Source organism: Callospermophilus lateralis, chromosome 5 (assembly GCF_048772815.1).
Source record: "Callospermophilus lateralis isolate mCalLat2 chromosome 5, mCalLat2.hap1, whole genome shotgun sequence".
Lineage (NCBI taxonomy): Eukaryota > Metazoa > Chordata > Mammalia > Rodentia > Sciuridae > Callospermophilus > Callospermophilus lateralis.
In genome coordinates, this window is record NC_135309.1 from 28,391,145 (window position 1) to 28,450,089 (window position 58,945).

Below are 58,945 nucleotides of genomic sequence, written 5' to 3' on the forward strand. Positions count from 1 at the left end.
CTTGTTATTGAATTATAGGAGCTCTTTGTATATTGTAGATATTAGTGACTTGTCAGATAGGTGATTTGCAAACATTTTTTCCATCTCTAGGTTGTGTTTTCATGTTTTTGATGATGTGCTTGGATGCACAGAAGACTTTAATTTTAGTTTTTTTTTCATATTAATTGTGTTCTTATTGTTACATCAAAAAATCCATCACTAAATCCAAGATTATGAAGATTTACCCCTATGTTTTCTTCTAAAAGTGTTTTGGCTTAATTCTACATTTAAGTTACTGGTTCTTTTTTAGCTTATTTTTCTGTAAAGTATGAGGTATGGATATAGTTTCATTATTTCTCACGTGGAAATCTAATTGTCCCTGAACCATCTGTCAAAGAGACTATTTCTTCTTTCTCCCGTCAAACGAACTTTTAACTCAAGCTTAGATTTATTTCTTTGAAAATACTTAAAAACAACAGTAACAAAAAAGTATGAGCTTGTCTGATAATTCCAGTATTTGAGGGCTGTTTGGGTCTATTAATTGTCTTTGGTCTAGTTGATTTTTACTCATGTGTCTTTTATATATATATATTTGTAGATGGACAAAATACCTTTATTTTATTTATTTATATGTGGTGCTGAGAATCGAACCCAGTGCCTCAAACATGCTAGGCAAGCACTGTACCACTGAGCCATAACCCCAGCCCATCCATGTGTCTTAATCTCTCATGTACCTGGTTTTATTTTCTTGTATGGAGCCTACTTAACTTGAAAAATTATTTCTATTAATAGTTGAAGGCCCAGCATTATGTGATCTTTTTCCAGCTTGGGGGTGGGGTACACCTAAGAGTGGAAATGCATTTATTTTTGCTAAGAAACGTTTTTTGTGCCACACCTTAATTTAAGTTCAAGGCTTGCAGTTCCAAGAATCACTTATATGTCTTGCAGCCAGATTATAAACCAATGTGAGAAGAGTGTTACCATGGGTTCACCCTTACCCTGAAGGCATAGCCCTTTTTGTTCTCATACTGGATAGTAGTTTATCAAAGCCTCTAACTTTAATGAGTCCTTGGCTTTATCTCCTTTCCTCTAACTCCATGAGGCAACCCAAACCACAGCTCAATTTCACAGATATTCTTTCCAGGTCGGAAAGTACTTTCAAGATAAAAAGTAACTTTGAGTTTAAGACTTACCTCTCTGGCCTATAGCATATTCTTTAGTTTTAGAATTGGTACTTTTAAATTAGTTATATAGTTCTTTGATATTTTAAAAAACGTATTGTTCAGTTTTTTTGTGTGTCTAATGTTAGGATGGATGGCCCAAATTTCCTAAGCAGCATTACCAGAACTGGTTAAAAATGTCTATTTCCTAAATAGCTTTGCCAATGCTAATTCTTATCAAATGTATTAATAAAACAATTTTCTTTGAAACAAAGATAAGCAGAACAAAATGTAAAGTCATACATTCATCTTACATTATCAGTGGGGAATTTATTCCAGGGACACTTGAGGATACCCAAATCTGAGGATGCTCCAGTCCTTTGCATAAGATGGTATAGTTTATATACATAATCTCTGCACATCCTCTCAGCCACTTTAAATCATCTTTACATTATTTAAAATACTGAATACAATGTAAATGCTGTGTGAATACTGTTTTGTCTAGAGAATAATAGCAAGGGTTGGGGAAGTCTGTGCATGTTCAGTACAGACACAATTTTTTTTGGAGGGGGATACTGGGAATTGAACTCAGGGATGTTTAACCCCTGAACCCCATCCCCAGCCCTTTTTTTGTATTTTATTTAGGGTCTCACTGAATTGTTTAGCAACTTGCTAAGTTGCTTTGAACTCTTGATCCTCCTGCCTCAGCCTCCCAAGCCTCTGGGATTACAAGCATGCACCACCACGCCCAGCCAAACACAATAGTTTGTTTTTAAGATTTTTGACCTGCTGTTGTTTGAATCTGCTGATGCAGAACCCACATATATGGAGAGCTGACAGCATTCAGTTTTCTCAATAAGAATCTGGTGTCTACCTAGTAGTATGTGGTGATGTATTTCTAATTCATCAGATCTACTGCCTGGGGTGTGATCCATTTATCCTGTTGGGAAGTAGAAAAAGATAGAATTGATATCTATATACAAAGAGTGGAAGGACTGTCATTGGGAAGAGGTAGTAGTTGCCTTCAATGTGACTCTAGAAGGCACATCAAGGTCTAGGAATGGAATTTTCCAGAAATGAATTTCCATTTAACCAAAGAAATGCATTACTATAATAACTTAGAGAGGAAAATATTGTAGTGGAATTAGGTGTTTGGTCGCCTAGCATTCATTTATTCTCCTTTCCACGCATACTGATTTCCTTGATACCTCCCTTCTGCCCTTTCATTCTTCATAGTTTCCTTGGAGCTGACTCATTCCTATCCAACTAGGGTATCAGAGCCGAGCCTGGCTTATCAGAGCACTGAATAATCCCACTCCACCCCTGCAATGGTCATCAGGGCTCCAGGTGGGCAAATCAGAACCATGAAGACAATTCTGGGACTTTTGTTTGAATTATCTAGTATGCTGATCTCCTATTAGTCTCAAAGGAGAGAACTGGAGGTTGCAGTTGCTTTGTGCCACCACAAGGGGAGCCCATGTGACAGGAAAGGGAGCTCAGACATGGGAACAAAAGTCAGACCCTGGTGACATTGGATGAATGAGTCATGCTCATGGCAAGACTAAAATTATGATCTTACTTGGTTCATGCTCCATGGATATGAGGAAATCAATTCCCATTTTCCTTAAACCATTTTGGATTGGATGGTTTGCTGTTTGAAATGGAAAATAGTGTAACCAAAGTGAATGAATTCACTTTGGGAAATGAATTCCCCATTCCCAGTAGTATTCACCTAGAAGAAATTGACCAGGCTTCAGAATAGGTGGGGAGGGGATAGCCAGATTTTCTGAAAGGCTGGCTTTGAGGACAGCCAGCTCTACGTACTTGACTTCCCCCAAAGCTCTTCTTTGCTGTGTTCCTCTTTGGAGCCATCTGGACTCAGTAGCTTCAGAGATTCCAAGAACACAGGCCTGGCCATCCCTCCTGGTCAGGAGATGTAGAAGGTAATACAAGTCCAGGCCTGGGATGGAGAAATCCACAATGTTTAATCATATGTATACAAAGCTCTGCTATACACTTTGCACTAAATTAAGTTGTCTTATTTAGCCTAAATAAAGCTTCCTGACAGGATTTGCGTCATATCCTTGAGTGATTAATGAGTTTCTTTGCCAGAATGAATTATTGATTAGACCTTTGTATCATCTGCCTGGAAGATGATGGAAAACTAACTTTAAAGAAATTCACATTCACACATATATGCATAAAAGAAATTGTGAGTACTGTACTTTAACTCTCCATCAGCTAATCATTCCATGAATATTTATAGAAATACCATCTGAGTTATATCACAGCATTGGGTTATTTTTAGGCTAAAATAAGTAATATTCCCCATCTGTGGATTTAAATGTCTCCTCTCCTTTTGTTGTATAATTACATATGTTTTAGGTCCAGATGTTTAATTTATTCTTAAAAATAGGAAAATTTCTTTTCAATTCAACTGAAATACCAAGTACTTAATAATGATGATGCCTTACATTTCTGTGATGTGTTTAATTTTGCAAAATGTTTTCCCTCAATTTCCTCTATGTATAATATTAATTATCACTTAGCATATACCAAGTGCTTTGCTAAGAAGATCTTATCAATTATATTAACCAATTCTCACAAAAACCTAAAAAGCTAGCTACTCTTATTCTCCCTTCTTGTGAATGAAGATCCTGAAATTTTGGAATGGTAACTAGGTTTCCTAAACCCAGAGTTTAAAAATGTGCTTTCACCTGGAGCCCTAACTTTTAACCTGTATTCGAAACCAACTCTGTAAACCCTATGGTTATTAACATTTTAATAGGGTCATCTGCATGAAAATCTGGAATTCTATCCATAATTTTATGAAATCATGGCATTATTATCTCCACTTATCAGTGGAGAGAAGTAAGACAGAAAGATAAAATGACATGACCGGGTTCCCATTGCTTTATATGGGGCTACAATTCCTTTCATTACATCAAAGTATTGGCTCCAGATTAGACAGCACTTTCATTGATGTAAGAAATATTTCTTTTGAGTCCTTTCACAATGTTTCACACAGTTATAATGGAAGTAAATTTTATATAATAAATGCAAGTGTAAAAAATGGAAGTATTTATTTTTTTTTCTAAATCAGGCTCTAAACCTACGAACCAGGAGGCTATAAGGAAAATAACTTTTAATCAGTTTTAGAGTGCCTCTCCCACCTCCCCAAGGGTCATATCCAAGTTTTGGAGACATATCTGGTGGCCAGATAATGGGGGAAAGACTCCTCCATTACCAATCCACCAGAGAAGCTTCTACTCTTGGGCCTGAGGTGGGGAGCAGTTCATTGAAGACAAATGTCTCAGTTGTATTTATCCAGGTACGATACCCAGTAACTGGAATCCACCTCTCTGGTGTTCCAGTAAGCTGTTCTCTGCTCCCAGAACTGCTCACATCTCGTAGGTGTCATATTGGCCAAGTTCTCCGGTAGCTTGTGAATCAGCTCCATCTCCTTCCCATTCTTGGGCATATCCTCTTTTTACTCTTGCTTCAGAGGCACTCCCCTCTCTCTGCTCTGTCACCTCAGCCCCACCCTAAATTTACTAGGAAGAAGAAGATTCTAGAAAACAAAAGCTAAGACATGGCTGATCTGAGAATAACTTGTGCCTTTGACTTTGCAGCACAGATCTCCAAAGGAATGGGACCATGAAGATTCCACTCCCTGGCTTTGGGGGCATAGTGAGACAAACAGGAAGAACAAAACACGAGTTACTATCTCAATAAACCATCCTGCCATGTGGTTCTATCTATCTATCTATGGTTCCTTTTTGAAGAAGACAACCAGCAAAATACCTACGATTGAGTCCTGTTCTCCTCCTGGCGTGGAATACTTATTTCAAGTCAAGATGCTGCTTTTAAAAAAGGAACCCACTAAAGAGATCTTTTTTAGCAATATCGGAGAGAATAATGATGCCTAATTAAGAAATAATAACCTGGATACTACTCTGAAGAAGAGGGGTGCTGTGGGATTTTGTGAAAAAGAACCAGTTCCCAATGGGGGGGAGTATCCAGAAGGCAGATTTGTGATCCTAAAACGGAGGGAACTTTCTAGAGATCAGGTGGATGGAGTGCTATGGAGGTCTTGGTTTTCCTGATAAAGGAGCTATTTAAACCGAGACTGAAAGATAATATGTCAAGGTATTATAATTTATATTTAAATATTAAATATGTGTGAGGTGGATCATTTTGCATAGCTGAGGATTAAACCCAGGGTTTTGGTACATGGTGGGGAAACACTCAACCACTGAGTTACATCCCCAGCCAGGATATTTGATGTTTATGGAGACTTTTCCCCCTGGGAGTCCGTTAAGCATTGTCAGCTGGACTTACAGCCGATATGGATTGTGGACAACTTAGCTGGCTGACAGATTCCAAAGAAGATGAGGTATTCTTCTTCAAAGACTTAGCTTTCTTTCAGAGGGGGATCCTGGTATGCTGATGAAATCTTAGACTGTCCCTGCCTTTAGAATTACTAAGTGGATTGCCTGAAGACAGTCCAGGAGAGACAGACCTGCTGGCCTCAAGGTAGGCGGAAGGTCTTCCAGCAGGAGGGAAAGGTTGCCACATTTGAACAGGAAAGCAAAACAGAACCAAGTAGGCTTCGCAAGCGACGACTTGTCACATCCAAAAGCCCAAGGAAGGGATAAACGGCAGGGCGCTTTTATCCGTGACCTGGAGACCTCAGTAGGTCCTGTTCCTCTCATTTTTAGAACTGGGGACTGTCACCACCAGGACGGTGCTTGGAAGACAGTGTTCATGGTACCAGTGGAGAAAGTGAGGCCTGAGAGGGCAGGGAACTTGCTTGCCATCAGAAGTAGCCAGTGACTCAGCCAGAACCTGAGGCTTCATTGAGTCCAGGTGAGTGGGTGCCTGGCCTTTCTATAGGAGTATCTTACCAAAGCATCTGGGTCACCTCCTGATTTGAGAACGTGATCAGTTGTGAATACTGTGTAATGCTAGGCTGAAAAGGGAGCATTACGCTTCCCTGCTCATTTGTTTGTCTCATTTCTCACTCCTGCTAGGCAACCATGATTCTCCTCAAATTGTACCTGCCTACAAAGCACCTGTGGATTTTTTTAAAATGCAGGTTTTGGTTTTGCAGATCTGGACAGGGGTCCATGATTCCGTATCTCTAATAAACTCCTCCATGCTGCTAGAAGTTTGTCCTGAGAACGCTTACTAGTGCCAGGTCCAGTGGGGGGTGTGGACAGTGCATTCAGAGGCCCCACACTGCTATCGTGCTAGTGGATCCCTCCCAGCATTTGCTGCGCCACCTCTCAATGACCTGCACCTGCTGAACTCACCTGAGGCAGGGCCTCGAAGATTCCTCGTAAACTCATTAGAGGAGATAAATGTTGGAGCAGCCATTGCTAGCCCCCCCCCCCCAGCCCTCTGTGGAGAGCGAGCTAGAGAGAGAGAGAGTGAGTGAGAGAGCGAATGAGAGAGTGAGCACAGAGTGAGCATATCCCCAGTTGGAGTTTGGGGAGAAGTTTTCAAGAGGTTCTAGGTAAGTTTATTTGGCGGCGTGCAGCATTGCAAATGATTCCTACTGCACTTCCTTCCAAAATCTCTCTGACCCAGGTTTGACAATGTTGTTAACTGGAATTAGGGTTAATTCTGAGATGGGGGCTTCAAGGGGCTTGCTCATTACTTTGTAAAATCGGATTGAGCCCATTAGATGGTCACACTATGATCACTTGCCTTCTTTTTACTTAACTCCCTGCACTCCACCAAGAAAACTGATTTGGAGCTTACAGAACTTCATTCTGAGAATTCCATTATCATCTGCCATTCATGATTCATTATTTAACCTCTGTGGATGGTAGGGAGTGTGATTTTGAACAGTCTCACTGGAATAAAATCACAGGGTTAATAATCTCTGCTCTTTGTGTGTAATTGGAAAAAATGGTATCCTGGTAACAAGACATTAGCAGAAAACAAGATTTTGTCCGTTTCCATAGGATAGAAAAAGCAAAGTGGCAACTGGAATAGTTTCATTGCGAGTTTCCTCCTTTTCCTTTACTCTTTCAGGATTGTGGTAAACCTGTGGGCCCTGCAATTGAGGGTAACTTCTTATAATTTAAAAATTTAACTTCTTATAATTCCTCCAGAGCTGGTTGATTAAAAATACCTAGTTTAGATGATAGAATGCCATGGAGGTTATTTTGCATCTGGTTGTTTCCTCTAACAATGAGTGTAGAGATTGTTCCCCATCAACATATAGATACCTGACCTCATTAGAGGAGCTAAAGGCTGGATCAGCCATTGCTAGTCCTCTCTCTGTAGAGAGAGCGGCCCCGATTGCAGTTTGCTAACAAATCTCCTTTGGGAAGAAGTTTCCAAGAGGGTCCAGGTAACTTTATTTGGCGGTGTGCACCATTGCAAATGAATCCTACTGCACTTCCTTCCAAAATCTCTCTGACACAAGGCTTGACAATGTTGTTGAATGCAATTAGGGTTAATTCTGAGATGGGGACTTTGGGGACTTGCTCATTACTTTGTTGGTTTTAAATTTTAAATGAGGCTCAGCTGCCTGGGGAATCCACACTTTATTAACTGATTCCGTGTTGATGGGCGTCCAGGATGTTTCACAGTGTCTATGGTAGGAGGTTTTAAAAAGCTCAGGTGGGAAAGGAAAGGAAGCCCTTGTTTCCCAACACCAGATGCAGGGCAGATTGAGTGAAAGTGAGCCCAGTCTGAGCACTGGTCCCTTCTCGAGTTTTCTAGAAATCCCAACGGAGTGGAAGACATTTACCCCAAATTGGGGGTAGTGAAGAGAAGCAAAAACCAGAACAGCTGCTCTAGAAGTGTGGGAGACTGGCTGTGAGGGACGGTGCAGAGCAGCTTCTGCTGGAGCCAGGGACAGGCCCCTCCCCTCTTTAGCCCCAGCATTCCTGAGCTCATGATGCCCTCACCTAGTGAGAGAGCCCCAGCATAGCTGGTCCACTTAGCAACTGGCCAGCCACTGTTGCCGAGGAACCCAAGCTTAAGGAGAAGATTCTGCTTACAGAACAAGGCTCAGCCTCACGTGAAGCCATTGCTAGGGCAGGACTATCCTGAGGGCCGGCTTGTCCTTCCTTGGTTTTGTTTTTATAGCAGATTGCATAGCTTTGGTTGTTTGGATGAATTTGGTGTTTCAGTGCCTCACATGTGGTTAGAGGGGCCCGAGCCAGGCAGGAACTTGGTGAACTTTACCTGGTTCTCTGAATATCTGCAACTGCCCGGTAGCCATTTCCACCGTCGTACCCCAGAGGCACCTGGAAGCTGGCAAGTTTTAAAGGGAGACTGTGTCATCTTGTCTGTCCTTCCAGGGCTTCCTGGTGTCCGTTTTCTCACATCCGTGCTGACTGGCCTATTTAGGTCCTCGTTATCTCCTGCACATAATGTGGCAGTAGCTGGTCCTCCTGCCTAGAGTGTTTCCCCTGTGGATTTAGTGAGGACCAGTGCTTTCCAAGACCTACTTTTTTTTGTTGTTTTTTTTTTCTTTTTACTCCAGTAATTATTTTAATATTCATGGCAGTAGAGTGTATTTTGACATATTATACATACATGGAGTATAACTTATTAGGATCCCATTCTTGTGGTTGTACAAGAGGTGGAGGTGCACTGGCTCTGTATTCATATGTGAACACTGGAAAGTTGTCTATGTCAACTACTGTCATTCAAACGTCATTCTACTGTCTTCCTATTCCCCTCCCCCATCCCATCCCTTCCTTCTCTGTCTAATCCAATGAGCTTCTTCCCTCCCACCCCCTGATGTGCTAGCCTCCCACAGATCAGCATATTTGGCTTTTGGTCCCTGGAACCTTCTTCGTCACGACTTCATTCAAGGAGTTGGCATTCTCCAAAACCTTAGATGGCTGTTTTAGTCATCTGTTTTGCTGCTGTGACTTAAAGACCCAACCAACACAATTGTCGAGGAGGAAAACTTATTTGAGGGCTCAGAGGTTCAGAGGTGTTAATCCACAGAAGGCCATCTCCGTTCCTAGGGGGCTAGAGGTGAGGCTGAAAATCATGGTGAGACAGAAGGAAGCAGCTCACATCAGGGAGCAGAGAGAGAGAGAGACTCCACTGTTCAGATACAAATATATACACCAAAGCTACACCCAAATTTCCGCCTCCTCCAGCCATACCCTGCCACTTTGATTAATCCCATCTGGGATTAACTCACTGATTAGGTTAAGGGTGTAACCCAATCATTTTTCCTCCACACCTTTTTATATTGTCTCACATGTGAGCTTTCAGGGGACACCACATCTAAATGATAACAATGGCTTTCCTTGCCCAGAGGCTATGGTCATAGCCACCTTTCCTTAGCTGGGCTCTGTGAGCCTCCCACCGCTGCCTTATGCCTTCCCAGGCTCCAATTCAGATCCTCTCGACTGCCCTTCCAGTTTCTTTCACTGCTCTTCATCCTTAATACAAAACCGTTTCAAAAAACATGCCATATCCTTCTTAAACCACACGGCACCACGTTCATGCAAACTGTATATACGGACCAGCAGAATATTCACAAGTTCCTGGGTGAGGAACTGCTCAACCTGAGGGGAAATGCTTGAGTTGAAGATTAGTCTTATTGATTTTCTTCTGATGCAGTTACTGGATTTGCTGCCGAGTTTTGTTTTTGTTTTTATTTTTCTTGATTTATTTTATTTTATTTTTTTTTACCACCACAAGGTTTGACTTTGCCAGTGTGCTTCACAGGAAAGAATTGGAAATAAATTGGGAATGTAAGGAAGGAAGTTGTTGGTTCTCTATTGTAGAACTCTACCAACAATAATGCCAGCTTTATAACTCAATCATGGCTAGGCATTTCTCTTTGGGTTTTACATTTTCCCATAGGGATAACTGATATTTATATGCAAAGTAATTTAAAATAGTTATGACTAGCTTTAAGTCATGCTAGATAATTGCATTTTTTTTAGGGCTTTTTTTTCCCCTCTTACAAATAATTTCTATTTTCACTTTTCTTGTTAACAATAAATTTCTGTATGCTATTTCCTTGTTTGCAACCAATATTTGTTGCAAAATGGATTTGGATAAGCACTTTGGGTGGTTCCCAGCTTTTCAGAAGGAGGGGGATGAGGAAGACAGCCCTGTGCTTAGCTGGCAACATTTTTTACAGGGCTCAGGCAAGTTTCTCTGGTTTCCTTGGAAGAGTTTCAAAAATAGAAAAGGAGCTTTTGGAACTGGAAGTCCACACTTGACCCACTTTTGGTAGGGTGAAGAAGGCAGACTTTTATATTTTTTAGTGGGGGGGGGATTACCAGGGATTGAATTCAGAGGCACTCAACCACTGAGCCACATCCCCAGCCCTATTCTGTATTTTATTTAGAGAGAGGGTCTCACTGAGTTGCTTAGTGCCTCACGGTTGCTGAGGCTGGCTTTGAACTTGTGATCCTCCTGCCTCAGCCTCCTGAGCCACTGGGATTACAGGCGTGTGCCACCATGCCCCGCAAGTTTCATTCACAGAAGTCCATATGATATGAAGGAACATTAAAAAAAAAAAAATGATGTCCCTGGACAACAAAACCATAATTGGATATTTTGGAGAAATTAAATGACAATAGCTTCCTAACGAGTTCCTATAACACGTCTGAAACTACGAAAAAGAAATACTTTGACATTAGCATATTTTCTCTTTGGGGTATTCATATGTTTTTACTTTTTCAGTTTCCCCTGACTATTAGCTATAAATTGGCATCTCCATAAAACTGTGTGTATTGCTTTAAATACTTTTGGCTAAGTCATAGCCAAATTCAGGACCTTAGTTTTGTTCTTTTCACATTATATTAAACTTCTGACTCAATCCATTTATCCTGTCTTTGATATTCTTATGCAGAAAAAAAGGACTCTTGGATCACTACGGAGTCTTGCTATTAAAATGCAGCTCCAGACCTGTTGTTCCATCAGAACTCTGAAAAAGTGACTGAGCATCACTTGATCATTGATCATGGGGCCTGTCTGAAGCATCTCTTGGAGGAGGCAAATGCATTAAAAGAGGTTCATGAATTGCTCTGAAGGCACCCCAAGAACGCAGAGTCCTGAAGGCTCTGTCCTTTTCCACCTTCATACAGTATTGATGGATCAGGTGTGTGTGTGAGCAAGAGATGGAGTCAGAGCCAGGTGATGTGCAGGCAGAGTTTTTTCCTATCCTTTCTGCCAGTGACTTTGCTGTAGCAGGACAGTGTGATCCAAATACTAACTTGAATCTAGTGGCCTTCTTTCATATCTGTTTATCACCTCCTCTGAATTTAGGAATGGGGTAAGATTTGGGGAGCTGTAACAGGCAAAGGATGAGCAGATGTATCCACAGTACTTCACTGCTGCTAAAAACTTAGACCAACCCCACTCTAAGGAGTAGGATCACCCAGTGGGAGCAGCTCATGAGAAGACATCAACATGAACTCAAGGGGGCTCGGGATGTCAGAAATGCTAGGATTTCATGGGCAAAATTGCTTCCTGGGTTGCTGAATATTTTTGACCTCTGCTTTCTGGGTGTATTCCCACTGTCTCATCTCTCCTTTCTTTGAGAATCAATGTTTGAGAATGCTGCTTTTGGATTCTGTAAGGCTTTCCTTTGTCCACTAACAAACCTGGGTGTGATGAGCTGCTTATGATAATGCAGACCCCAACGGCTATGGAAAAATCTTGCTAACTACTGTATAAGAATGTATTAAGTGCAATTGAATTACCACTGGGAAGTAATGGTGGTTATTAATATTAATAACTTGGCTCTAGTTTTATAACAGCACCAAGCTGTAGAATTGAAACCCTTAGATAGCAGAGATAAAATAAAGCAGGGTAAAGTTCACAAGGCCTAAATGTCAGAACTTGTGTTTTTTTTTTTATTATTTTGATACCAGGGATTTAGCCCAGGGGCACGCAACCACTGAAGTCACATCTCCAACTTTTTTATTTTTATATTTTATTTAAAGTCAGGGTCTCACTAAGTCCTTAGAGCCTTGCTAAGTTGCTGAGGCTGGCTTTGAACTTGGGATCTTCCTGCCTCAGCCTCCTGAGCGGCTGGGATTATAGGCATGTGCCACCAGGCCTGGCTAGAACATGTGGTTTTCAATCTGACGTTTAGCCCTGTTCTATTTGTGTGACCCTGGGAAAATCATGTCACACCTCTGTACCTCATTAACCTACTTGTAGACAGGAGCTTGATTTCCTAATAGTGTAGTAGTGGACTGTTTATGGTTAATTGGAAAAAAAATATGGGGGTATTTTTCACTGATGGTCACAGAAATGGTAGACTATGGTGCAGGCAGTTAGTGGGGGCAGTGAATGTCTTACAATACGGTGGACACTGAAGCCCAAAGAAGAATTATCTAAAATGCTAAATTAGTGCCCCAGCTAAGAAACAGTGTGATTTTTTTTTTTTTTTTTTTTTTTGCGCCGTATTGTGTCTGTGAAAGACTACAAATCGCAGGTGTCATGAGAAGTAGGAAACAAACTATTGCTAGAGACATTTCTTGCTGTTTTTTTTTTCCTTTCTTTAAAACTTGCTTTTATAGGAGAGAAGAAAATAACACTATCAGCCAGCTTTGGCTTTCCTTATAGGTCATGCTGGCCTCTAAGACATTTGTAAATCTTCTTTTCACATTTTCTTGTTACATTTTTCAAGAAGCACCTGAGGTCTTTCATGGGGCACCCATTACACGGTCAAAAACAAAATGTTCTCATTCCCTTAGCCCGTCGTCCCTGCCTGGTGTGCAGGGGGTGCCCAAGTGCTGGGTGGAACAAGAAGTACAAGGTAAATAGCAGACTCCTGCTTCTGCCTGTGGCTGAAGGATTTACTTTTCCAGAACAAAATCAAATAATGCTCTGTGCAAACAGTCACCCTGACCTCAAAGTGATGAGTCCCCAGATGTTCATTTTTGTGGATGAATTGGACAGTGACCTAAACACAGGAATTGAGGAAGGGGGAAGTTTGCTCAGAAAGGCCAATTTCCTTTTTTTACAGATAGGGAAGTTGAGGGGACTCCTCTGAGATTGCACAGGAAGTGAGCAGCCAAGTCACACCACCGCCTTTGGAGGGTAAAGTGTCTTACTTTGTATCAGACCCTTCCCTGGTTTCTTCCACTGAACCACAACAAGCCCACCAGCCACGAAGCTGTAGCTGTGCCAATGATTTGAATTTCCCTGGTACAGGTGAAAGATCAACCCTACGCAGGTTTTCAAGAGGAAAACAAACAGAAGCATCGTAACATGCAGATTTTGCCTTTGCCTGGGCAACACCCAGAGGATGGAATGAGTAGTTCTCAAAGAGGAGGCTTTGAATTTGAGTTCATATAGCATCTTTCACAGAGAACAATACATTTTTGGAAGACTGACAGAGGAAAAGAACTCTAGAAGCTGCCGTTGGGGGCAAGCAAATGACATTGGGAGGCTAGTCAGTAAAGTCTGTTAGTGTAGCTTCCTCTGGTGACATTTCCAGGTAGAGAAAGGTCCAGGATTGTCTCCAGGGGTCAGCTTTTGGTTTACGCAGGTAGTAGGGAGAGGGGATGTGTCACTCATTTGGGCAAACAGGGAGGGTAGAGCACTCTCCTGCATCTGCACTACTGCTTGTCTTTGGCTGATCAATCCTTCATACTCTGGGGTGGGCTGGTGTGGTCTCCCACAAGGATGCCAGGCTAAGGGGGTGGAGTTATGAGAAGTTCTCAACCTGTTCTCCTTTGGGTGGGGATGGTGGCCCAGCTGATGAAGGCTCTTAGGTTAGTTAGGACTCTTTTTTTTTATTGTAAATGGCAGAAACTCAATTACCAGAAACAGTAAGGCTGAGAGATACTGTGGCCTGCAGGGCTCAGGGGAGGCCCTTGAGATTCCTTACTGAAGGTAGTGGAATGTGATCCTGCATAAGAACATCAGGCAGGGGTTTGACCATCTAGATGGCTGGCCTCTTGCACTGTCCCAGTGAGACCAAGAGTCTTTCTGAGTGGTTCCAGAAGAGCCCCTCTCCTCTTTCCCTCTGGACCTGTCCCATTTCTGAATACTCTCCTTACAAAGTTCTTTCACTGGGATGCTTGAGTGGTATCTCAGAGGTTGGGGAAAGCCCATCTTCATAATATGGAGGAGAACGTTCTGTTCATCCCAAACCAGCAATATGCACGGTACGATCGAGGGCATAGTGTGAGTCACAGGAAATACATCTGGATACTGGAGCAAGTTAGAAGCCGGGGAAAGACTTTGCAAAGGGGGTAAGGCTCAAACCAAGCTTGAAGTTTTAGGAGGGAATTATTGAGGCATCGGGAAACAGGATTTTTTTAAGTACACGAGAGGGAATGGATCTTTTTTGGATTTAGAGTTGTGGAGGATGGAGTCTAGTCTTATAGGAAATTTACAGTTATAGGGACCTGGTTTTCCCCTAAGAACAGTAAGGGCTCAATAGTTCTTGTGGGATAGATGCTGATTGGCCTCCATTGTCTGGTACCTCGGCCACTGCTAGCTACAGCTAGTAACTTGGGAGTTGACACAGTGATTTGAAAAGCTCCAGGTAGTAAATATTTTTTGATTTTTCAAACTAGACAGTCCCTGATGCAACTGAAAATATTCTTAATTTACTATGGGGTTACATACTGTCGGACCCATCATGAGTTGAAAAATGCATCCTGGATTTATGATATGAAAACACCTACCCTACTGAACACTGCGGCTTAGTAAGCCAGTATACTGCAGTGCTGGTTATCTACCCTTCTGATCATGTGGCTGCTTGGGAGTTGTCACTGCTCAGTGTCATGAGAGAGGGGTATCAGACTGCCTATCACTAGCCTGGGGGGAAGATTAATACTGAATGTGCATTGCTTTCCCACCACTGTGGAGTTGAAATACCATGAGTTGATGGGTGTAAGTTGGGGAACTTCTGTATGGAGCTCTGCTGCTGGAGTGTGAGGGTAGCTACAGCATGGAAGCAGAAGATGTGTCCTGTTGCAATAAAATTTCACAATAGGCAGGGCTCCAGGCTCCGCTCACAGGCTGGGCCTGTTCTCCCTCATTTCCTTGCTTCTGCTCTGACCAATTTCCAAGCCAATTCTATACGGAGGAGCCAGGGTGATCTTCCAGATTTGTTCAGAACATGTCGCCCCTTGCACTAGAGTGTCTACTGGGTGCCATATTGATTTTTGGATAGAACACCTACACATTGTGTGTGCAAAGCCCTTCCTGATCTGGCCCCTGTGTGCCTCTTGGCTCTCATTCAGAATTCCTGGCTCTCCTCAATGATGTGTGTCAGCCACTCCGGCTGTCTTCTTCCCCCAGGACCTAGACAGCTCTGTCCTGTGCGAGGATACCTCCTGTGGCCTCAGCCTGGAGTGTTCATCCTTCTTTTCTTTACCCTAGACAATCAGACCTTCCAATCTGCAATCCCCTGTCTAAACTGGACAATGCCCCTTGTTACTGTTTTCTATCTGTACCATTTTTTCCCCCTCTCCAGGGCATTTACCACAATGTGTAACTATTCACTCATTTGTTTATTTAGATTTTTTGTCTTTTCATTAGACTAAAAATTCAAAGAAGGCAGGGATCATGTTGCTTGACTCGCCCTTCTGTCCTGAAGGCCTGTAAAAATACCAGGTATACAGTGGTGCTCTATAAATGTCTGAATGAACAAAATGAAGACTGGAAATTAAGAGTTTTATTCCTTAGTCTTGCTTTACCTCGGATTCAAAACATGGGCTGTTTAGATGATGGAAATCAGGAGCCACTCTGGCCCTGGGGGTCTCCTAATTCTCATGCCAGCTGGTCAAATCCTCTGAGCAATTCAGGTTTGCTTTCAAAGCCGTGATGTATTTCAAGTGTACAGAAAGAGACAGCTGCGTGCCTACCACCCAGACGGTAGTGCCGTGTTTGCTGCAGATTCTTTCTATATTATCGAACATCTTAAGTTCACTTAAAACCTTTAAACAGTTATAAATGAAACATTTCAGGTTGAGAAAGGACCACGCCACTTTTAATGCCCGCCCTCCAGGGGGTGACTGTTCTCCTCCAGTCTTAACGTCAATTAGTTATGCTGTGTCCACTTCCCCAAAAGGAGTAGGAGGCCAATCAAAACAGGGCCCAGTCAGCTCATTTTGGATAGATTTCAATTTTATTTTAAGGGAGAGGGTCGTTACCAGAAACCAAAGCTAAGGAGATAGACTAAAATCCAAAGGCAAAACAAGAGTTTTCTTACAGGTGAGGTGGGAAAAACTCGCCTGTCTTTCATGGTCCCCTAAAAGCAGACTATGATTCTTGAGGGGACGAACTGTTTCCTCCTTTCATATAAAAGGTACCATTCATCTGTACCCCAGGTTCCCTTGGCATCTGCCCACCCTCTCCCTAGAGGCCCTCCGTCACCCCATTGGCTACTCTCCTCCCCCGCCCCCCTTGGATGCTGAGCCTCGTGGTGTGTGTCTGGGCAAAGCTCTCAGGTGGGCCTTGCTCTTCATTAGCCCCGGGTGTGCCGAATCCGCAGGAGGGCTGCTGCCAGGTTCCCAGTGTCACCGTAGGAGGTGATTTTCAGACATTAAATCCTTAAAACTCTCAAAGCCTGCCTGAGCCACAAGAGGTCAATATTAAATATTCTCATTTTAACAGATGGCAGAATAAACTGCAGAGCAGCTGTGACTCTCATGACTCATGCGCTACTGTCAGAGATTTTGATAAGCCCTCGGCTGTCAGTCTTAAGGTTGCCGTCTGTGACTGGGCCACCTTAGATAAACCCTATGCTGTGTCCTGGGAGAAAACCTTTTCATCGGAAAATCTTACAGAGGACTTCTATATAATACCGTGGCAAAAGAGCTGACTTTTAAATCTCACTACCAATTACCTGCTGTGCGACCTCGGGCCAGTTACTTAACCTCTCTGCACTTCAGTTTCCTTGCCTGTATCCTAAGAATATTAATAGCATCACTTCACTCAATGGTTTTAAGAACTAAGGGGACGAAGGGAGAAAACGGATGTAAAACGCTTGGCATTGGTCTGGCATATTGAAAATCCTTAATAAATATTAATACAACTTGAAACCCCTGAAAGTATAACTGCTCTGTTTGGAACCCTGCCTGCTGTTTCTTTGTCTCCCCATCTTCTCCCTGCAAACCCAAATGAATTGTGTCCCTGAAACATTTCCACAGTATCCCCAGGACTGTGTAGAGCATGATGTGGAAACACTAGACCTGCTAGTTTTCCCTGGGGTTTTTCAGATTCCTTGCTCTACTGGAGACTTGCAGGCTTGTCTTTCCACAACGAATTGCAAGATGAAGTTAACAAAGCAGCTGCTGCTAAGTCCTCAGGAGCCACACTTTCCTCTAAGCCCCGAGTACCTCCCTCCCCCCTCCCCCCCCTCCCATCTCTGGGTGGAGTGGGATACCCGGATGCATGATCCTGGCCCCTCTGCTATTGTCCGGCTTCTCTGAAGAGAGTTTCAGGAGCATCTTGACTTCTGGAGTGTCCCTGTGAGTCTCGAATTTTGCTAGAAGGTGGGGCCAAACAGCTGGCTCCCCAGACTCACAGCCCTGGCACCAGGTGAGAACCTCATGCTCTGGAAGGTGATGAGATTACCTGTTTGCAAAACTCATCGTTGTGATGTTAGATGCCCCAGATTTTCTCCCAGGTGTCCTTGGAGAACACGTTTACAGAACACGTTCACCTCCCTCCCCCATCATATATATATATATATAATTTTTCCCCCCTCTTCACTCTTCATGCAGGTCCCATAATCTTAGCGGCATATCCCCTGGCAAGCTGACAGCATGCCCTCACTTCTCATCTCTTGCTCCTGGTTTACTGTCTGTTTTTGACAATCTGGCTTCCATCACAGGTGGCCTCAGAGGGGCCCATCCATCACAACTGTACTGAGAACTGTGCAGCACTCTGTTTCACTGGGTGGGTTAGTTTCTGTCCGACGGGCTGAGTTCATCTTTCTTGTAGTTTTTCCCTGCCTCGGGGAAGCACCCCCTCTATCCTCTAACCTTAAGTCACCCTGGGTTGTTGACATCCCTAATGGAGCCCAGGTACCTTGTATTTATGAAAGTTGATTTGCATGAGTGGGTGGCACAGTGGGAATGCCAGACCCACTGAGTTTTCTGGGAAGTTCTTTTTAGTTTGACAGATTCTTTCCAAAGAAGCAATCAACCTCCCCACTCCAACACATTGATGGTTGAGGGTAGATCCGGAAGAATTTTGAAATTTATCATCCCTTCCTATAGAGCCTGCAGAGATGAAAACATCTAGGGGAGTTTTTGCAGCTCCTCCTGGTTTATGAATCTATATCATTTATTTATTTTTTTTCCTGGCACAATGAAGGCTAGAGACACAAGTCTGAATTGAAGAATAGGGCACTTGTCTGAAAATGAGCATAGGACCCCGGCTGTACCACTTATCCAGCTGGTGATTCACACAAATCTCATTCTTCCTCTGGACTTGGCTTCTACTTGAAGCTGCATTGTACGGATTAATCTGAGGGTGTACTGAACTTGGCACCTGGAATTTAGAAGGTGCTCAATATCAATCTTCAGTTGGTCGTATAGGTAGAGAATTGCAGATGATGATTTCTACGTAGGGCATTGAAGTTTCATTTGTCAGTGAATTTTTTTCTCCATTTGGAGAAAATATCCAAATGTGTCAATAATATCAAAAATAATTTAAAAACATTATTTTACCCAGGATCTCTTGGATTTTGGATCATCAGGACTCTTTCCCAACATGGAGCAAAACAGCTCTTCAAACGGGCCTATGCTAGGTAATCATATGCGCAATCGCACTAAGTTCACCAAAGAGCAGCTGACAATCCTCATCAACACCTTTAACCAAATGCCTTACCCACATTATGCTACCAGACAAAGACTTGCTTTGGAAATCAACGTTGAAGAGTCAAGAATCCAGGTTTGGTTTCAGAATCGCAGAGCTAGGTCCTTCTTCCAGGAAAGACAAGAAGTTAAGGAGGCCCTGCAATCCAGCCAAGGCCCTGGGCAAGATCACCTTCCAAAAGGGACTCCCAGTGAACAGATCCGACGGCCCCGCACCACCTATAGCCCCTCTCAGCTGTGCACCCTCTTCAAGGCCTTCAAGAAAAACCCCTACCCTGGGATCCATTGCAGAGAACGGCTTGCTAAGAAAATTGGAGTTCCTGAGTCGAGAGTCCAAACTTGGTTTCAAAACAGAAGATCTAGATTACGTGTGAAGATCAAGAAAGAACCTGATGAATCCTTCCAGGGACAAGATCGGGGACAGAGTTCAAGGTATGGAAAGCCCAGAAAATGGCAAACTTGAGCTCTCATCATCCAGTCACTTCTCAGAAGCCCCAACTCTGACCACTGCTGCACTGGGAACCCTGCCTTTGGGGAACCTTCCGGATCCAAACTACAGTGGTAACATTAATGGAAACCAGCTCCCTTCACAAATTGAAGAGTGCTTCCACATTCCTGGCTCTACACAACAGACACATTGCTAGTGTGCTGCCTCCTCTGCCCTCTCTCAACTTCTGTTAACCATCTCTGTGGAGTTTTAAAAGGTGTTAAAGAGAAGACAGGAGCAAGATGTCTCCCCGTGAGCAAGGAAGGCAGGAAGCTTGCACTAGGAGAAATCTTTGTGGTCTCATTCAGGCCAGAGGCAGAAGTCAACTCTGAACTCAGTTTGGCCCAGATGTCCTGCCACCAGCATCAGTGGCTCACTGAGAGGGTGACCATCATCAGTTAGGTGCCTGGAGATGCACTTAGAAATGACTGTGGGGGTAGATCTGGAACAGTTTCAACAGAAGTCCAATGGCACCAGCTTTGCCAGCAGCTTGAGTTAGAACATGGAGGACATAGACAAATCCAGAGGATTTGACATGACTTCAGCCTTCCTGGGGAGCGTCCCGTGCTGCGGGGACTTCAAGCCAAGCCTTCTGCAGATGAGAAAAGATGATAATCTAAGGGCTGGGGCCATAGCTCAGTTGGCAGAGTGCTTCCATCTCATGCATAAGGCCCTGTGTTTGATCCCCAGCACCACACACACACACACAAAAAAAAAAAAAAAAAAAAAAAAAAATCAGAACTTTAGGAGGTAGACAGGCACCAAGGGCCCCGCACAGCCCTACTGAAGCAACCTGGCATCAGAGTTCAGTCGACCTTGAGATGAAGAAAATAAACTTAGTAACAACCTTTTTTTCAGTCATCAGAGAAACAACAATTGATTCTGGAAAAGTCATCAATTGATGTTAAAACCATAAAATGAAAAATTGAAGGAAAAAATATGTATAACTTCTGGAAGAATTTCCTCCCTCAGACTTTTTTTTTTTTTTTGGAAGTTGATATAAATAAAAAATGAATATATTTATAGGAAAAAAAAATTTCCCCAGCACAGTTGACATTGTTGTCTTAGTGGCTGACACCCCAGCCCTACTTCTGCCTAGGATGATTTATGGAGGGTAGTGGTGGTGACCTTCCTACCTTTGCCAGCAGCTGATTTTGGAGCGAGCATACTTGGTTATTGAGGGAGTGACCCAAGCCTGGCCATGAAGACATAAGTGGAAACATATCTTGGGATTTTTAGAACGACTGCCCAACTTCTCAGAAAGAAGCAATAGGTATCGGCATCTGCTCTGTCATTACTGTGATAGAACAGAACTGCTCCAGACAATTATGCCCTAAAGGGACCAGCCTGAGGGGCAATGCCATCATCCTAAGAACCCAGGACAGAGGGATGGGTAAAACTGTTCCCTTGACCAGGCTGTCAAGTCACACCATTACCAATCCAGGAGACAGCTCTGTTTTAAGACTTCCTGTTGAAGTCTTCTTTAATCCCTTTGAGCCCACTTTTCCCATTGTTTATAACCCAAAGCATGTACTTGATGCCATCATTACTAACACTTAATCTGCCTACCCTGCACCAAATTGCACATTGTGTTAATGACTATGGCTTGAGATCAAGTCTTGGTAGCTGGTTGTTTGCTCCATGTAAATTTAAGATTTACCTTCTCTGTGTCCCTCCCACTCCTCAAAAAAAAAAAAAAAAGTCACCAGTACAACATTAACCTGGTCAGGATAATTTGGAGGCAAACTAATTTTTTTGTAATAATAAAATACTATGATCATATAATAAATCTCTTTGGTTAGTCTTTGATGTTTTATAAAGCTTTAAATTTTATTAGCAAGCTTTTTCACAAATACTGTGTGTTTTGCTATTATAAATGGGATTCTTACAATATTATTCCTCTTTTAATGTTAGTTGACTCAATGTCCCTTACAGAATTGTATCTACTCTTTCAGGATCCAGTCTAAGGTCAGGTAATGAATTTAGCTATCCTGTCTTCTTAGCCAACTCTTATCAACATTTTTATAGTCTGTCTTTGTCTTTAATAACATTGGCATTTTTTTTTTAAAATGCAACCTTATTCTCCTTTAGTTTCTTTTTCTTAAACCTTTTATTTGAAAATTTTAGATTTATAGAGCAGATGCAAAGATAGTGCAAAGAATTCATGTATTTTTTTATCCAGGTTTCTGTAATGTCAATGTCTTATGTGACTGTGGTACATTTGTCAACACTAAGAAGTTGACATGCATTCCATACTTTTAACTATCAGATTCACCATTATTCCACGGATGTCTTTTTTTTTCTGTGTCAAGATCCAATCTTGGGTACCATATTGCATATTGGATTCCCCAACTCCATACATACATCTTTAGGAGGATGCTTCTCTGTTTGGGTATGCCTGAGAGTTCTTTGGGGTTATATGTACTTGTACTTTCTTAGGTATGACATTGCATAAGTGACTTGTCTCAGTGTCACAGCTGGAGGCACGCGGTGCCCGACTGTCCTTATTTGGTGATTTGATTTTGATGACCTCGTTAAGGAGCTGATGTATTCCTTCATTCTTTTTCTCCTTTCCAACTGTTAATAAGTACAAACCATGCAAATACCCTGCTCGTCATCACAAGGTTCCCATGGAGTCAACCTTTATGGATACCTCTCCCCTGTTCTGATCTTTACTAGAAAGGTTGCCAAATGCTTCTTTTCCACATTCAGGACACCTTCCACATTCCCTAGTCAGACTCAGCGTTCTATTATCGTTATTCCTCCACATTTAGCTCCTTATCTACTGCTTATGGAAGTGAACTCATGAATCCCTTCATTCTCTCCCAATGGTTTATAATTCATCATTATTCCTGATTATTTGTGCCCCAAACTGGTTCCTGTGTCACCTATTTTGAACGCTTCTTGGATTTCTGGCATATTCTGAAATATTCCAGGCTTAACTTCTCCCAAGTGGGCCTAATATCTTGGAATCATGGAACTAGTCATTTCTCCAAGGAGTCCTGGTTTCTTTCAGTGGAGACCAAGGTCTGGGTGCTGGTGGACAGGTTTCGAGTTGTGAAACTTTGAATGTTTTACTCTGTTCACGAGAGTGAACTTTGTATGTTTTACTCTGTTCTTCTAAGCTAACCATTTCTGCTTAATAAAGAATCAAAATAGTGACAAATCTCACTCCCAACTTTAAGTGTCTCTCTCCTTTGGCTACTAATCTGATTATTAATTTTACAAGTATTAAGAAATTTCTATTTCTATTTTGATTATTTTTATCATTGATTTTTGTCAACTTTCTCCCATATTGAGATCATTTCTCCCATGTTCCCCTCTGAAACAGTTTTTGCATTCGCAGAGGCGTATTTGATTGATTGATACGATCACCTTGTTAATATTTCATTCCTTCATGAGGAGTCCTTCAGATGGGCCATTACTTTCCTTCAGAGGGCTTCCTTTCTGCTCCCTGAAAGCATTTCCCTTGTAAATTGTTCTTCCTGGCCTCTGCTCTGCCCTTTGGGAAATTCTCCTGTTTGAATTTTCCCAATTAGCCTTGCTGATTGTGTGCAAAGGATCATAACCTTTCTTGGGACTGACTTGATTCTCTTCTTTATCAATGTCATTTGGGAACCCCAACATGGTTTTAAGTCTTAAAACTTTTTTTGTCCAGCCTTTTGACAATACAATGCTCTCAAAACCCCAGGGGTCTCCTTAGTGATCGTGTTTTCCTTAGTTCCATGTGCTAGCATCCACTCAAAGCCTTTTAGAAATGTCCTTCAGAGGGCCATTACCAAGCCTTTGTGCAAAAGATGCTTAGAAGACTAGGCTCTGGAACTAGACTCACTTGTGCCCATATACATCCCATTTCTGCCCCTCCTGTCTCTGTCATCCTAGAGAAATTCACTATTTATGCTTCAATTTATTCATCTGTACAATGGGGATAATAGTCATAGTGCCTTTCACTTTTGTGGCTTATATGGAGAATTTACTGAGAAAATGAATATACAATAATAACTGGCACTAGGTATGTGCTTCTGTCATAGTTAGCTATGTTTAAGCTTCCTTGCGGATGAGGCACTTTTCATTCCTGTTCCTCAATGTGCCTACCAGCCCCTGTTCACACTCTGTTTCTGGCCTGCAGGCCCTTTGTCTATCAGAATTCGACTTATTCCCCGAGGTTACTGACTACTTTTGCTGTTAGACTTTCCCTCATCTCACAGTCAGATTTCATTTTCTTTCTGTTCTGTTCTGTACCCATTATTAGTCCAAACAGCTCCCCACTATGAACCAGGGAAACACTAGGCTACACTCCAAGATCTCTGGATGCCTGAAACCACAGATAGTATTGAACCCTATGATATCAGTTTTCCCTTATATACCTATGATAAAGGTGAATTTATATATTGGGCACAATAAGAGAATACTAATAAAATAGAAGAATTATAACAACACAGTGTCATGAAAGTTATGCAAATGTGTTTTAATTCTCTTGAAATATCTCACTGTATTCTTGCCTTTCATTTAAAGGGAGCCCTTCAAGCTTCTCTTTGGAACATCTGAATTATCTGCATCATTTCCCTTGAGATTTGGGCTACAATTAAGTAAAATATGAACATTGTGGTTCCCCAACTGTCGATTTGATAACCATATGGATACTTAGTGACTATGGGGTGGGCTACATATTCAGCACGGGTATCTTGGAAAAAAATGATGATTCATGTGCAGGATAAGACAGTATGAGATGTCACCATGCTACACGGAATGTCATGCACTTTAAAACGAATGGATTTTTGTTTATAGAATTTCCTATTTAATAATTTTGGTCCACCATGAGCTGCATATAACTGAAACCACAGAATGAAACCATGGATTGGAGGGGCCTATTGTATTTCTGCTTGATTTATGAACTCTGCTTCATTACAGTGGGTTATATATTATGTATCTGCGTGTTTTGCCCACAAGAGGGCAGACCTGTCCCGATTTGGCATGAGTTCTTTCTTCCACACAATTTACAGTAGCAGATTCTCTCCCAATGCTTACCTTGAATTGAAATTATAAAATAGACTTTATGAAAGACGTTGCATCTTGTGACTATGTTCTGCTGTTCATTTCAGAAATGTGTCCAAGCTTCTGAACCAAGTGGAGGTTTATTTTCCTCACGGAAGAAGTTACGAGGGGAAGCATCATCGTTGTCCAAGGTATCCTAAGCCCCTTCTCTCTTCCTGTGCTGCATCCTTCATGAGTGGCTTCAAGTGTCAGGGTTGTAAGATGGCAGCTCCCAGTCGCCCATCACCTTCCAGTGAAAGAAATGAGAGCAAAGGGCCAAAGATGGCACTCTGCAGTGTCTGGCTGTTTTTAAGGAGACTCTCAGGAAGTTCTTTCAGTGACTCATAGGCCAGGGCTAAGTCACATGACTATCTTTAGCTGCAAGAGAGATGGAGTATTTCATGTGAATACCGTCATGGCAAACAAAATCAGGGTCCTGTTTGGCAGAAAAAAAAAAAATGGGAAATGAATGTTGGGTGTGTAACAAGCAGAACGATATTCCTCCATGTTGTTTTGCCATTGGAAACAGCAGACACTGCACCTGGGCGGCCTAAAGAGCACACTAAGATTGTTCATGGAATGGGGGAAGCTTCAGGAAGGTAGGGGTTGGGAGAGTTTTGCGAACTTCAATAGCAGGAATCTGTGGACTTTAGAGCAATGCCACTTATTAGATTCAATGATAAAACAGACTCCCAGTCACTTCAGTTCTTGAGATAAAGAATTTCATTGGCTTCGTTTGACTGGATGGGAGGCACAGAGCCAGCCTTTGGACTCTAGCCTGACCCAGGTACTAGAGTTTGGTCCTCCAAAAAAGTAAATTGTTGAAGATCGTCAGCTCTCATTATTGGCTATGTCATAAAACAACTTAACACGGATGCTGGAGTGCAGTTGTGCCGGGTTCCAGATTTCCCAACTCTTCTGAGAGTTCTCCTTACTCTAAGGAGTCAGCAACATGTGGTAGAATGTTCATGGGCCTGCGTCTAGATAAGTAGGCTTATTTAATGCCAAGTGCTTTCAAAAAAGCTCAGGATTTATCTAATTTTTAAGCCTGTAGGAATTTAGTTAGAACCAGTAAGGCAACCACTGAATTTCAGGTCTGCTGAGATGCTAAAGATTCCAGATGATTGGTTTTTGCACCCTAAAATTCACAGAGGAGGGAAAGTTCTGAATTTTAACAAACCTGCTTGTCTTTTTGGATCATCCCTGGGAAGGGAAGGCAGCTATATGTTCTTCTGCCATACCCAGCCTTCTCCTTTCAAGGACTTAAAGATGAATATGCCTTTATTTTGTAAAATTCCATTAGTGTCTTTTTTTTCCACCTGGTTGTCTGGGAAGTAGAAAGTAGGAAATGTCCTGCCATTTGTTTCCTAGCTGTTCTTGTCTTTTTGGCATCATCTCATGATATTGAGCTTCATGATTAAATGTGTCAGCTTTGGAGTCTGGCAGATCAGGGGTGAAGTCCTCATTTAGCTACTCATTGGCAATGTCATCATGGGCTGATAAAATCAGTGAACTTTGCCCACATTGGCTATGATACACATTTCTCAGGGTTAGTCCTGGCTAGTGTATTTTTCTTGTGTGTGGGGAATGTATATATAATATCTATAATGACTCCGACCTACTTTGATTACTTAACACTGTATCTTACAAGCTCTTATCAGACCGTGTAAGTCAGCCTTCATCTTTTTAATGGCTGTGCAGTATTACAACAGAGTGGTTGTGCTGTCCTGTTAACTCATTCCTCATCACTAAATGTTTTTGTTTGTTTTCTCCAGACATTTACTATTATGAATTATCCTATAGCCTTAGATATTCCTCTGGACACATGTATGAGAATGTATCTATTAGGATGAATTGGGTTTTAAGTTATATTTCTTCAATTCTGAATATGCATCTGCACTTGTGTTGAAAAGCTGTCTTCATTTCTTTTCTTGGTAAATGTCATTTGACTACTTCATAGGTTTTTTGTTTGTCTTTTGTTTTTGTGGTGCTAGGGATGGAACCCAGGCCCTTGTACAGGCTAGTCGAGCGCTCTACTACTGAGCTGCATCTCTGGCCCTTGCTTAATGGTTTTGAAGTTTTTATGTAGTCACAGTCATTAATCCTTTCCTTTGATTTTGGGTTATGTATCTTACTTCAGCTTTCCTTGCTCTCACATATGTTGTCATATATGCACATAAATATCTACACATATATATTTGCCATCTTATTAAAATATAATTTTTATGATTTTATTATTCTTTTTAGTTATACACAACATTAGTAATAATTATTTGACATAATTATGAAAGCGTGGAATATAATTTGCTCCTATTCAGTCCCGGATAGTTTCTCTATCCGTTCTCCTTTCTACTGTCTCCTCCTCTCTACTCCACCAATTTTTCTGCTATTTACTTACAGTTGATTTTTTAAAATTAGTGCCTTATAGATACACATAAAGGTGAGGTTCACAGTGGTATATTCGTAGATGTACCCAGGAAAGTTATGTCATTCATTCCATTGTTCTTGCCTTATCCCATCCATCTTGATTCTCTGTCAAGTCCCTTTCATCCATCCCACTGATTTTTTCTTTTATTTTGATGAAATTACCCCCTCCCAACTTTTCTTTTCCCTTATTTTGGACTAGCTTCTTTCTGCATATCAGAGAAAACATTCAAATTTTAACTTTCTGGGACTGGCTTATTTCACTTAGCATGATGGTCTTCAGTTTCATCCATTTATTGGAAAATGCCATAATTTCATTTTTCTTTATGGCCAAGTAATACTCCATTGTGTATATATGTATCACATTTTCTTTTCTTTTTTATTAAATTATTTATTCTAATTTGTTATACAGGATGACAGCATGCAATTCATTTCATATTGTACATATAAAGCACAAATTTTCAAGACACTGGTAGACAAAGTATTTTCACATCATACGTGTCTTCATATCTGTACTTAGGGTAATGATGTCTAACTCATTCAGCCATCATTCCTATCTCCTTGCCCTGCCTCCTTTTCCTTCCCTCCCCTTTGCCCTATCTAAAGTTCCTCCATTCCTCCCATGCTCCCCCAACAATCGCCATTATGAGTCAACATCCTCATGCCAAAGAAAACATTAAGCCTTTGGTTTTGGGGATTTGCTTACTTCACTTAGCATTATGTTCTCCAACTCTACCTATTTACCTGCAAATGCCGTGATTTTATTCTCTTTTAATGATGAGTAATGTTCCATTGTGTATATATACACCAAAGTTTTCCTATTCATTCATCTTCTGAAGGGCATCTGAGTTGGTTCCACAATTTAGCTATTGTGAATTGAGCTGCTATAAACATTGATGTGGCTGTGTCTCTGTAGTATGCTGTTTTTAAGTCCTTTGAGTATAGTCCGAGGAGAGGGATAGCTGGGTCAAATGGTGGTTCCATTCCAAGTTTTCCAAGGAATCTCCATACTGCTTTCCAGATTGGCTGCACCAATTTGCAGTCCCACCAGCAATGTATGAGTGTGCCTTTTCCCCCACATCCTCACCAATATTTACTGTTGTTTGTATTCTTAATAGCTGCTATTCTGACTGGAGTGAGATGAAATCTTTAGAGTAGTTTTATTTGCATTTCTCTGATTGCTAGAGATATTGAACCTTTTTTTTAATATATTTGTTGATTGATTGTATATTCTGTCCTGAGAAGTGTCTGTTCAGTTCCTTGGCCCATTTATTGATTGGTTTTTTTGTGTGTGTGTGAAGGTTTTTGAGTGCTGTATATATCCTAGAGATTAGTGCTCTATCTGTTCTGGTGGTAAAGATTTGCTCTCAGGCTGCAGGCTCTATTTTCACCTCACAGATTATTTCTCTTTGTGAGAAGAAATTTTTAGTTTGAGTCCATCCCATTTATTGATTCTTGGATTTAATTCTTGCGCTATAGGAGTCTTATTAAGGAAGTTGAGGCCTGATCCCACATGATGGAGACTTGGGCCTAGTTTTTCTTCCATTAGGTGCAGGGTCTCTAGTTTAATTCCTAGGTTCTTGATCCACTTTGAGTTGAGTTTTGTGTATTTTAAGAGAGAAGTTCAATTTCATTTTGTTACATGTGGATTTCCAGTTTCCCCAGCACCATTTGTTGAAGAGGCTATCTTTTCTCCAATGTACATTTTTGGTACATTAGTACATTAATGCATAAACCAAGGAGTGGCATAGGTGGGTCAAATGGTGGTTCCATTCCAAGTTTTCTATAGTTATATAGTTTCTATAGTTATCTTATGTGTAGTTATATAGTTTCTATAGTTATCTTATATGTATCACGTTTTCTTTATCCATTTGTCTGTTGAAGAGCACCTAGAATGGTTCTATAGCTTAGCAATTGTGAATTGTGCTGCTGTAAACATTGATGTGGCTAGGTTCCTATATGATGCTGGTTTTAGATCTTTTGGATAGATACCGAGAAGTAAGATAGCTGAGTCATGTGGTGGTTTTTTGAGAAATCTTTATCCTGATTTCCAGAGTGGTTGCACTAATTTGCAGTCCCACCAATGTCTGAGTGTACCTTTCCCCCAACATCCTTGCCAACACTTATTTGTATTCTTGATGACTACCATTCTGACTGGAGTGAGATGAATAACATTTTGATTTTCATTTCCTTGATTGTTAGAGATATTGAACATTTTTTCAGATATTTATTAACCATTTGTATTTCTTTTGAGATGCGCCTGTTAATTATTTTTTCTATTAATTGTGTTGTTTGTTTTTGGTGTTTTTGAGTTCTGTATATATTCTGAATATTAATGCCATGAGGAGCTGATGGCAAGGAATTCTCCCATTCTGTAGGTTCTCTTCACATTCTTAATTGTTTCCTTTGCTGTGCCGAAGCTTTTTAATTTGATGCAATCCCACTTGTTGATTTTCAGTTTTATTTCTTGTGTTTTAGGAGTCTTGTTAAGGAAGTGGAGGCCTGTGTCAATGTGTTGGAGTATTTGGTCGGCCTTTTCTTATAGCAGTTGCAGAATTTCTGGTCTAATTGTCTTTGATTTACTTAGAGTTGACGTTTTTGCACAGTGAAAGCTAGGAGGCAAGGTTCATTCTTCTATGTATGAATATCCAGTTTTCTCAGCATCATTTGCTGAAGAGGCTATCTTTTCTCCAACATATATATATATAATATATATATATATAAAACTATTTTTAGTTATAAAAAATAATATTATTTTATTTTTATGTGGTGCTGAGGATTGAACCCAGTGCCTCATGCGTGGTAGGTGAATGCTCTACCCCAACCCCAGTCTTCCAACGTACATTTTTGGCACCTTTGTCTAGTGTCAGATGACTATGTATGTGGTTTGTCTCTGTGTCTTCTATTTCATTGGTCTTCATGTCTGTTTGGTGCTAATACCATGCTCTTTGTGTTACTGTAGGTCTCTATTGTATTCTGAGGTTTGGCATTGTGACGTCTGCAGCATCCATCTTTTTGCTCAGAATTGCTTTAGCTATTCTAGATCTCTTATGTCTCCAAATAACTTTTAGAACTGCTTTTTCTAGTTCTATGAAGAATGTCACTGGTATTTTGAGGGGGATTTTATTGATTCTCTATAATGCTTTTGGTTGTGTGGCCATTTTACAATATTAATTTTGCCCACCTAAAAAATGAACATGGGAGGTCTTTCCATCTCCTAAGTTCTTCCTCGATTTCTTTCTTCAATGTTCTATAGTTTTCATTGTAGAGGTCCTTCACCTCCTTTATTGGATTGATTGCCAAATATTATTATTATTATTTTTTTTGAAGTGGTGAATGGGATGGTTTTCCTAACTTCTTTTTCAACAGATTTATAATTGGAGTCTAGTAAAGCAGTTGATTTATTTATGTCAATCTTGTATCTTGCTACTTTACTAAATTTGTTTGAGCTGCAAAAGTCGTCTGGTAGAGTTTTTTGGGGTCTTCTAAATATAAGATCATGTCATCAGCAAAATTTATAGTGCTAATGCTTTTTATTTGATTTAGATTATTTTATTATGTTTTTGCTAGCCATTTGGTGATTATGTATCACATCAGGAAGTGCTTATGTGACAACTTTAATGTTGGACCTGGCAGATGAAAGAGGGTTGGGTAAAATGGGAAAAGAACATTTTACTTCTAATAACCATTAAATATTTTTTAAAGTAAGTTACCCTGGAACTTTGAAAAATGCAGAGGCACATAGATGCTGAGGGGATTTATGAAGACCATTGAAGTGTAAGAATCCCAGACAGTGCATCATCCACTCTGCTCATTCACATCAAGGCCAGGTTTCACTCTCTGCAGGATAGCACCTCTGTTCTTAGAAACTGCTTTATTGTCAGGGGCATTCCTCAGGATCTTTGCACATTACAGTTTACCTCTACCTGTGACACTCTTTCCTGAGCTAGCGGCTGCCTCATACTCTCCAGTATTTTGCCCCAACATCCCTTGTTAGAGATTTTTCCCTGTCTACCCTACCTCAAATGCACTTTAACCTCATGTTCATTTTCTTCAAAGAGCTCACTATACTTTCTATCATGTTGGTTCTGACATTCCCCATGAGCTGAGCGCCTAGTGCTGAGCCTGCCATAAAGACACTTAGCTGGGAGGAGCAGAGCAGGGGAGTCACATGACATGACATGTCAAGGGGGTATGCATTGCACAATAATCGAAGGGTTCAGAGTATCAAGGCCCTTGGAGTCTGGTCCCTGGTGACTTTCTACATAGCAGAAACTTTTCTGAGATCTCAGAGCCTCCAATGGTATCTCCTCTGGCCTCCTGAATTGCACTTTGCAGATTTGTCTGCAATAATTATCTTAGTTATAGCTCTTCAGGCTGCAAGAGGAATTCTTCAGACTGGATGAAGGAAATAAGAAATTCTCTGGACAACTTCAGGGTTGTTTCATGGAATCCAGGGGTGATGGCCCGTAAATGTGGTTTACAAGATAGTGGAGGCAGACGTGCAAAGCACGAATGAGAATCAGGTAGCTACTCTCAATATTTCTCTGGGGGACCTTGTTAACTCTTCACTTCTCTCTACAGAACACCTAGGTCTTTCTGTCTTTTGGTACTCCGGCTTTCTTTGCTTCTCACTTGCATTTTGATTAAAAAACATAATAATAACCTCTCCATAGTTCCCAAGCTTGCATGTTCTCTTTGGCCCAGTAGTAACAAAAATTAATGACTGGGCATTAGTTTAATTCTGAACTCATGGGAAACAGAATTTGATTGAACGCTCTTGGTTAAGTTGTTCATCCTAGTGCAATTAACCATGACTAGAGGTCTGGGGTCAAGTGGAAGAAGGGTGGTCCTGGGATTATACCCCTGTGGCCCCCTGTGGCACACTTCCATCTACTGAGCAAGTGTCCCAAAGCGCCTCATTACAACCAATGCTGCAAATCACTGTCACACATCTGGGTGTCTGAATTTTCACTCTTTTGGGAGTGCAATGGGAAAGAGACCAAGTTGTTTTCACTATGACCTCAGCACCTAGCAGAGCATTCATTGTAATGCAAACAATTAGTCGTATTTTCCCACTGTCATCACAGTTGGCTGCACAGAGACAGGATCAAGGCAAGTGCTCCGTGTTTCTGTTGGAGCTGTAAAGGCCAGAGCAGCCGTATGCGCTGGCTTTGCATTTTGACACACACATCATTACATACAACACTGACCCGCTTTTGGCTGTTTGGGGTCATTACTTTGTCTGCTTCTGTAAAGTTATTTTTGACAGTGTCGCCATTTCTAATCTTCCTTCCCACCCCCTGTATGAAAGTGAAAGCCTCCTTGTCTCTACTTCCAACATCTTTCCTATTTCTCAGAATTAATAGCCTCTAAGTTCTTATCAGCCCAGAAATCTAACATGTGGATAAGTGGGTGTATCTGTAACTTGTTTCTGATCACATAAAGATATTGCTTGTGATTTTTTTAAAGATTTTTTTTTTTTTTTTTTTTTTAGAAAAATTTTTAGTTGTAGATGGACACAATACCTTTATTTTATGTGTTGGTGAGAGTGGAACCCAGTGCCTCACACGTGCTAGGCAAGCGCACTACCACTGAACTACAGACGCAGCCCCTGCTGGTGATTTCTTTTCCATGTCAAAATACATCTATCTCACTTTTTCCAACAATTTAATATGAAAAAAATTTAAGTGAACGGAAAGGTGAAGGAATTTTTTTCCCACATACATAGTCTATCATTATTATTTTACTGTGTTTGCATTATCACATACCTATGTCTGGATCCACCCTTCTACCCAGCTCTTACCATGTTATTTTTTCCTGATGCATTCAAAGTAAGTTGCAGATACTACTGGTGCACCTTCCCCTAAAATAATTCTATGCATTGCATATTGTTCCCTAGAGGTCAATATTTGAATACCTTTCCCCTTTGTGGAGCTGCATTTTATATACAGTGAAATTTAAAGATCATAAGAACACCATTTGAGAAGTTTTTTATTTTGTTTTGTTTTTTTGGGTGGGGTTGGGTACTAGGGACTGAACTTGGGGACACTCAACCACTGAGTCACATACCCAGCCCTATTTTGTATTTTATCTAGAGACAGGGTCTGACTAAGTTGTTTAGCATGGCGTTGTTGTGGAGGCCGACTTTGAACTCTTCTACATCAGCCTCCCGAGCTGCTGGGATTACAGGTGTACATCACCACTCTTGGCCATTTGAGAGGTTTTGATGACTATATCTATCTGCGTAACTTCTTTCTTTGTCAAGGAATACACAATTATCACAACTCCAGAAAGTGTATTGTTTTGGGCAGTCTTTTTTTCACTAAGTCTAATCCTCTTGAGACTCATCTATGTGGTGAGGATTACCCTTTTTTTGCTGACTGGTAATACATTTTATGACCATATTACAGTTAGTTTATCCACTTCCCTATTGAGAGGCACCTGGACTGTTACTAGTTTTTGGAAATCATAAGTAAAGCTGCTATGGACATATTTGCAGAGGTCTTTGTATAGGCCTATTTCATTTCTCTTGTGAAAATAACCAGAATTGGGCTTGCTGGGTCACAGGACAAGTATATACTGTGTCTTTTAAAAAGAGATATGTGTTGCCTTATATAAATAAACCATAATTTATCTGACCATTCTCTTATTGATAGACATTTAGATTGTTTCCTTTCTTCTGTGATTGCAAGTTTGTGTAGCAAACTTCTTTATAGGTACATTTTTGCCTCCTTGGGCAAGTGGATCCACAGGTCATTTACCAGCTCTGCAATGACTAAGGAGTTTTAACTGCACTTTAACTGACAGCCTGCTGGGAAGTTGCTCTAAGGCTTTAGAGGTAGAAATGTGATTCTGGTACCAGCAGCTTCAGAATCAGCTGGGAGATGATTAGAAATGCAAACTCAGAAGCACTATTCTAGACCCAGTGCATCAGGATCTGCATTTTAACACAAATCCTAGGTAATTCCTATGCACTCTGCAGGAAATGGAGCTTTGTTTTAACTCAGAACATCTACTTGGCTCTCTAGTAACTTTCTGAAAGGTGTCAGGTCTGAAATAACTGAAACTGATCTTTATGTAAAGGCTAAAAATTGCCTCACGTTCAGGTTTTACAATGAATTAAGGAGCATGAAGCTGCAGATGCTCAGGAAATGCATCTATTTTTGTGGTTGCCTAACCTTGATCCTTATCACACTACAATCCCACAGAATCAGGTGGCTGCTGTGGGGGTTGAGGAGCCTAGTGGGCAGGGCTGTGCGATTTCACTCCATACCCCTCCCACCTCTGATTTTTAAAATGTAAACTTTTAGGTTAAGGAATTAAAATCAGAATTTTTGGTAATTTAAAAATGTCATTGTATAAATTAAAATTATGTCACTCATATAGGCTAATACAATGAACATTCATAAGCCCTTTGGGGTACATTTATAAATTACTAGCATTTTGCTACTCTTTCTACACACCCACGCTGCATTTAAAAAATATACCATATACACCCTGCCAAACAAAGTTTTTGTTTTACTGTGTTTGTTTTTGTGCACCGAACTGCTTGAAAGTGCGTTGCTATCTTAAGTACTTGAGTAGGATCTTCGAAGAGCGGAATCGTTCTCTTGTGTAGTCCTGATTATATTACATCCAAGACAGTTTTCATTGGTACTACATAATCCAGGACAAAACTCATATTCAAATTTCTCCAATTGTCCCAGTAATATCTTTTGTTATCTTTTTTCCCCCTCAGATCTAATGAGGAATCACCCTGACATTTATTGGTATGTAACACATTACTCTAAAATACAGTGGCCTAAGTCAATATTGATTATCTCGGGGTTTCTATGAATGAGGAAGTCTAGGTGTGGCTTAGCAGGTTTTCTTTTCAGGGTCTCTTGCAGGACAGTGGGGGAATATTGTCACCTGGCCCCCAGCCAGCCCAAGGCTTGTTTCATGCTGTCAGCAGGCTTCTGCTGCTTGCTGGCCGGTGGCAGGAGGCTACCCTGGTTGGCAAAACGAGCGAACACTCCACAGACTGCCGTGCCCTGTACTGCCTTGTGTAATAATCCTCCCTCTTCAGTGCGGGTAGAACCTGTGGCTTACCTCTAGCCAAAAAAGCAAGGAAGACATGGTGGGAGAGAGCCACAGCCCTCATAAAGGTATGTTATCAAAGAGTCTTCCCAGACTGGACCCTGAGATCTTTGTGCTGGCTTTGGAGAAGTAAGCAGCATTTTGAGATAGTCTTTGAAACTGTCAAAGGACTGCCATGACATCTAGGAAATAAGAGCGACTCAGCTTAAAGTCTGGCAAGAAAGTGGGGATACACAGGGAAACAGACAGTCCCCATCACAAACCACTGCCTTACAAATGGGAAATATTAGTGGCCATCTTGGTAAAATTAGGAAAGAGCAAGAATGTTCTCTATCTCCACTATCAGTCAGTTGGAGGCATTAGTCAATATAATAATAATAAAAAAAAAGTGTTGGAAGGTATACACTTTGGTGCTATTGACCATCTTTATTGTAATATTGTTTGTTACCCTCTAGTTGAAATAGTTTGGATGTGAGGAGTCTCTGAAAAGCTCCTGTATTAACGTAGGAATGTTTGGAGGTAAAATGATTGGCCCGTGAGAGCAGTAATCTAGTCTATCCTGGTTTGAATGGACCGACTGGGAGGTAACTGTGTACAGGTGGGATGTGCCTGGAGGAGGTGGGATTCTGGGGGCAGGCTGTGGAAGGGTGCATCTGCTGCGTGGCCCCTTTCCCTCATCCCTATCTCTAATTTCTGGCTGCTGTGAATGGAGAAGTGTCCCTCCTCCATGTCCTTCCACCATGACGCTCTGCCTCACTTTGGACCCAGAGCAATAGGGTCAACCTGGACCAACCCTTTGGAACTCTGAGGTAAAATAAACTTTTCTTCTTCTAAGTTGTTCTTGGCAGGTATTTGGTCACAGCAACCAAAAGCTGAAAATAACACCATCTCTTCTCTATGACACGGTATTATTTTTTTCTCCTTTTCCCCATTTTTCAGTTGTGATATTTCTACTTGGGAAGAACATTTATCTTTTCTTCTTTGTTTTGGCCTCAGACCTATAATTAAACATATTTTCATATATAAATAAAAGGAACACATCCTTTTGCCAGTTTCCGTTGAAATCTTGACGGGATGAAGCTTGTCTTATAGAGCTTGTGGGATATTCCTGTGTGTAATATTCAGATTCTGACTCAGAAGATCCTAAGGTAGGACCTGAGTTTTGCACATCTAACAGTCTCCTGAGTGACATTGCTGTTGGCTGCAAACCACATTTTGAAGCGTTAGACTCTTGTAAATTCCTTAGAACATCTTGTGAGTTTAATATTCCCCAGTTCTTCAAGGTTTGAAATTGTTACCTTATGGTCTTCATATTCAAAGTGTAGTTCAACTAGATATAAAGTTGTTGGCTCACATTTTCTTTCCTTGAATTTCTTAAAAAATGTTGATGCTCTCTTGTTTCACACACTGCAGTTGATTCTTTTTTTAAATTGGAAAATAATAATTGTATATTATTATGGGATGCAGATAATTTGATATATGTATACAATGTGTCATGATCATTTCAGGGTAATAGCAATTCCTCATCCTTAAATATGTATCATCTCCTTGTGTTGGCAACCTTTAAACTCCTCCCTTTCTTCTAGTTCTTTAAGAAGTGCATAATAAATTGTTCTAATCTATAGTCACCCTACTATATTTAGGATAGTAGGACTAGTTCTCCTATCTAACTATATCTTGGTACCCATTTCCCACCCTCCCACCCATCTATTCTGCCCTCTACTCATTGTAGCCCCAAGAGACCACTAATCTATTCTCTACTTCTAGGACTTCCATCCTTTTAGTTTCCATGTATGAGTGAGAACATACACTATTTTTCTGTGCCTGTTTTATTTCACTTGATGTATGTCCTTCAATCCCATCCATGTTGCCACAGATGACAGGATTTCTTTGTGGTTGAGAACATTCCATTGTGCCAATGTTGATGGACATGTTAACTGATCCTGTATCTTAGCTCTTGTGTAAAGTGCTTCAAGAAACATGGAATACAGATATCTCTCTGATATTCTGATTTCAACTCCTTTGGATATATACCCAAATCATGGGCTATCTGGGTCACATGGTAGTTCTGTTTTTAGCATTTTGAGGAGCCTCCATACTGTTTTCAATAGTGGCTATGCTAATTTATTTTCCCAAGAAGAATATACAAGAGCTTTCCCTTCTTTGCATCCTCGTCAGCATTAATTTCTTCTTCTTCTTTTTTTTTTTTCCTTTTGATTGTAGCCACTCTAACTAGGGTGAAATGGTATTTCAATGTGGTTTTGATTTGCATTTCCTTAATGATTAGTGATGTTGAGAATTTTCTCATACTTGGCTATTTTTGTATCTTCTTTTGGAAGGGTCCATTCAGATTATTTTTTCATTTTTAATGGGATTGTTTTGACTTTTTTTTTTTTGCTGTTGAGTTTTTGAGTTCCTTATATATTCTGAATATTAATCTCTTGTTATGTTAGATAAATAGTTTGCAAATATTTTCTTAGTCTGTTAATTTTTGTTTCCTTATTTGTGTGATCCCATCTATTTTTTTCATTGCTGTGCTTCTAGGTCTTCCCTAAGAAATCATTGCCTTGACCAATGTATTTTGCCTTTGATTTTTTTATAGTAGTTTGATAGTTTCAGACATTACATTTAGGTCTTTGATTCATATTTTTTTTAATATAGTGATATATAGGGGTCTAGATTCATTCTTTTGCATGTGGACATCCAAGTTTCCAAGGATCTTTAATAAAGAGGCTGTCTTTTATCCAGCTTATGTTTTTGGCACCTGTGCAAAAAATCAATTGGCTGGATTTGTTTCAGGTTCTCTGTTCTGTTGGGCTACATATTGGTTTTTGTGCCAGTCTGATGCTATATTGACCCTATGGCTTTAAAGAATGTTTTGTGGTTGGGGTGATGATGACTAGCTTTGTTCTCTTGGCTCAAGATTGCTTTGTCTATCTGGCATCTTTTGTGATTAAATACAAATTTTAGGATTTTTTTTCCTAATTTCGTAAATCATGCCATTGGTATTTCAAGGAGGATTACACTGAATCCATAAACTGCTTTGGGGAGTGCAGACATTTTAACAATATTAATTCCTCCAGCTTATGAACATGGCAGGTCTTTTCATTTGTGTGTGTGTGTGTGTGTGTGTGTGTGTGTGTGTCCCCTCTTCAATTTCTTCTTCAGTGTTTTATAATTTTCATTACAGAGATCATCCATTTCCATGGTAAAAATTATTATCAGGCGTTTTATTTTTTGTAGCTTTTGTGAATGGGATTACCTTTAAAATTTTTCTTTCAGCAAATGTTGTACTGGTTTATAAAACTGCTACTAGTTTTTACATGTTGATTTTTGTATCTTGCAACCTTGTTGAATTTGTTTGTATGTTCTAACTGGTTTATTTTTTGGCATTTCAGTTTTGTTATGAGTTTCAATGCCAACTAACAGCTCCTGGAGAGTCAATGGAAGTTTTTATCTTTATAGCATTTTACAATGTCATGGAGTTGAACCTTTTCTCTAATTTTTCCATTGCAGAATGAATCATTTTCATATGTGAATTCAAGTCTAATGTGATATCTATAAAGGTTTTTGGAAGTAGCTTTAAATATTAGTTCTGTTTCCACACTTAAAATTGGTAGTTGTTTTGTCTCGGGGGGCTCCAATTATGTTTGATGGGTCTTTGCTTCTCTGCCTATCACGTTGTCTCTGATTCAGCTTACCCCTATTTTACTATTTGTTTTGGGGGCTTTATTGACCAGGTGACCTTTCACCCTGCACATGTACACACATGCACACGTGTTGGCCTCCACATCTACCACCTGTGGATCTGAGCATCCTCAGATGGTTCCATTTGTATTCTTCAGTGAAATGCAGTATTGGGCCTGTTTTCAGAACTGTCCCCTGAAGGCGAGACCCTCTTTCTCTAGAAGCAATTTGTCTGGGTTCTATCAATGTTAGTCTCCCACTGTCCAGTCTTGTTTTCTGCTTGGTCAATGTGTGACTCTGCTCTGACATGACCTCTGAAAGGTCACTATTGGCTTAAGAAAATCCATTTCCTTACATAAATGTAATTTGAAGTTTGAAGTACTATGTTTCCTCTTTTTTTAAAAAAAAAAAAAAACAAAACTGAGTTCTTATTTGTGTTCTGTTTATTAGTATGGGTTTTGAAGGGTATTACAGTGAGATTTTGATGTTTGAAATTGCTCTTATTTTTATGGGAACCCAGAAATTAAGATTCTGTTTTCAATACAGGCTTCTAGTGCTAAAGACATACAAAGATTGGTAATTTCAAGATTTTTTTTTTCTTTTTTTTTTCTTTTTTTTTTTTTTTTTGTGTGTGTGTGTGTGTGTCTGTATGTATGTGACACACACTGATGATACACCTAGGGCCTTGCCCATACTTAAGCACATGCTCTACCACTGAGCTATATTCCTAGCCCCATGTTTTAGGGAACATTGAAACACCCTAGTGGCTCATGTTTGAAGGTGACAAGGACCTCAGTCCTGTTATAACCAATTCCAAAATTGGATAGTTTTTTTTTTTCTTTTTTAGTAATAATATTCTCAAGTGTATTTACCCATAATATTTCTTCCTGTGGCTTTTAAAAAAAATCCTGGCAGTTTCTGAATTCTGACTTTGGGTTTTACCGAGTAAGTAAACTCTTTCCTCCATGTAATAATTTTGCAATATTTGATGATTAAAAATCAGGATCTCAAGTTTTCTTTTTCAGAATGAATGACTCTCATTACTTCAATCTTATTGAATCTAAATATAGAAACACAGTTTAATACAAAAGTACATTTTGGGACTGAAATAAGACTTGCGCTTATTTCATTGGTTATATTTACTTTTTACTAGTTGGTTATCTCCTGAAAAGGCTTTTGATATTCATAGCTATTTAAAGATGCCCAGCTCCTTTATTGAACAAAATTTAGACAAATATTTTATAAAGTCAAAGTTTTTTTTTAAAGGACTCTCATTGTTTATGTGTATGGCATAATCCCAAGTGAACCCTGAAAAACTTATAACTTTATAAGTTTAAAATCTGAGTGCTGTAGTGCCTCTTTATCTTTAAAAATGCCTCCATTCCAGTATTTTACTGGAAGGTTCCAACTAGGAAGGAACTAGTAGATGCGAAAACTGTGTAATAATAATGACATATAACCAAAAGAAGGCCAATAAACATGTTAGGTTTTTATATTTACTGTGCAGATCAGTGGAGACCTGTGTTGAAATTTGTTTTAACTTTATCCAGCTTTCTTTTTCTGGCTTTTTATGGGTTTCTCAATCACTTTACTTGTCTTCTGTGGGAGGCTTTTAGTTGCTGATAAGGGCTGTTAACCAGTTTCAAAGTTGGAGAAATAGAGATGCCTTTCTACAAAGGCTATGTGCTTCCACACTGGACTAAACTGGTTCTGTATTTAGCAAAACCAGTGCAAGAAGAACAAAGGAAAGCATCCCAAAGGCAAGGCTTGCAAAGGAGGAGTGCCATAAACTAAGAACAGGCTAATTTTTTTTTTAAAAGAAATTAAAGACTTTACCTTTCTACATCATTTCCTGATTGCAGAGAAAAGCCTCCAAAACCACAACTGAAAATAATTTGTATGAAACACAAATGTGAAAACTTAGCCCAAATGATTGCTTTTAGCCTGATGATCCTAGAGCTACCAAGGAAGTTAGTAGCTTGTATGTGACATGATCTACTTGTTTCATTGATTAAAAACTAATTCTCCTGAAAGGGCCTTTGTATTTTTCTATATTTACCCAAAAGTAAATCTTCAGGTTCTGCCAAGATGATTTTGTCTTCCAATGGCCTCCTCTGCTGCAGGTGACCCCGAAGGTCAGGCTACTTCTGGCTGCTTTACTCTCCTCTGCCAGGGGACACTGCTGATGTTGATCTTCAGCCTTAGAAGGGGGCTGGGTGCTCTGCCCTAATCACAGGCTTAGACCCTCCTAACTTCCCCTTACTGAGGTTCAGATGAGCTTCTACAGGTTGTTTAGCAGCAGTTAGAGAGATTTATAAAATGCTCAGAGACAAACCACTGTATCTGTCTAGCATCAGCCTGCACGGCTCCCTGATTCATTCCTTGTTCAAATCTGTGTCTCCAAACCAATTTGTTTCCCATGATCAAAAAGTCTGAAACTCTTATGCTTCAGAGGCAAGGTCCAAATCACACCTTACTGATACCTTTTTCTTTTTTCTTTACACTCCAGAGAGAAAAACAAGAATTGACAGAACATGATCTGCCAGGTCATGCCCTTTCTCTCAGGGTTCTTCAGAGTGTCCTATGGGCCCTAGGAAGGACTGTGCCTACTTGATCCAATTTTTTTGCAACCTTGTTACTGGGGTCCTAGGTGAAGGTCCTGCTCTGGTGTCCCAACAGACTAGGCTTAGTACCAGTCCCAAGATGCCAAATGAAGAGATGAACATTGATGAAAGACAAAAAATGAACTTTAATCAAGGTGATCATGCCAGGAAAAATGGGTATAACAGTTCAGTGACTGAAGGTCTGTATTCAAGGGGCTGACAAAAACTTTGGGGCCTAATAGAAAGGAAGGAGAACAAAGGCCAGGGCTGGGGATTTGCCTAGCTGGCAGAGTGGGTCATCTTGGTCCTAATCTGGTTGATCATTATCTCAGAACTGGTCCTATGAAGATCTGGAAGGAAGGTCATCATCACTTGAGGGGATGACTCAGTTCTCATAGTGAGATGGGACCTGCTTAGGGTCCTAGCCTCAGCCATAGCTCGACAATGGGGCCACTGCTTTCATTTAGTGGGCAGTACCATCAGGGGGGGGATCAGTTCTGGGAGGTTTCCTATCACTTGGGAGTAGCTTCGTTCCCTAGTCACATAGATGCTTCTCAATCAGACCTGTTGTTCCTGGACTCCAAGGTAACATTAAAACAGAGTGGGCTAGAGGGAAAATGTTAGAGGCAGGTGGAGTCAGAGAGGCCCAAGATGGAGGTGCTCAGGCCAGCACCTGAGCCCTCTACCACCTCATCAAGGAAGCAACCCTGACCCTGCTAGCCTAAGAACATTGCTGGGACATGGAGGAGGGGGTGAGGGCAGAGGCCCATCAAAGGGAAATGACAGGATTCATTCACAGATGGGAGTCCTAACATGTGTCTTAGTAATCTCTCAATCTTTCTTCACGTTGAGCTCTCATTTCAGATTTATCTCTCTTTTTTAATCCACTCATATATATCTCCTTTTTCTTTAGTCTCTGAATTATAGTCAGTTTTTTTTTTCTCCTTCACAAAAGGCAATACTAGAGATTTATTTGTATATTCCTTGCTATGGGCTATAATATCGAAATTGCACAACAAAAAAGTCCTCTATTCCCTTTGTTTTTATTTTGGCATCATCTGAAACCAAGTTTCTCTCTTGTATCTATAACTCCTTCTAGTCCTGCTCTAACTCTTGGATGAATTCTTGGCCATTGGGACTCTCTTCCACCATGAGCAAGACAGCTCTTCAGACAGGCCTATGCTAGGGAATCATATGCGCAATCACACTAAATTCACCAAAGAGCAGCTGACAATCCTCATCAACACCTTTAACCAAATGCCATACTCACATTATGCTACCAGACAAAGACTTGCTTTGGAAATCAACGTCGAAGAGTCAAGAATCCAGGTTTGGTTTCAGAATCGCAGAGCTAGGTCCTTCTTCCTGGAAGGACGAGAACTTAAGGAGGCCCTGCAATCCAGCCAAGGCCCTGGGCAAGATCACCTTCTAGAAGGGACTCTGAGTAAAAAGATTCGATGGCCCCACACCACCTATAGCCCCTCTCAGCTGTGCACCCTCTTCAACGCCTTCAGAAAAAAACACTACCCTGGGATCCATTGCAGAGAACAGCTTGCTAAGAAAATTGGAGTTCCTGAGTCGAGAGTCCAAACTTGGTTTCAAAACAGAATACAACATTTACTAATAGGGCATTATGTAAAAATGTGGATGTGTAACCGATATGATTCTGCAATCTGTATTTGGGGTAAAAATGGGAGTTCATAACCCACTTGAATCTAATGTATGATATATGATATGTCAAGAGCTTTGTAATGTTTTGAACAACCAATAAACAACAACAACAACAACAACAACAAACAGAAGATCTAGATTACATGTGAAGATCAAAAAAGAACCTGATGAGTCCTTCCAGGGACAAGATCCGGGACAGAGTTCAAGGTATGCAAAGCCCAGAAAATGGCAAACTTGAGCTCTCATCATCCAGTCACTTCTCAGAAGCCCCAATTCTGACCACTGCTGCACTGGGAACCCAGCCTTTGGGGAACCTTCCGGATCCAAACTACAGTGGTAATTAATGGTAACCAGCTCCCTTCACAAATTGAAGAGTGCTTCCACATTCCTGGCTCTACACAACAGACACATTGCTAGTGTGCTGCCTCCTCTGCCCTCTCTCAACTTCTGTTAACCATCTCTGTGGAGTTTTAAAAGGTGTTAAAGAGAAGACAGGAGCAAGATCTCTCTCCGTGAGCAAGGAAGGCAGGAAGCTTGCACTGGGAGAAATCTTTGTGGTCTCATTCAGGCCAGAGGCAGAAGTCAACTCTGAACTCAGTTTGGCCCAGATATCCTGCCACCAGCATCAGTGGCTCACTGAGAGGGTGACCAGTCATCAGTTAGGTGCCTGGAGATGCACTTAGAAATGACTGTGGGGGTAGATCTGGAACAGTTTCAACAGAAGTCCAATGGCACCAGCTTTGCCAGCAGCTTGAGCTAGAACATGGTAGACATAAGAAAAACCCAGAGGATTGGTATCACCAGTCTGGACCCTAGTGCTCTTCAGTCTTCCTGGAGAGAGTCCCCTGCTGCTGGGACTTCAAGCCAAGCCTTCTGTAGATGATAAAACAGATGATAATCATCAGACCTTCAGGACTCAGATAGGCACCAAAGGCCCTGCACAGTCCTACTGATGCAGCCTGGAGTCAGAGTTCAGCCGACCTTCCGAAGAAGAAAGTAAACTTAGTAAGGATCATTTATTAGTAATGATAATTGATTCAGGCAAAAATCAGGAACTGATGTTAAAACCACAAAATGAAAATTTAAAGAACAAAATATGTACACATTCAGGAAAAATTTCCTCATATTATTTTTTTAAGTTGATAAATAAAAAGCAAATATAAAAAGGGTCATGCTTCTAAATATCATCATCTATTTTAAAATGTATAAGTGGACAATCTATAAGCCACTTAATTTGTATCCCAATTGAATTAGAAATAATATAGAAACAGCTATTTTAAGGACATGAGCAAAGTGAAATAAAAAACATTCACAAACACACACCCTCTCTCTCTCTCTCTCTCTCTCTCTCTCTCTCTCTCTCTCTCACACACACACACACACACACACACACAGATCAAGAAATGAAACAAAGACAAAGCCTGAGGTTTTTCTTCTGCTTACATATTTGTAGTCAAGGCTTATGAAAGTCCTGAGGAGTGAACAATTTGAAAGCATTTGGAATCACCACACCTATAAAAAACAAAAACAGTGAAATTGATATAAATAGTTCTAGGGAAATACAGATTTATTTATTTTAAGGCAGAAATTTAGTACTTTGGTCTGTTTGGATTTTTTTTTTTTTGATAAACCACAGTAACACCCTTAGTGATCTCACAGTAATATTAAGATGTATTCTGTAGGGTTTGACATTGATGCTGATAGTGCAAAAGCAACAGTGGATAAAATTTCTCATGCTTTAGAAGAAATCAAAGCATTAGCACTAGTCTTATTAGTAATCAGTGGGTTCTTTACCACACACAATTATTTTTACATGTACATATATATGTACAAATAATTGTACATATATGCATATATAATTGCTCATTATCTCCCTAGATATATTCTATGAAGTCACCATGAACCCTGAATCAACAAATACTGGCATACTGCTCATGGTGATATACAAGAGTAGATTTTTGGGGCCCTCCAGGCCAAGTATTTTCAGCAACCAATTAATATATGACCTTGCTTGATGTGTTTCCATTCAAAGATACCTTGTTTAATATAAACTGTTGATCTGTTAACATTGAATGATGGCCAACAGCATTTTAACTCCTAAGCCTGAAAGAAGCTTATCAAATGCACATTTTCTCTGGAAGACTCATCCTAACCTTTTTATGTTTGGAAACACTACATAGCACTTCAGCACAGTATTTAGAGGCCATTTTACACAGAAAAACCATTTACAAAAATCATAAAAATGAGAAAACACGGCTCTAAAGAGGCTGCAAAATGGGAACTTGCTTATATCATGAGATTTCAAGCAAGTGTCAGAGCATCATTGCCTTATTTGATCTTATCTGAGGATGTGTACTTCTGATGGATAGGGTCATTTACTACTCTAGTCAGTCCAAGAATGTCTGCCACAGACTGGAAAGTATTGATTTTTTGGTTACAAATAAACTTTGGCAAACTGGAAAATTTTCAAATGAGAATTTGTCAATAATGAGGATTATGATATTTATACATGAGTATGAACATATGAATACCAAATCACTTAATATTTATGATAAAGCATAAAAAGTAGTAGATCTTGATCCTTGAGAACGTGTGTGTGTGGAGAGAGAGAGAGAGAGAGATTGACAGATGTTCTGGATGACAAAATGGAATACCACAGAAAGCATTTCTGTTGGATACAGAAACATATTGAGGGAATTTTGCAAGCTGAGCTGACCACTGTTTTCATTGAATGTCATATTTTACTAGAAAGGGTGTACCGGACAACTATTGCCTTTTAGACATAATTGTTTGGTAGACATTGTGTTGAAAATGGAAAAAGGTGCTCCTTTTACTTAAAAACTTTAAAAAAGTTAAAACTGCCACTTGTTGTGAAAATAAAATTCAAGTTTTGAGAAACCTGTTTCTGCCATGTCAAGTTTGATAGCTCTTCAATACTTTTAATGATTATCATGGTGATATTGACCAATGTGTTTTCTAGGATATTTTTTTAAGAGAGAGAGAGAGAATTTTAATATTTAATTTTTAGTTTTCGGTGGACACAACATCTTTGTTTGTATGTGGTGCTGAGGATTGAACCCAGGCTGCACGCATGCCAGGCGAGCGTGCTACTGGTTGAGCCACATCCCTAGCCCATTTTCTAGGATTTTATAATGAAAAATTTTAATATTTAAAAGATCTACACAACTTGGTGCATCAGTATTTTCCACATGATCAATATATGATGTCACAATAACTTGATGGAAAAAATCCATTTGAAAAGCAAGATAGACCTCTAGATTTAAATGTCAGAGTGAAAATGTTTATTGATATGGCTTCAGATACATCGCTGCAATTAAACTTGAGGAAACCTAAGTTTTGTATCAGACAAGAAAATCCATAATCATCTGAAAAGACTTAAAAACACTTCTATTTTTTTAAACTATGTATCTGTGAGAATGGGTTTTCTTCCATACACTATAACCAAAACACTCTGTGGAAACCAATTAAATACTGAAACAGGTAACAGAATCCAGCCTTCTTCTATTACACTAAATATTGAAGAGATTTACAAAAATGTAAAGCAATGCCACTTCTCACATTTTTTTCTCATGCAGTTAGGTGTTAAAATTACATGTTCACCTATAATAGGTTCATTTATAATAAATAATTTTAGATATTAAAATTGTTATTTTAAATGCTAATATGGTGAATTTTAGTAGACAATACATCTAAACAGAAGCTCAATGAAGCCTTTTACAATTCAGGTAAAGGAGTATTAATACTAAAGTGACTAGGGCTCACTGCTGTATGTCTCTGCATGACTATATCCAAACGTGAAACAGTTAATGTCTAGACTGGGTAGATGAGCTTATAGCAAACAAATTCTTCTTCCTAGAATAATTAGAAAAACTCAGTGAAATAAAAGAACAATGATCTGTTTGAAAGGATCAAGGAGCTACTAAGGAACTACCATCCCAGCCAGGAATGAAGGAGTCCAAGAGAAAAAAGAAATACATTGAGTGGGGTCTTCTACTTTGTTCCTCAGAACATTTACTGACTTATAATTACCATGGACCAAGAGATTAAGAAATTGATTAGCAATTTTTAGTCATTTTATGGGCTTGGGGAGACAAGAATTGGAGAATGAGTCTAATAAATCAGGACTTAACAAGGTTCAATGTCATAGAAAAGGAAAACTGTTCTCATCTGTCCAGCCTTCTGCCTTGGTTCCTCCTTGAAGCAGTTTCCAATTCATAAGGTACAGGCAGATGAGATAAGCTCCCCCAAAGCAGCCGTGATGAAGCTGGAAAGCAAACAGTGTGTCATTATTCTTGTTAATGGAGAGGACTGTGGTTGAGTTTGTGCTAAGGTTGAAGGGCCTTGCTGTACACTCAAGCCTTTCATTGTAGGCCCCTAAAGAACCATGCCCCGGGAAGGAAGGTGGAAGAGTAAACCATCAGGTTCTTCAAAGACTGAACTCCAATCTTTATTGGCTGAGTCTTTTATTAGGTTAAATTGGGCAGTTTCTATTTTAATTGCCTGCCAGAATGTAAAGAAAATCATTGGAGAGTTAAGATATTGTCTAGTGTTTCTAGTAAAAATATAGATAATAAAAATACCCATTGGTGACTCTTATATTGGTGCTATTAAGTATAGACTTTAAAATAATGGAAAATTTTAGCAGATACTTGGAATTTGTTTTTTAAAATTATACATAAATGCTAAATTTGAAAAATTAGAATAATTGGAATTAAGAACACAACTGATAGGTTTAGAACCAGATTCAACACAGCTTATCGGCATAGTAGATCAGGAAGAAAAAAAATCTATATTTAGACAGGGAAAATATTTGGTAAGAATTTCCCCAAATTAACTGAAGATATTAAACTACAGATTCAAGAACAATCAGGAAAAAGGAAAAGAAAACTAAGCTGGGAAATACAGTAAAAGTGCAGAAAGACAAAGAAAAAAAATGATAAAAGCATCCAGAGCAAAAAAGTAAAGACATAAAGACAAGACAAAGTACTAAAATGTTAACTATAGCCATTGAAGATATCCTTCTTATATTAATTAAGAAATTATTTTAAATAAACAAAAAATGGAAAAATTCATCAGGAGATTTCATAAATTTTTTTTTCTGGATGCATGATCTTAGAAAAGAGCCTTGTAACACAGGGAAAAATGAAGAGCAATTGAAATAGCAAGTGTGTAAGTAGATCTAGAGGAATATTGACTGTATAAAGTGAAAATACCATATGGGAATTTATATTTGAAATATAAGTGAAATAAAACATATGTCAATGTTAATACAAAATGTAGGAGAGATGTAAACTGTTTAAAGGTTCTCATTGGGAAGTGACAAAATGAATTAATGATACATGTTATAATCTCTAAGGTAGCTACAAAAGAAACAGTGAATGCTAACAAACCAGCACAAGATAAAAATTGGAATAATGAAACTATATTTGATTCAAAAGAAGGCACAAAAGGAAAAAAATGGGAACATAGGTGTGATATAAATAACACATAGAAGAATTTGTATTAAAATTTTTTCTATCAGTAATAAATAAAAATAGCTTAAATACTCTAATCAAAATTTGAAGTTTCTCTGTGGATAAGAAACAAAACCCAATTATATGCTATGACAAAAGACACATCTTAGCTACAAGGGCACAGAAAGATTGAGCAAAACCTTGGAAAAAGATAATGTTTTATGTTTGTGGGATATGCACAGTAAATGTTCTGTGGCCTTTGAGAATAAGGCTTTTTCTAATTGCTTTGAAGTTTAGTGAATTATGTAAAATTAGGCATGTCTTCCTTATATTTAAAATGTTTTCTCTAAGATTTCATGTTACATTTCTATTTTAAGTTTTTACCATGGAAAATTCAAAATATATGCAAGAATAGAAATAATGTAATGATTATGACTTACTCTTTATTGAGTTTTGATGATTATTAGTACTTGGCTATTCTTGCTTTATTTCTCCATTTCTTTTACTATTTCTCCATTGTAGAAATATAAGGAACTTTAAAGGCCCTTGAAAAGTAAATCAAAGTCAGGAATGCTATTCATGATATTTATTGGTATGGTATAATCAACTGCAGCAATTCTTAGGTATCATATGATTTCATCAATAACTATTTTAGCTTACAGAATTTAAAAACTCTTTAAAAATAGTTATATTCTTGTAATGACTTAAAGAAATGAAAATGGGCTGGAGGTTGGGTATGGAGAAAGATTTCTGATGTGTATGGACTTTCTTAGTAGAGTGAAAAAAAAAAAGTTCCAGAATTATATACTGATAGTGGTTATACAATCTTGTGAATATACTAAAAACTACTGAATTGTGCCCTAATAAAAGTTAAGTTTCAGGTTGGGTGCAGTGGCACATGCCTATTATCCCAGTGGCTCCAGAAGCTGAGGCAGGAGAATTGTGAATTCAAAGCTTTTGCTTTAGCAAAAGCAAGGTGCTAAGCAACTCAGTGAGACCTCATCTCTAAATAAAACACAAAATAGGACTGGTGATGTGGCTTAATTGTCAGGTCCTCCTGAGTTCAATCTCCCATACCTGCCCCCCAAAATAAAGTTGAGTTTCAAGGTATGTGAATTATATTTCAGTTTACATAAGTAAAACAATAATTCCTTAATATTCAGATGTGGTATTTTAAGCAAGATTGTTCACTTGCCATTTTATGAGTTGTACCCCTATATCTACAATGGAGAGTATATTTCAAGAGTATCTAGGTTCTATTGATGTGGTTATTTCTGACAGGCAATATTTTATTGAAAAATAGTTTTTAATGGAAATTCTAGGGAAGGGTGGTATTTTTATTACAAATTATAATAATTTTATGTAGTATAAATAGTTTATAACTATAAAATACTATAACTATACCATTAGGTATATAGTTTATATGATTTCATAAACTATTTTTATTAAATCAACATAAAGATAAATACCTCTAAACTGTCTTGTAAATCTACCTTTTAGAAATTCCATGACCCATTATGTATTAAATTTTTTATTCTCCAGTATATCAAACAACACTGGCTGTGGATTTTTTAATGACTCGGCTATAATGCAAATTAAGGCATCAATAATTGAATTGGGCTTCCAGGACTTGGCGATTCTGTATTCTGTAGTTTTTACAACACAGTGACCATGATGACAACTGCCACTCTGCCTAGCTATTGTATGCAGAGAACCTATTATGCATCAGGTACTGTTGAAGTATTATAAGTGCTCCATTGCTCTGAATTCTTAGAAGTGTTCTATGGAGAGAGAATCAGGAATATGAAATAGCCTGAACACCCTACTAGACTCTAGACTCGAGTGGCAGTCTAAGGTTCAGGCGTGGGTGTCCTGATGGTAACTACTATACCATGAGACCCTCTCTACCATAAATCCAGCCTTCTGGTTTTTTGACTTTAGTTAGCTAGAAAATCTTCTGGCTTTTTGTCATGAGTTAATGCAGAGAATAACAAAATATGTTTCGTGTCAATGCTGGTTTCTATTGTGTTATAGCCAGTGCTAGGGTAGAAGCATTGAAGTATGTGAAGTGGTATTCAAGTTTTATTTATTTTTTTAGTGTTTCAATATGTGGTACATAAACACATTTTTATGAAGTGCTTTTATGTCCTTGCCCAACTTGTGACAAAAGCCTATTTCTATGTATTTCATCCAATAAAGCACAAAGTATCATTCAGTGGCTTCTAGCCACTTTTTTACTATTTTGCTAATCCATTGCTTTAAGTTTTAAAAACCACTAGGAATATAGAATAAAATAAAACCCTATTTTTAAATGATTGTATTCTGTAAGAACTTTTTAGTTTCCCTCTTAGGCTTGTTGTCCCTGCTTTGCTGTGAGTATTTTGGATTTAGTACTGGCCGCAGCATTAGCAGAAATATGAAAATCCAATGAAATCACAACCCAGTCCTGTGCCCAAGATGAAATCTCTGCCCAGAGGGAAATTAAAGCGTCCACTTTAGGATTGACTATTACATTTCACAATGCAAGTGATTATTCCTATCTGCCCTCCGATACCCAAATTCTTCCCTTAAGTTTTTGAGAAAATTGAAGTAGGCTTTTTTCTTTTTCTTTTTCTTTTTTAAGAAAAATACAATTTTGCTTATTGACAACTTACACTGAATCAGTCCATTTTGAATGGTTGCCTATGCTAGGATTCTTCTAGTTTTTCTGTAAAGGACCAGGAGTTAATGTTTAGGATTTACATGCTAGATGGTCTCTGTCACAACTATTCCACTCCATAATTGTAAATGGAAAGCAGCCATACAAGAAACCTTAACAATGCGATCATGTTCCAATAAACTTTATTTGAAAAAGCAGGTAGCAGGTTACTAAGCCCATGGGCTGCAGTTCTCCAATCCTTTACATATACTCTCTAATTTAGTTCTCATGATAATCTAACCAGGATTTATTGTTACCCCCATTTTACCAATTTATACACATGGGCACAAAATAGCTACAAAATTTGCTCAAGATCAATTATTATTAAAATAGTGGAACTGAAATTTGAACCTGAGAGTTAGGCTCAATGGTGTGTCATACTGCCTCTGAAGGAGAGAAGATGGCAAAAAGGTACGATTCTATCAGCATCAGGCATTTGAAGTTTCAGGCACAGTGCCATGCTTTTACCATACAAAAGTCTAATTTAATCCTTAACCCTATGGGGTGGGTGATTTTTATTTTTGCTTTACCAAAAAGGAAATTAAAGCACAGCTTAAGGAATTTGCTTGAGGTCAATGGCTAGTAAGTACTGGAGTCTAACCTACATTTAGGTCAGATTGACCTGGGTCTATGTCTCTTTCTTGAATGTCCAGAAAGAGACAATAGAGAATACTTCTAATAACAAAAACAAGACCCTCTTTGGACTTAACTTCTCTTGCCTAAACCAGGAACTGGCCAGTTGAGCTATGCTCAGGATGAGTGGCTGAGTGTCTTCGTCAGTTTGGGCCTCTCTAATAAAGTGCCAAAGACTGGGCAGATTAAGTGGCTAGACATCCAACATCAAGATTCCATTCTGGTCAGTTCCTGGTGAGGAAACTCTTCCTGGTTTGTAGATGGCTGCCTTCTCACTGTCTTCTCAGAGAAAGGTCAAGCTCTCTGGCATCTCTTTTACAGGTACAAATAAAATACCATTACAAGGGCTCAGTCCTCATGGTCTTATCTAAGCCTAACTCCAAATTCCATTACATTTGGGTGTCAGGGTTTCAACACATGCTTTTTTTTGGGGGGGGGGAGGGCAAAAGGGGCATCATTTAGACCATTAGGACCATAGCACTGAATTAATGAAGTGGATATAGTGGTTTTTGTTTTCCTTTCTGTACTGGGAATTGAACCCAGAGGTACTTTACTACTGAGCCATATCCCCAGCCCGTTTTATTTATTATTTTGAATCAGGGTTTCAGTAAGTTGTTTAGGTTATCACTAATTTGCTAAGGATTGCCTCAAACTTGGGATCCCAAGGCACTGGGATTATAGGCATGTACTGTCACACTGGTAATGGAATGACTATAAGTGGATGGGATTAGATGAAGGAAATTAAGGGAGTAGTATTGGACAATTCATTCTCTTTTAAGATTTTAAAAACTAAGTAATAGTATGGGAGAAAATGACTACGGCAGAAACTGAATGTGTTAGAGAACTTAGGGGAGTGATGCAGGGGTCATTTTTTTATGACAGTAACGAGGAGGGATAATGTGTGACACGAAAACAATGATGTGGGGCTCAGAACTTTTATAAACAAAAGAGGAAATGAAAGTTGTTTGAAAACCACAATGAGAAAAAGATAACCTCTGCATACCCAGTGGGTAAAAGATGTGTGAGAAAAATGATCCACACTTTGAAAGGTTATAAGGGAACAGTGTCCTCAGGTGAGAACCAGTGTCATACAGAGATTATAAGATGAAGTCGAGAGAAGAGGTTGAGGATTAAGAATTACCCTAGATGGACTGTAAATTTAAGTGGGTTTAGTTTTCAAATTGGAGACAGTAGGGAGATAGAGGGCAAAAAGGGTGTGCAGAGCTGTGTGAAGATTAGAGTATAGGAAATGAATGGTGATCTGGGAGCCTGGTGAGGTACTCCTTGGAGTGGTTTTCCAATAAACAAAATAGTGAGATTCAAAATGGTGGATTCTACACATAAAACATTGGCAAAACTATGGGGTGGTAGAGGTTGTGGAGGTTTATCCTTCAAATGAAGCAGAGGATCTAGGGGACAGGATGGATCAGTCTTTATATACTTGTTCCTTCTTAATGCCTTCCAAGCAAAACACGCTTTATATATGCTCATCTTGACCTTGTTGATTGACATGTTGACTTCTAAGGAAGTTACCTATTATTCCAAGCACAGAGGTGTCTCCTTAATGACCTAGGAGAGGCATTGTCTTTGTCCTTGTAAACAAGCTTCCTTCTTAAGTTTGGCATGACCTAACTCCAGATGATGACTTTACATATGGCGGCACCTCTTCCATAATCCTAATTTCCTAATCTACTCTGTGAACAATATTCCCATATTTAGCTTCTTACCTCTATCTTTCAACTGGTATCTTTCAAACCCAAGTGAACATTCAATTAAATTATTAATTTATTAACCCTACTTCTATTTTATTGGACCTCACCACCATAATGACCTCACTTTCCTTCTTAATTTCCCAAATTAGTCATTATGATCAGTAGATTTCATATACCCTTGACTTATTTTCACTTCTTTGTGCCTGATCTTTGCAGTTAAAATGGCTGGAATGAACCATGTAATTGCTCAATTTGGTCTTACTTTAAATCCATCATTATATTTTCAAGGAGATTCAATTAAAAATTTTATTAACATATATTAATTATACATATGTGTGAGTTTCAGTATAATAATTATATATAAATATATATACATATAGCAGGCTCTGAATAAATCCAGCCTCCATTTTTTCACTTCTCCATTCCTCATCTTGTCCAGCAAGCACACCTTTCCTAAATCTCTAATAACCACTATTTTTTCAGGTCCACTTTTTTAGTTTGACACACGAATGAAAACCAACAGCATTTGTCTTTCTGTGCCTTACTTGTTTCATTTAACTTAATGTTCTATAATTCTATCTATTTTGTTGCAAATTTAATTCTCCTACATGGCTAAAATAATACTTCATTTTGCCTATGTACCTCATTTTCTTTGTCCATTAATCTGTTGATAGACATCTAGACCAATTCCATATCTTAGCTGTTGTGAACTGAGCCACAGTACACACGTGTGTGTAGGTATCTCTTTGGTATAGTGACTTCAGTTCCTTTCGATATATATTGTCACATGAGATGATAGCTGGATCATATGGTAGATCTACTTTTTATTTTTTGAAGACTCTTCATTCTGTTTTCTATGATGGCTGTACTCATTTACATTTGCACCAACAGTGTTTAAGAGCAACTTTCCTCACATGCTTGTCAGCATTTGTTAGTTTTTTCATCTCTTTTATTATAGCCATTCTCACTGGAGTGAGATGGTGTCTCATTGTACTTTTTGCTTTGTATCCAGCCTCCTGATGGTTAATGATATTGAGCATCTTTTATGTATTTGTTGGCTATTTGCATTTGTTCTTTGAAGAAGTGTCTATTCAGGCCATTTTCTCCTTTTTTAAAGTGGATTACTTGCTATTTCTGATACATTTGCTAAGTTCCTGATATATTCTGGTTATTAATCCTTTGTCAGATGGCAAACATTTTCTCCTGTTCTGTAGGTTGCCTCTTCCCTATTTCCTTTGTCAAAAAGAAGTCGATGAAAGCCCACTTGTTAATTTTTACTTTTGTTACCTGTGCTTTTGGGGTCCTGTTGAAGTTTGGTATTATGATATCTGTCACTTTCTTTTTGCTCAAGTTTGCTTTCCTTATTTGCAGTCTTTTGTGCTTCAATATGAACTTTAAGGTGTGTTCTTTTCTAGTTTTGTGATATATATCATTGGCATTTTGATGGGCATTGAATTGAATCTGTAGATTGCTTTAGATACTATGGATATTTTTGATATTATTTTTTATAATCCATGAGCTTGGGAGAACTTTCCATCTTTATAGTATCTTCTCTAATTTCTTTCATTAGTTTTTTTAAATAATTTTCATTGTAAATATCTTGCTTTCTTGGTTAAGTTTATTTCCAGTTATTTCATTATTTTTTAGGTATTTTGAATATGATGGCTTTTATGATTTGTTTATCAGCAAAATTGGTATTGGTATATAGAAAAGTTACTGATTTTTGTATGTTGATTTTGTATCCTGATACTTAATTCAGGTAGTAATTCTAAGACTCTTTTGGTGGAATCTTTAGGTTTTCCTTTATGTAGAATCATACCCGCAAACAGGAGTAGTTTGTCTTCCTCCTTTTCTGTGTGTGTGTGTGTGTGTGTGTGTGTATGTATGTGTGTGTGCACGCAACACATATAGCTTTTATTATATTGAGGTACAAGACTTCTATATCCAGCGCTTTTATTATGAAACAATGTTGAAATTTATTAAGTGATTTTTCTCTATGGATGTGATCATAAAATTTTATCTTTTAGTCCTTTGATATATGGTTTACATTTATTGATTTGTATGTGTTGAAACTTCCTTGGGATGAAACCAACATGATCATGGAGAATGATACTTTTAATGTGCTATTGAATTAGATCTGTGATTCTATTGAAGATTTTGCAGCTGTAGTTGCACCAGGAATATTGGTTTGTAGTTTTCTTTTTCGGTTATGTTCTTGTCTGTTTTTGACAACCAGGCAATGCTGGCTTAATCAGGTGAGTTTGAAAAATTTTCCTCCCTTCAATTCTGATAGAGTATGAGCAAAACTGTCTTTAGTGCTGCTTTAAAAGTTTGATAAAAGTTAGCAGTGAAGCTCTCCAGGGCTTTTCTTTGTTGGGAGACTTTATATACAGATACAGTCTCATTACTTGTGATTGGTCTACTCAAGATTATTTTCATTTTTCTTGCTATTCAAATTTGGTAGATCATATGTGCCCCAATTTTTTCATTTCTTCTGGGTCCACCCATTTGTTGCTATATAGTTTTTCATAATGATCTCTTTAATAATCCTTTGTTTTTGTATGATACTTATTGTTGTGTTAGCTTTTTCACTGCTGTGACAAAAAGATCTGACCAGAACAATTTTAGGGGAGGAAAAGTTTATTTAGGGACTCACAGTTTCAGAGGTCTCAATCCATAGACAGAAGCCTCCATTCCTCAGGGCTCAAAGTGAGGCTGAACATCATGAAGGAAAAGTGTGGCAGAGGGAATCGGATTCCATGATGGTCGGAAAGCAGAGAGAAAGTGCACTCCATTTGCCAGACACAAATATATACCCCCAAACCACACCCTCAATGCCTATCTCCTCCAGCCATACCCTACCCACCATCAGTTGCTACTCAGTTAATCCCATCAGGTGATTAATTCACTGCTTGAGTTAAGGCTCTCATAACCCAATCATTTCCTCTTTAAACCTCTTTGCATTGTCTCACACATGAGCTTTTGCAGGGCGGGGGTGTGGGGGACGACTTACAACTAAATCTTAACAATTGTAAAGTATTTTTTTTTAATCTCTCACTTTATTTATCTGGTTTTCTCTCTTTATATATATATTTTTTGTTTAGCTGAAATTTTGTTAATTTTATTTATCTTTTCAACAATCTTTGTTGATTTTTAGTATTTTTTTAAGTTTGTATTTTGTATTTTGTGCTCAATCTTTGTTCTTTCCTTCTAATTTGTGGTTGGATTTGCCCTTATTATTCTGCATCCTTGAGATGCATTGTTAGGTTTTTTTATTTGAGAATTTTTAAAATTTAAATTTTTTTTTTTTATGTAGACACTTATTGCTGTAAACTGCCTTCTTAATTCTATTTTTTTCTGGTTTCCCATAAGTTTTGGTATGTTGTATTTCCATTCTCATTTTTTAAAAATTACTTCCTTTTAAATTTTTTTATGACCTATTATCCATTCAAAATTGTGTTGTTTTGTCTCCATGCACCTGCATAATTTTTTGTTTTCATGTTCCTAAAATTCATTATAGTCGTATGTAATAGTGAAGTAAATTTTTTTGAAATATAAAATGATTTATCATATATCCCAAGAATGTTTGAATGCATTTATGATTTTTTATAACCTTATGCCTATCTTATACACAAAATTCTGAATCTTTCTTTACCTATCATTAAACAGGGTTCTACATTGGTCATGTCTGTCATTTCTCTGTTTTTATTCTTTTTAGCAATACATGACAGTAGAATGTATTTTGGCTAATTATACATACATAGAGTGTAACTTATTCTATTCAGGATTCCATTCTTGTGGTTGTACATGATGCAGAGTTACCCTGTTTGTGTATTCAAATACAAGGCTAGGAAAGTTATATTTGATTAATTCTACTGTCCTTCTTATGCCCCTTCCCCATCTCTTCCCTTCATTCCCCTTTGTATAATTCAATGGAATTCTATTATTTCCCTCTCCACCCTCCCTTCTTTTGGGTTAACACCCACATATCAGAGAGAACATTTGGCCTTTTTGGGGGGTAGGGGTGATTGGCTTATTTCACTTAGCATGATATTCCCAGTCTACCCATTTACTGGCAAATGCCATTATATCATTCTTTTTTAAGGCTGAGCACTATTCCATTGTTTGAAAATAGCACATTTTCTTTATCCATTCCTTTGTTGAAGGACATGTAGGTTGTTTCCATACTTGGCTATTGTGAGTTGGGCTGCTATAAACATTGATGTGGCTGCGTAACTGTAGTATACTCTTTTTAAGTCCTTTGGGTATAAACTGTGGAGTGGGATAGCTTGGTCAAATGGTGGTTCCATTCCAAGTTTTCTAAGGGCTCATAAAGTTCATTTTGACATAATCAAACATACATGGAATGGAATTGGCTCCCTTCAGTCCCCAGTACTTACTCTTTATCTCCAATGCTCCTTCTCGTGTTCTTCCTTCCTTTCTTTCCCTGGTCTTTATTTATTTTCTAAAAATGGGTGCTTTTTTAGATATACATATAGGTGGAATTCACTGAGTATTCATATGCCTACATAGCACAATTTGGTCAGTTTCATTTAACTGTTCCTTCCTTTTCCCATCCCTCCTTCTTCCCTTTCAAACCTCTTCCTTCACTCCATTGATCTCTCTCCTATTTTCATGAGTCCCCATTTCTCCCTTTTTTCCCTTTAACTTCTGCCTATGAGAGAATGCATTCAACTCTTGACATTCTGAGTCTGGCTTATCTTACTTAGTAGGATGGCCTCCAGTACAACCATTCACCAGTGAAAGAGTACATGCACTCATACGTTGTTGGTGGGACTGAAGGTTACTATAATCACTTTGGAAAACAGCATAGATACATTTCTTAAAAGACTAGGACTGGAACTTCCAGAAGACCCAACTATTGTACCCCTTGATGTTTTTCCAAAAGAACTAAAATCAGCATACAATAGTGATCAGACCCATTAATGTTTAAAGCAACACAATTCATAACAGTCAAGTTATTGAACAATTCCAGGTCTGTGTCAACAGATGAATGGATAAAGAAAATGCAGTAGATAGATGTACACAACATGGATATACTCAGCCATAAAGAAGAATGAAATTATTTGTATGATTAAAAAATCTTTTTGTACCAGGGATTGAACCCAGGGGTGCTTAACCATTGAGCCACAACCCAATCCCCCACCCTTTTTTTTTTTTTTTCTTTTTTTGAGACAGGGTCTTGCTAAGTTGCTGAGGATGGCATTGAACTTTTGATTCTCCTGTCCCATTCTTCTGAGCCACTGGGATTATAGGAATACACCACCATGCTCAGCTTATTTTTGACTTCTAGGTTTATTTTATGTGATCAGAAAAAAGGCAGGATATGATTTCAGTTTTTTGAATTTGTTAAAATTCGTTTTGACACCTAAGGCCTATTATAGAGAATATTTCATGTGCTGATGAAAGAATGTGTATTTTTTTAGCTGTTGTGTGGAATGTTCTGTAAATATCTCTTAAGTTGTTTGATCCGTAGTATTGT

General features: G+C 39.1%; 1 protein-coding gene across 1 annotated transcript; it reads left to right on the forward strand.

Moving 5' to 3' along the window:
• The first annotated feature begins 18,833 nt into the window (after positions 1-18,833).
• Positions 18,834-43,878, forward strand: LOC143400326 (double homeobox protein A-like). The gene is made up of 3 exons (XM_076857603.2): positions 18,834-19,369; positions 42,538-42,698; positions 43,742-43,878. Exons 1-3 carry the CDS (start codon positions 18,834-18,836, stop codon positions 43,876-43,878), a joined length of 834 nt encoding a protein of 277 aa, XP_076713718.2.
• Positions 43,879-58,945: the final 15,067 nt, after the last annotated feature.

Coding starts and splice junctions, on each gene's coding strand:
- LOC143400326 (XM_076857603.2), top strand. CDS start 18,834: ATGGAGCAAAACAGCTCTTCAAACGGGCCTATGCTAGGTAATCATATG. Junction 19,370..42,537: donor GATCGGGGACAGAGTTCAAG/GTATGGAAAGCC, acceptor TTATGCTACCAG/ACAAAGACTTGCTTTGGAAA. Junction 42,699..43,741: donor CCTTCTAGAAGGGACTCTGA/GTAAAAAGATTC, acceptor TCTGGACCCTAG/TGCTCTTCAGTCTTCCTGGA.